Raw genomic sequence first — 72,089 nt, forward strand, 5'->3', positions numbered from 1 at the left:
ATTCTTAGGAGAGTTCACCCCCTCTCCTGCGTCCATATGCACTTGTGCTAGAATGAGAGGATTGTGTTCGTAAAACATGTGACCCCAAATGCCAACTACTCACAAATTGAAAGTGAAGCATTTTTGGATGCCGCATGAAGCTGTGTATTGTAACTGATTGGCCAGAGGGATTCAACCAGTTGAAACTTGGCCTAACTTTGTTGTGTATTTAAGATTACCATTCTAAGTTTCCATTAAATCTGATCATTCCCTCTTGAGCGTACAGAGTGATTTCATTGGGAACTGTAACAAATACTAAGAGTTCAGTGTTAATTGCACGTTCCTGTTGAAACTGGAAAGAACCCAGAAGCTGCTCTTAGTGTCCTTCAAGGGATGGCAAAATCCATGACAGCAATGCCTCATACATGTGGTGAAGATTGACCAGATCAAAGATCTTTGATTCCAATTTCAGTGGAGTAGCCATGTTAAATATAGGCTTAATTCCTGAGAGTAGATTAAACACAGAGAGAATTGTACATAATAATTATAACAGAGGGTTACACCATACAGATTAACGGGTTAATAAACTCAGCCGTTTAATTGGATCAAACCCATCAATCAATTATATGTGAAGATAATCATCTTTCTGGTTGAAAAATCAAAATGTTTAGTTTGGGAATTTGAGAATCCTATGCCAGGAGTAAAAAGTATCTCTTTAGCAAAGAAATCAAGCAATTCTCAGTGTCCTTGGGACCAATGATTCCATCATTTGGTGCTTGGATTTAAAAAAGATAAAGGAATAATAATAATCAGAGGACGCTGCATTATTTAAAATTAAGAATGAGTTATGTTGAAGATTTCTGCTGCTGATAAAGAATAATTTTCCCTGCCTTTACATTATTCATCTCATGTAAATTTTGATAAATTTCATCACCGTGATTATTATTTCATTTACCACATTTTATTTGTTTATAGCACAATTGCTATAGTAAGATATTTTTCCTTTTCCAGATGAACAGAAATGTGTTTGTTCTTGATGGAAAGGGGAGACTTTTTACAAGTAGGTGACAGATATACATCACCTTAGATCACTCCATTTAAAACTTGCTGAAATATGACCACCCTCCCCCACGATGTCTAGGAGTGGGCTTTTAGGTCACAATATCTATGTCCTTAGGCACCTGCAACAATAGGCACCTACTGCATACACCAAGAATATGCAGAGGAATTTATATGCTTACAACCACCCTGTGAGATGAGAATAATAGTCCTCAGTTTTACGACTGATATTCTTAGACTGATGACTTCCTCAAATTTGCACATCTAGTAAAATGGAAGAGCCAGGATTCTAAACCAGGGTTTTCTTATTGTTGAACCCATGTTCTTTTTACAGTCACATTCACTGCAGTGAATTCAGCATCCTTGAAAGAAATCCTACACTTAGAAAGGACCAAAGTGATAATAAGCCCAGTTGGCATGACTGTGTCTGACGGTACCCTGAAACTTCTCTGTGGGCACCGGTGAAACTCCCCTACCTGGGTTGGTTTTGTAGATTCACACAAATTCAGCATTGAAAAGAAGCTTACAGATCAGCTAGCTCAACCCTCAAAGAGCCAAACAGTCTGTGCCTGGATACTGCCTACATTCTCTCGAGGCAGACCATTCCTTCCTGGTACAGCACAACTCCTAGAAAGTGCACCATATTCAGCCAGACTGTATCCCATGGTGCTTCCATATAGAATAAGCCTAATTCACCCTCTGCATGGCAGTTTTTCAAATACTTGAAGAGGGTTCCAAATTTCCTTTATTATTTTCTAAGCAGTCCCAGTGCTTTCAATTGCACTCTGTAGAACACTGTAGTATTTCCCTGAATACTGTGTGGTAGTCTTATAAGGGAGCATTAGGATCTAAGAACAATATATCCAGGACTGATTTAACCAGTGCACACTAGAATGGGACTGTCACCTAGGAATTTTAGATAAAGTATGTCTAACATTACATATGGCAGCCACACTGACGTGTCACGACTTAATTCTATCTGAATCCCCTTCACACCATCCCCTCGCATTTGTCACTGAGATAAAGGCATGTCTCAGGTTCCAGCCAAACTCTAGAATTCTGGAATCTTGACACAACTTTGGGGGAAAACCCTCAAGGAAGAGAGTCAAAATGTACATGTCTATTTCCAGGAAAACAGGCAAGGAGATGGAGGACAAATTTTTGACATAGCAGGTATTTGTCACTTAAGTTGGCACTCTGAACTTGTGCCTGAATCTTGGTGGGGATAAAATGTACAGTGACTGGTCAGAAATAAATGAATAGAAATAATTGTATTCCCCAAATTTCTGAGAGCTATTAAGAGACAGAGGCGATGCTTCATCTAACAGATTCTGACTCCAGTGTAGAACTCAGTGATCTAACCTAGATGTTAATTCTTGCAGTACCCAGGAATATTACCACGGCCAGGGTAGATTTGCTGTACATAGGAGCGATTCTTCTAACCTGCCACGTCTATAGGTATGTAAGAAGCTAGGATGGAGCTGAAGTAGTTATATCTTGCTGGCTCATACTCAGAAGGTAGGGAATCTATTATTTGTGTCCTTTGGAGCACACGTGTGGGTATTATTGGAATGACAATGAGCTTACTAGTCCTTTTGTGAAAATGTGAGATGTTACAGAATAATTTTCAGAAGTGAGAACTGAATACACAAACAGTACATTATGCTCCATTTCAATTAGCAGAGTAGGTATAAAATTTGTATGGAAATATAATCAGATATTTATTTGTTGCATTCATTTTAGATTCTCATAATAGGCAGATGTAAGGTATTCAGTACTCTCCGGATCAGATTTGAGTTAGTGACCTAGTTGTAAAACTCCCTGTTTCATGCTTATCAAGCATTTCATTGTGTTAAAATTTCTAGTACACTTAAAGCTAAAACAGATCCTATTTTTTTTTTAAAGGATTGTTTTAATCCTTTGTAACAGAATGTAACTTTCAACATTTTGAGAATAAATGGAAGAAAAAGATTTAAAAGTAAGGTACTTTAACACCTGAATTTGAGAAGTAAACATTTTCATACATATTACATATATACACACACACACATATATGTATGTATACACACATACGCACATTCACCTGATATTTTCCCAGCTGTATTTAGAGATGAGATAAGAAGGCATACAAGCACCTCTTCATGTTGACAAATTTTAACAGGCTTTTTAAATGGAGGTACAATAATTTGGGTCGTTAAAAAAAAAGAATTGATATGTTTCTATCCTGACAGAAAGCCTTCAGTATTTCCCTGTCTAGACTTGCTAAAAAATGCCCATATTTTCTATCTCCTCAACATAAATCAAATTCATACATTCTGGGCACATGCATCCATGCACAGAAAGATTATGAAAGAGAAAATTCTTGAAAGATGCAGAACAAAGAAAAAGAATAGGAATCCTTTAAATGTAAATCTGTAGTTTGTTAAGTGTCGTAGAATTCACATAACGAGTTTCTCTCTTTTCGTTCTTCTCTTGTCAGTCTGTAAGTCCACTGATGACAGGAAAATCTTCAGTGGTTCCAGAGACAAGCTGTTGGACATTCTGCACAATTATCTTCTAGAAGGAAGTGAGCTAATTGCAAGACTGATCCCTTCAGAGAGATCCTCCCTCTTAAAAGACTTTAAAGGACTTCAAACTTAGGTATATTCATTTCTGAGACCCCAAGTGGCTCAAGAAAGTGAAGGGGAATTTGGTTAACGTCAGGTGATTTCTAAAAATCTAAGATTCTAAGGGGAGAGCAAAGTGGGGAAGGGGATGGATAACAAATTCTGAGAACCTGTCAAATAATGGGAAATCTCTTTAATTCCAAGCATGTTCCATTTTACTTTGTATCTTTCAATATTTTAAGATAGGATAAGCATGTCTTTTTAAATAAAGATATAATTTTCTGTATTAATATTCAGTATTTAGTATCCACGTATGGATCCATCATTCATTGGTCCTATGGTAGGACACAGCCTAATTTACAAACTCAAAAGGGTAAGTCAAGTAAACTAAATTGCTCAGGGCCATGTTTTTGCAAGTTCCGGTATGCACTAAAATTTTTCTGTCCTTGGACTGGTGCGCTGGGAAATGCTGCTTTTCTACAAGAACTTGTTCCTATTTTGGATTTAACAATTTTGCTTATCAGTTGAGAATGTTTAACCTACACCCCCTCATATAATACACAATGTAAAATTAAGGCAATGATCTAGAAAATTATCTGGATCTTCCTAGAGATTCTGACTTTTTTTTCCAATCTAAGAAAATAGATGATTACTCGATAGCCTTAGCTCTAAAATATACCTGACAGGTTAGTTTTATTTGTTTGGTCTTCAGAAATAATATCCATGTTCTTTGCTCTCCAAAGTCTTTAGCAAAATGAATCAAAGCCACCCTTACCCAAAACGAACACTAGTGTTTTTTTTTTTTTTTTTTTTAAACATTGCAGGGCTTTACCTCAAGTGCTATGCAGTAAATTTACAGGGAAAGAAAAATTTTATTAAATTATAACTGAGAGGAGCTGATATTTTTTTACATAGCAAACAAAAAATTCCTTCATGAAAGGCTATAAAACCCATATTATTTACCAGAGAGACCTTTCCTGTCTCCCAGGTAAACACTTACAGTGTGTAGACTTGTGTAAATACATATTTAGGAGTGGCTAAATATGGCGAGGTATTTTTAAAGGTGTATTTACAAAGCTGAATACATATATTGGCATTTTGGTATGCGTAAGCTATGTATACTACTGTGCTGTCTATTCAGAACTCTAGCAGGACTCTGGTAGATACACGTTGGGTATAGGGACCGAGTTTCAAAATATTAATCCTTAATCAAAATTACTAAGGACAGGTCCTTAATTTATATCAAAAGGGTGAAAATTTTGAACTAATGGAGTTCAGGTCTTTCTTGCCACTTTGACTTGAGGAAAATTGTTTCAGAATTTCAGACACAATTCATGGAAGTAAATCTGCTTTCTGAACATCTTTGTGATAAAATAACCAACACTTCACCTTCAGCTCTGAATATTAGCAAGCACTCAAAAATACAGTCCATATGATGAATGGATCACCTAGGAAATTTTAGTTAAGAGGAAAAATGCCCCTAAGATGTTTAAAAAGTACTTCTAAAAACATAAAAATGGAAGTGACAAAATCTGTTTGTTGTTAATGCTGCCTATGATAGTGCAGTGAAACTCTGTTTAGGGGAGTCATGACGTCTCTGTGCAGCGTGGCTTTTTTGGAAATGCGTTCTTTTAAGAGGAAAAGATTGAAGTGGGAGCAGAGAGGTTGCAGGTCATGAAAGAGCACTACCCGTGTTTCTCTTCCTGTCTGCTGTACCACAGAACAAATGAGGATCCAATTCACATAATAGCCCTTTTTAAAATGGAGAAGTTGATAAGCTAAGTAACTCTAGAGCCTCAACTATCTCAGGAGCATTTGGTTAAGAAGTCTAAACAATGTTTTTACTTCATTTTTGATGCAGTTTATTCATGTTTCTAACTGCTCTCAAAATTCTGCAATGGAATAATTGAAAATCTTTTTATGGTAAACCATACGGGGACAAAGAGTATTTATTCCATAAAATGATTTCTTCATTAGAATTTGCACCGGGCTGAGGATTTTAACTTTACAAAAATGTACATAATGTGTACATATTTTTTCTAAGGTACAAACACCACAAATTTTGATTAAACATTCTAGGCTCTAAAACTTTAAATATCATTTTAATTGAAAACACTGCTATGCCAGTGCTATAGTGCTTTGGGAATGTAGGAACTTCTAACATGAGTGCTGACACAATTTCAGCTTTAACTATGAATGAGTGTGCTCTGTGCATACTACTAAACCAGTGTTTGAGACTTGGAAAACAAGATTTTCCAGCCAGAAACTATCCTCCTTTAACTTTTTTTTTAAAGATACAAGCAGGTGCAAATACATTTGCGTTTACAATTTTTATTAGTTTATACCATCCTTAATTTTATTCTGTGGTTAAGTATCTCATTTCCATATAAACTTCCACTAGGAACAGAAATTGCTGATGGCACATCTACTGACAGAAATGCCACAACATAAATTACTTCAAGAAAATGCCACTTTGGGTGGGGGGCAAGACATGGGGAACTAAGCTAGATAAAAAGCCACTGTGTGACTGCCCAGCCTGCAACCCTGTCCCGCTGACCACTGATAAAATTTATCACAGGGCTACATACGGGAAGGCAGCTTAAGGAAGAGTCATCTGTGGTAAAACGTGTAACAGCAAAACTGCTAATGGAACATTATTACTTTATTGGAAAGCAATATCTCTGGATGCTTCTCTTTTCTAGCCTTAGCAGGAGTTTGAATTGTTCTTCTACATGCAGAAGAGCTAAGAGGAAGAAAAAGGTAATCAGAGCTCTGAATGATGGCAATTGGCACCTTCAGGGCTCACTGGTTCCCCACTCTCTGTTCAGGACTCTCAATCAGTAGAGGGGTGAACGAGTTCCGAAAGAATTAAAAACCAATCTGAGTCTTAATTCTTAGAAGAAATGGTTTGCTGATTTATAATGTTAATGGGATCTTTGCAAAGATGAAGTCTTGTAAACTTCCTGGGTAATTATTGTTGTCATAATTTAGTCTTAGAATTAGTAGAAAGTAAAAATATTCAAATTCCATTTAAAAAAGAAATCTCATTTTTCAAGAAATTTTAAAACCTTGCTATTGGATGGGGGTTATTTATTCCTTAGGGTTGAAAAGAAGGAGGTTGTATGAACTTGCACTTGCTTTGGACAGTCACAATTGGATGCTTAGAATTGTTCTGAATAAAAGCAATCAGTGCATCAGACGATTTGCTCTTATCATCTTTGCTATTAGTAAGCCATGCCCTAAAACATATATAGTTGGACATGGAAGTGAAGCTGTATTTTGCTCCTCCCACACAATATGCCTCTGAGCCTCCGAGCTTTGTCATTTTTACATGTGCATTGAATAAGTCATGTATTTCGGGTAGACTGCCTCCAGTTAATGTAAGGGAAATTGCATTGCCATCTAATAGGGTCACTTTATGCTATCTGATAGTAACTTCAAGGATATTAGTAGGAGAACAAAGTTTTCTTTTCTTAATGTCAACCTCAGAACTCAGGAACCTCACAATAACCCTCTTTCCTTTTTGCCCAAGTCCGTCATCAATGCCATATTTATATAACTCCTTTGTGAAAATATGTATGAGCCCAGCCTCTATAGTCCCTTAGGTTAATATTTCATGTTTACTATCTGCAGTTCAAAGCAGTGCTTTATTTTATTTTTTCTGCATATACCTCATTCAAGCTGTAAGGGAAAATTATTTAAATATCAAAATCACCAAGATTTGGTGAATAATAATAACTACTGTTTATTATTGAATGCCTAATATGTGCTAGGCCCTGTTTACGAGCTTTCTATATGTTAACTCATGGAGTCCTCAAAAAACTCCATGAAAATAGTTATTATTTTCTTCATTTTATGAAAATGTAGTTTGAGACTTAGAGAAGTTGGTACAATGTTCTCCAGGTCGCGTAGCTAGTAGACTTGCTCATTTTAATATAATATTTTGGATTTTATGTGTAGACGATGGATGTTTTTCAAGACTTCAGACTTATGGGCTGCATAAAGCAGACCTTTTTACTTTGTCTTTCACAGGCACAGTAGACACCCCACAGTACCACGCATGACAGCATGTGGGGGTGTGGTCTATATGTTGTCTTTCATTATAAAATAAATGGACGTTCAGCAAGTCCCCTAAGCTCTTTAGGCCTCAGTTGCCTCAAATGTAAAATGCGAAAATTGATCCCTTAACAGTGAAGACAGAGGGATGAATCAATTGGTATCTATGAATTCCTTCCAGGTTTTAAGATGCTGCTGACAAAATGACAAAGAAAAAAGTCACATCTGTCAGGATACAGAACCAAGCCACCAGAAATCTGCCTTAATCTCTGACATTGATCTTGCTGCTGTAGTCAACAGTTTAATGAAATTTAAAAACAGTTGCTTTATATAAATTGACAAAGCAATCTAGAAAAAAAAAAAAAAAAAGGGAAATAGGGAATGCACCTGCAAAGAGTGCCAGTTATGATAGAGTCAGCCTCAGCTGACCCTGGAGTCTTGGTCAATGCACTCGCCCAGTATCTGAGTGTCTGTACTTGGAAAATGGAAGAAGAAACTGATGATAGGACATTTAGCTTCTGTGAACCAAAATGAATTATTAATTGCCTTTAATGAGTGAAGAATATAGACTTCAGGGAATCTGCTTTCTAATTGTATATATTTTTTCTGGTAAAAAAATAAATTCTTCATGCCAACTTTTATTGCCAGAACTACAGCCAATTTAGGATTCTGAAGAAAGATGCTGCTGCATAATATCGATGGTTATTACTGAGAAAGCAAAAAGGGGATTGCTCTTTCACTAACATAAGAAGAGTCAGATGAGGATGAGGAGGCAGGAAGCTAGATATAAATCTTTTATTTATCAAAAATAGTATATAAACATATTTTTCCTTTTATTCCTATGTTCTCATGTTCATTGTGTTCCTTTGCACTCCTCTAGACTGAGAACCAAGACTTCAGTCTTTCATCAGTTGAGAGAGAAAGGGAATGAGACAGAGTGGAAATGGGAGTAGAGTGGAAATGTGTGTTCAGTGAGGATTCCCGACTCTGGACTGAAAATGGTGTAGGAGGTCATTTTTATCCAGTCCTAGTAATAACTCTATGGAATAAGGCAAGGGCAGTACTAGTAGATTATTTTGTCCTAGATAGTGAGAGCCCATGTAAGGCAGGTGTCCACTCAGTCATTATCCTTCAAACCGGTGGTAATTGTCCAAATTGAAGGATTTAGGGACAGATATCACTTGATAACATAACTACAGTGACAATTATGAGTGTTTTACATTCAAGAGGAGACAGGTACAGACAAATAAGAAGGAGGAAAGAGGTGGTTAAGAACAATGAGAAAAGTACAAAACAAAAACAAAAAATCCAACTTAGTAGTAGAAAAACAAAAAAGAAATCAGAGTTGCCCAGTTATTATATTAGCACTTTTCTAACACTTCGTGGCTTTATTCTTCTTTTTAAAAGAGAATCATGTGAATATCCCAGTTACACCACATTCTGGAAATAGAAAGAAGGAAAGCCTCCCTTTCTTCTAACTTCCCTCCCACACTTTCAATATTCTGCGAATTTGACCCATTTATCATCTGGAGGTACAGTTTCTTATGGAGAAACTTAAAAGATCTTCTGTAAGCATACTGGAGTCAGCACAGGGAGCGCTCACATTATACCTTCTTTTTACTTGGGAAAGGCAACCTTTGAAAATCAGGAGTCCAGTGCTAAAACAAGGTCTGTAGCCAAGCACAGGGCTAAACTAATGTGTCTCTTGTCAGCGGAGGCGGGCACCACAACCCCTCTATGAGGTGACGTGTTAAATTTCATATTTAGTAGAATAGTGAAGCTTTGGATCAGTGCCTCTTGGGAATTTCAGGGTTGTCCTAGGGACAATGTAACCTCATTTTGACATGAGCAATGTAACATATTAGAACATTGAAAACAAACTTATTTTCTTCCAAAATTTTGGCTCAACTAAATATTATTATGCCATTTGTGGTTAAAAACAAGTCATTGTCTTTCCCAATTTCATGTCAGTTGTGTTTACTATTCCTTAAATAATTCTTTATCTGGGGGAAGAATAGAGCATCGTTGGCCAGTCAATCTGACAATAAAGTTCATGGGACTGTCATTGGGAAATTTAATTATGGAAAATGGGCACTTGTGGCCAAAGGAAAATCTTGAGGCAACTACAAACATTATTGGTTTTCATTTTTGGAAATAAAACTCTCTCTCTCTCTCTCTTTTTTTAAGAAAAGCAGATCGCTGAATTGAAAATTCAGATAATAACGGTAATTGAATATGGTCTCCTAAACTTTCCAAAAATTGCTGATCTATCATAATTTTAATAATTTTAAGTATCTTTTTTCACTTTTTTTTTACTCTAGAGATCACTCTGTTTCTAAATCTGATTTAAAAATATATTTTTCTAATTACAATTATCCTCTCACATATTACATACACTGGAGTAGTACATCATGCAAATAGCAAATCATTTTATGTGCTTTTTCATTCAACAATGACTTATAATAAAGAAATAGTAAATGATAAATGTGGTACATGATATTCCTAAAATATTTGGAAATGAAAGGAAAATTATAGAGAATTTCTTCTTTTATTCCAAACAAATCAGTATGTTTCACTAATACTATGAAAACTCAACTTGTTTGACAATTTATCACAACTAATTTCTCATGGTGAAGCAGATTAACCAGTCTAACATATCTTGGCTAGATAAAGGTGTTTCTGGAAGGACAGTACTCAATGCAGACAATGCGTGCACATGTGGGTACTTCATAAAGACATACTAAGAATTTTAGACTGTCTGGATAGCTCAGTTGGTTACAGTATGTTGCTGATAACACCAAGGTCCAGGGTTTGATCCCTGTACTGGCGAGTCACCAAAAAAAATTTAAAAAGGACATACTAAGAATTTAAAATGCAGCGTGAAGGACTTCAGTTACTTCACTGGATCCATTGGGAGAAATTTGTTGTAATATTCAAAATTATTGAAGTAGCTTTAGTTAGGCTTCCACTTGAATTTTAGGCTCAATGGGCAACAATAAGTATCATTGTTGTCAAAACTCAAAGCAATGGTACATTTAAATAAAATGTTTTTCATGTTTTTACCACTGCCACTTGAACACATTGTATTTTTAAAAGGATTCCTCCCTAAGCCATTTGTTTTCTCTTAAGACTCAGTGGGCAATTTGGGTAATATGCCCCAGATAGCTTGCATCTGATAAGCAGGCACTCTTCTCAGGCAAAGCTCTCTGAGAAAATCACAGCTATACTGCTGGAAAGAGTTCTCTGCACGCCCGTTCTCTGCTCCTCCACCTCCCACTGCAGTCCTCAGCCTCTTTCAGTTTCTGGCTTTACTACTTACTAGCTGTGTTGTGAGCTTTGTCTCGATTTTCTCATTTGGAAAGGGGGATAATAATAGTACCAACTTTGTCATGTTGTTATGATGATTGAGTATGTGTGTATATATTTTGTGAAGGCACAAACACATACACATATATGCATATCCAAAAAATATGTATTTATGTATGTGCTTGTAGGAACTTCACAGTATGAATTATTGTTTTTGAACATGGTATTTTGACTTCTGTCCTATGTTCCCTTGAGTCTGTGATCTCCTGTGTCACCAAATGGCCTGTACAAAGAGAATGGACCCCTCTTAGTCCTTGCTTTGCTTGACTTCTCAGCCGTATTGGACACTGCTGTGCACTCCCTTTCTCTGGAACTCTTTCACTCATCTTATTTTCATCAAGCTTTCTCTCCCATCCTTCCTCAGCTCCTTTTTCTCTCATTCCTTTATATCAGGCTTTTTTCAGGGCCCAGCCCTTGGCTCTTTGCTCTTCTTGCTCAACCCATTCCCCTTGGCTAATGTCATTTGGATTTAGAATTTGAATTATTGTAAAACCTATAAGGTGATAATTCCAAATTTCTATTTCAAGCTGAGACCCCACTACTGAGCCTCAGAATATATACTCACTTGCCTACTTGGCATCCTTTACTGGATGGCCCATGTAGCAGATTGAATTATGTCCCCACAAAACTCACTGAAGCTTGAATTATGTCCCCCAAGTTTTATATATTAAAAACTTGGCCCCCACTGTGACTGTTAAGAGGGTGAGAAATCCTATTATGGTAATTGAAAGGTGGAGCCTTGAAGAGGTGATTGGATTGTAGGACTGTGCAGTAGTGAATGGATTAATGATGGTGGTCAGGAGCATGGTTCTGAGGGCTTTAAAAGAAGAGAAAAGAGAGTCTGCTCTCTCTGCTTCCACCATCTTGCAATGTGAGACCCCTGGGTCACTGTCACGACCACCAGATAGACTTTGGACTTCCCAGTCTCAGAAACTGTAACAATAAATTTTGTTTATAAATCACCCAGTTCTGTGTATTTTATTATAAGCAACGGAAACAGACTAATACAGCCCATGTGTACCTCATATTTAACTTGTTTAAAATTGGACTTATCTTCCCTGTCCCATTCTCCCTGCTTCCCCCACCTTCTTTAAATGGTAGCCAGGGATTCATCAAATGTGAGGGTTATATTTGTTTCCTCCAACCCTCCCCCTGACTCAACCACATGCAATATCAAGTTCTACATATTCTTTATCTTTAGTATTTCCTTAATCTTATTTTACCTTGACTATCCCTACCCTAACTTGCCTCTGGCCTGATCTAGTGTAACAATTTCGTAGTTGACTTCTCCACCTCTAGTCCTGTCTTCAATTCTCTAAACAGAAGATAAAAGATAGTTTAAGTAAGTCTAATCATGTTCTTCCCTAGCTTCAGAATATTCAGTGTCTTTAAAGTGGTATATAAGGCCCTGCATGATCAGGCCTCTGCTTATCACTCCAATTTCCCCACCTCCATAGAATCCATGCACTCCTACCTCTGGCATTTTGTGCATGCTGTTTCCTCTGCCTGAAACACTTCCCTGATTTCCCTATCCTTTGTAGGTCAATTGATAATTATATGTCAGTCCTTAGCTTGGACTTTGCTTCATCTAGAAAGCCTTCCTAGGCATTGATTCCTCCAAAACATTTCTCTTGACATTTCTCACGATGCCTTTACTTTTTCCATTTTAACATGTATTATGTTGTCTTGCTTTTGGCTGTTTACCTCTCTGTCATTGGTAGACTCTAAATTCCAACAGGGCAAAGACCATGTCTATGTTTTTCAAGGTTATATCCCAGCATCTAGCTTAAAGTTAATGTTGATAAATTAGAATGTATAGAATAAAAATAAATGTGTATATGTATATTAAGCTATGAGAATTTTCAAGCAAGCATAACTGAGAAATGGGTTAAAGCTCATAATTTGATTTTTTTTTAAAAAAAGGAGATTTAGAATGCTATTAAAACATCGGTATGTATGAACCTAGTATACACTACCAGGTTCATACTAAAAGAGATAAAATTTTAAGAAACAGAATTATGTGGTCTGGGGTGATGCCCTGTTTAATTTAATCCTGATATCATTCCAAACAGCTAGACATTGAGAAGCAACTCAAGTGTTGTCTGGACATAGTCATGCATGCTGCATTTTATTCAGCCAATTTATTCTTGTATCATAGCTTTTACATCTTTCTAGTTTGATAGAGAATTTTTCTTAGTTCTTTGTTACTTTTTTCACGTTAAGTTTTTGCATTAGGTGGCCTATTTTCTTTTTTCTTTTTTTTAGCCTACATTTTAAAGTAGCTGCTCTCCTTTTTTCTTCTCATCTACAGGTGAAAACTCATTTATACAGTAAAGTCTCCAATTCCGTAATATTTAATTTCCCTTTAAGCAAGTGTCCTCAGATAACAAAGCTTTGAACTAGTGGTAGTGTTATTCTGTTTGGATTTATCATTTCAGTTGGTTTTAGACTCAGTATCCCCATTTCTATCTCTAGTATAGAATAGGATCTTCTCTCCAGCAGTCTAAATTATACCTAGTTTAGAGATTCCTCTACCTCACTACTTGTGTAATCTTCTCCTGCTATTAAACTAAATTACTAAAGCAGACAGATTTTAAATATGTTAAAAGACAGTTTAAAAACAGTTACAAGGTAAATTTTTTCTCACTTGTATAAGTGGTTTCACCCTTAAAGCTTTCTATTTGTTCTAAAAACTTTTTGTCCAAAATTTTTAATGGGACTTATATAATTTGGTCATTTTCACTGGACATATTCCATGTCTTAAGATAACATTTTAAGATTGTGCACATAAAGCATGTATACATATATGTATGTACATACATATATACACATACATATATATATATATAAAATCCCTGATTGCTTGATATCTGAGTATATGTGGTGTTTGAACATATAAATTCACATACACAGAAATACAATCTGTATTTATGATATTTGTACATACTATATTTATAATATATATTGTAAATATATGATGAATATGTGTACTATATATTACACATACTATAAATACTGTGTTAATATATACACATATATAGTATTGTCCCAAATAATTATAAATACTTTTGATTAATCAATATCCTTTAAAAAGATTGGCAATAAAAATGATGTCTCAGAAAGAATATCAATTGTGATTTATATTATGCTTTAAAGAAAGCCAAGCTACTGTGTTCATATGGTGAAGAAACAGACTTGTCAGTAGAATATATATATTAAGACTTCCTTCAGATAAGGGAAAACACCTACAATGAAAAGACATTGAATCGTAAGTCTTCATTCCTATCCTCTATCTTGCTGCCCAAATGTGCTTCTTAAGCCATGCAATATTACTTGACATTTCCTGCACAGATCACACATTTTTATAGCTCAATAGCTTTGTAAATGAGAGTTTGGTTATCTGGTAAGCTCTTTTACTTATCCCAAGATTTTTCTTAAATTTCCTTTGCTCCGTAAAAATTTTCTTTGCTCTCATATCCTTTGGCTCCCATAACACTCTGTAGGTAGCGCTATTATTTACTAACTGCATTGCGTCGCATTCCTACTTTACTTTTCTATCTTTTTCACTAAGGTCAATATACTGTTTGGCATTGTAGTCAGAGAGCCTGGGCAAAATGTCTGAAAGTTTGGAAAATACTTACATTAGCTATAAATTGTGAAAAGAACTATATCAAAATTAATGAAAATGTCTGTAAAATAATTTCAAGCAAATGTTACTCAACTCACATGTGGTTGCGTGAATTATGTTTAATATGAAATGTGAGTGCATTTTAATGTTTTATGTGATGTCAGGCAGATCTGCAAAACTCTGAATGACTAGAACCTGAGGTCTTAGGTTGGCTCTAGGGTTTGAGTACACTTTGAGAACAAGAATTGTGTTTTACTCATTTTTATAATTCCAAAGGCCAATGGAAGTCACCGGCATATGATAAGGACTTAAATATCAGTAAGATAATGCCTGAAAATTATAAACAATCTGTAAGTATCACATGGCTAAGTAAAAGTCTGTATTAAATGAATATAGGCTGAGAGGCCTCATGTATTAATCATTAAGAGCATGGCATTGAAGTTCCACAAACCTAGATTTGAGTTGTGGTTCTGTCACCTATTAAAGAGGTGACTTAGGATGAGTCGTGTATCTCTCTAAGCATAAATTCTCTGCTCCATCAAACGGGATAATAGTAGTAATTAACTTTAACATTGTCATGAGGACTAAATGAGATAATGTACGTTCAGCACTTAGCATGGTGCATGGCATAAGGAAAGGTTCCAATAAAAGTTGGGTTATTGTTTTTATTATTACTATAAACTAGGCAAAAGGTAGCTTTAATGAAAATGAATACATCTATAGCACTTAAATCTTTAAATAGCTTTTAGTAGAGATAGTCAAATTTGAGGAGAGTACAGAGGTCATAATGTACAACTTTCTCTAAATTCTCAATTTTTACCAGCAACAGATTGTAAAAAAAAATGCTGGAATAAGTCAGATTTTTGAGGCTCTATGTAAATTTTTTAAAAAGTGATGGTGATAAAAGCTTTCTTATTCTCAAGATAAATGCATGAAAACAATTTGTGATTCAGGATAGCAATACGGGCATATCTTTAAGCCAACTAACTCTTTGTGACACATTGTCCTTGCTTTCTAAAGTAGGCCTCATCTCACTTTTAATGTGTGAAAGGAGAGATTATTCAACACAGTGGTAGACACATTTTTGTTCTCAGGAACACTGCGATATCATTAATCTTCTGGCATGCCTGCAAAGGCGGGTTATGTGAATGCTAGTTTTTTGCAGGGCTATAAATAAAGTTTAAAGAGAGAAAGAGACAGAAAGAAAAGATGTTTTCCTGAAGCTTCTATTGCCACAGTAAGGGCCACATTAAGTGTGCAATAACTTACCAGTAATAACACTTTTAAAATTCTTTTTATTGGTTTTCAACATCTGTGTAGAAAAATTCAGCCTAAAATAGAATCTGATCTTATAACACAGCTTTCTCAAATTGGGTTATCCTAAACATTCTCCTCATTGAATAGTTATATATGACTATTTAGAGCCATATTTCTGTAGTAGCAATGCTTTATCATGTGTATCATGTGCATATCATCCTGTAAGATACTGCCGTACACATTCATGTACTAGGGTGTATGTGTGTACACGTGTGTGCTCGTGTGTGTGTGAGTGCATGTGTGTGTGTGTGTAAAGTAGTTCCTCGTGGATGGAAAAGCTTCAGTGAGAATAATTTTTGCCTCTTTGGCTGCTAAAATGTAAAGCAAAAAAGACAAAGTTTTCCTCATTTTCTATGTAAGGAATTTCATTCTATCTGATAGTCTAATAGACCTGAATTTTGTAATTATCCGTGTTTGAAAATACTCTCAGGGATAAAGCTTGAATGCTAAATGCTGTTAGAGCATGCTTATGGATTTATTACATATAGTATGGATTTAATTTTCTCATTAAATTGAAATAGCGGGTAGCATTGTTTTGGTTCTAGCAAAAGCCTCTTTCTGATGGTCTTCAGTGGATAAAACTTATTCTGACTTCATGAGAAGATCAGATACATAGCAATTAAAAGGCCACAGACTGCTGTTTAGAAATATTTTTATTCAGACCTATAGAGCTATAAAACAAAAGTAAGTAAATTTTTTTTAAAAACTTGCTTGTGCTCTATTTATATCTTGCCATATACCCTTAGAAGATTTTTTTTTCACAATGTTTTGGAATTTGGGACTTCCAAACAATTTGTATGTGACAAAGTAAAGACACTGCAATTAGAGCTTCTTTGCTATTCAGTTTTGAAGGGCTATGTATTGCTAATTAAGAATCAACATTTCTGGCAGTTTTTCAGGTTATGTAAACTTGTAGATTTGGAACAGTTTGCTGACATGGCACCATGCTCATAACTGGACTTCAGAAATGTGCCCAGCTCTCGTGGCTCTTTACTTGGTCCCCTGAATTCAGAGGCCTCCTCTGGGGCTTGTGATGAGACAGTCATTCCTCTAGTGGCCTTTGCATGTGGCTCCACTCTCACATAGCCCACATTCTGGGACATTCATTATATTCTGTAACAGATTAGGATGCAGCAGGCAGTTTGAATTCCTCATCCAAGAAGCATCTGAATATGGATTTAGAGAGCACAATGTGGCCCTAATTTACAGAAGGAAACAAACAGAAAGGGAAATATAGGGAACAGTAATTAACATTTATGAAGTACTTATTATACGTGGTTAAAATACACAATTACCTTCTTTATGATCAAATATTTTCATAAAGTATAAACTATTTTCCTATCGGACAATAAAGGAAACACACTATTCAGACAGGTTGGGTAACTTGTTTATGACCTCACAACTACTAAGTGGAAGAGATAAGATTTGAATCTAAGTTGATCTGATTTTCAAGTTCACATGCTAAACTCAACTGCGATCACCAGGATTATCCCAGCATCAAACAGTGGTTGAAGCAATATTTCACTTTCTGGGTCCCTCCCTTCCCCTCCAGTAACCTTCCCCTCCTTTTTGGTGGTCCCTGTTCCTATCTACTGTCCAATGGGACAAAGGCCTTTGTCACAGGCTTTGTTTTGCCATGTCCTTGTTCACTCCCAATAAAAATGTTTATTGAAAGTCACACTAGCTAATTACGCTTGTCTCATAGGTGTTTGTATTTTAGTAAAAATTAATACATTAAAATGCCTTTAAGATACAAAAAAAAAAGAAAAAAAACTTCAGACAATATGAACGTTGGAGAATGTTGGGAGACATAGAAGGACTAAGAGGCCATGTCTTCTCAGAAAGGGGCTTAAGGCCTCAGGAAGCCCAGTGTTTCCCCCTTAAATATCTTTATATAGATAAAATCAGTCTAAAAGAACCTCAAGATCAGATTTAATGCCAAAAGAAATCATGAACCAAATAACTTAAGGGGAGAAATATTATCAGAATGGGACAGAGTTATTCCTTTGCTTGGTGATGAGGTTCTGAACTGATTATATAAAATCTTAGTTTTTTTTCCCCCTTTATTTCTACTTTATTTCATTCCATTTGAAAGAATTAAAGTATCTAGACAGAACGCTTGCTTAGGAATGCATTTCTTCTCACTACTCCTAAATAGAGCCACTTTCTGCTCAGGAATCTGGGGTCTGTTCTGTTGGTCCCCAGTGGTATAGTCACAAGTTGGCTTGAGATGACTTCTTCCCCATTAGTGATGATGCAGAGCTCTTTCTTTTAAAGTGAATATTTACTGACCCAGAATCTTAGGGAAGCTTAATGTGAACTGACAAAGTCTTCAAAGTATGTACAGAAAAAAAAAGTCAAGAAATAATAATTTCTGACCAATTCATAAAACAGAGCTGAAAAATTATTGTCCATAATCTCACTACTCTGACTTACCAATTGATAACTTCATAAACTTATTTTTTCTGTATTTATTAACACATAATTTTAGTCATAACTCATATTTTTAAGTTTTTCTTTCTTTCTCCTAATATTATGACATGTCATTTTCTAGGCTACTAAGCATTCTTCATTAGTTAGGTTTTTTTTTGTTTTTTGTTTTTTGCAGGGAGGATGGGGATAGTTTCCTATTTTTAAATGGCAAAGATGTTCTATCATATAACTAAGTGCATGAATTACTTTCTTATAGAAATTGCAAAAATGGCAACATAGCCCAGCCACACATTTAAAATATTTCTTAGATCATATAGACGTTGCACTGGAGCTCTCAGGAGATTGTTAACATCATCATATTTTAAATATATTACAATCCTGCCATTCAGCTATACTTAAAAATTGGGTTCATCCAACTAGCACTTAAAAGAAAACAAATACAATTGAAGTGAATAATCATTAAGTTTAGATTTTTTTTTAAGATTGTAAGATTGAGGTTCTACATATTTTCTGAGACTTTCTTTTGCACTAAAGAATGTCTTTGGTCTATTTGCAGCTGTTGTGGCCTGTCCTTATCCCATTTGAGGCAATCTGTGGGAAGAGAAGGAGACAAATTGTGACACTGTTCCTTATCAAAGGACCACACAGTTGTTCGCCACTTTGACTCCATGATGGATAGTTATCTTGAGGTTTGATGGATGTAAGGTTAAAAGTTTAGAGGAAAAAGTGCAGGAGCCCAGTAGCTACTTGCTATTGACACCTACTTGATAATGTGGGGTTAGTCAATCTTCTCTATTGTGTTTCACTTCAGTTTTGTTTTCTGTTCAAGTTTCATTTTTGCCACCTCATCAGATTGACATGCCCAAAAAAAAAAAAAAAAAAGGTCTAGAGGGAGAGTAGACAAAAAGTAACTGCACATTACTGATCTCACCAAACTGCTGTCATTGTGAGTGCTTATACTAGAGACAGACATGCACACCCACTCTTTGTGCATAACATGATAACATATGAACATATATGTTTGCTTTAAGTTTTAATCCAATGTATGGTTGGAGAAAGAAAAATACATTTTTATGATCAAAGGTTGAATAATAACATTTTCCTTGAAAAAAGATACTGTTCTTATTTTGTTTGTTCCTGGAGAAGCAGCACATTATTATTATCATTCCACTTTGTTTCCTCACCATTTGCTTTAGTTTAGTTTAATATTCAGCTTATTAGATATTAATTGAAATAATTATTTATTGCAATATTTATGGTGAATATTTTATCTGGTTGCAAGAGATTGATGAATTAATATCAAGCCTGCTGCTTCTGCTTTGCCTGAATTCTGCAAGAATAAAATAGAAAAGCCTCTGTGCTTTTCATGAAAGAATCATAATCTTATAAGAAAAATATTTTTAAGATTTGAAAATACTTTTTGTCAACTTTATTGAGTTAAGTTACCCACAATAAAATTCACCAATTTTAAGAATACAATTTGATGAGTTTTAACATATGTATATAGTTGTATTACCATTACTACCATCATGATATAGATGACGTAGAACACTTCCATTACCACCCCAAAATTTCACTGTTCTCCTTTGTAGTCTTTACCCTGACCACATCCCCTGGCCACTGGTATCCACTGAAAAATACAAATAACTTTAGAAATTTACATGTTATCCATGTGCAAAGGCCACGCTTACCTTCTCTGCAGTGTTACTGGTATAGTATGTGTGCTGCCTAAGTGATCACTTACAAAAATTTTAGAAGTAAAATATGACTATATGTTAGTTTGTAAACTTCATTTATTAAATTCCCTAATAGATTATTTTTAATAGCAGATTAAAGACATATTGTCAGCCCCCTTGGGAAAGAAAAGTCAACAAATCCTCACCTTCATGCCATGCACAGTGAAACATAATGCTTGAGAGACTGTCCTAGTCTCATGACCAGCTCATACTTCTTTTTGAAGCACTGTGTTAATTAATAATTAGCTTTCTTCAGTGACCTGGTATTTTATTACCTTAAGAATACTTTTGTTGCTGAGCTTTTTAAACATAAATTTGATTGACTCTATGCTTCAGTTAACAACTCTGTTATATTAAAAAAAAAAGTTCTAAAGCTCACAGAATTGTTGAAATACAGTTTCTAAATGTGGAAGAGAAAGGCAAGGCAATTTAATTTACTCTTCTTTGGTTTGGTAAATGACTAAAAAGGAGGAAACGATAAGGGCACTAAAATTGCTGTATATGCTCTTCGCTGACAATTTTTTCCCATTATACATGAAGAGACATCAAGTGTAAGAACATCGTACGTTGTGTACAAATACAAAGAATTCTTATTGTTGGGCATTATCAGTACACATACCTTGTGTAGATAATTTTAGCCATAATGTATGAACCATTTCAGTTATTAGAGTGAAGTATTTTTTTCTTTTAACTAAAAATAGGTCAGCACAAATGAAGCTAGAATACATGTTTGTGCCCAAGAAGTTGCAAATGAATGAGAATTTGCTATACATATTATGTTTTACTCCTACCTTGAAGTCTGACTATACCATTTGGTTATTTACGGTAATTTGTATTTGGCTTAGTTTTTCTACTAACATAATATGAAAGTATTAATATATCAATATTAGAATATTAATAAGGCATGAATATTTTGTTGACGTATTAAGGTTTAAAGTACTGGAGTAGAGCTGCAATCTAAAATGTATCACTTGCAGGACTCAAGTGTTATTCAATTAAAGATAGGGAGCAGCTCTACAGTGGAAGCAATGATTTTTGAAAAAAAAAGTTTTTAAGTTCTACACATTTTAATTTTATCTCTACCTATTTACCTTTCTCTACTTAGGAGCCACATCTTCCAAAGAATTCCTAGAAACCTACATTCTCTCTTTGGCATGCTTAAACAGAAAATGTCAGTTAAAGAAGAGTGAGAACTTATATTACCTCTCCTGGAGTTATTTAGAAAAAGGATAAAATTGAATTTGCATTACTCTTTGTTTACATATTCTGAAAAGCTTGCTCGCTGAACCTCAAATCTCTAAACTTAAGGTTTCCAATTGACCTGAGAGTAATAAGAAGCTCAAAGGGGTTGAGAACTCCAGAGAAAGCCACTCCTCTTATTTTTACTTTAAAATACCAGTGCCCCAAAGGATGCAGTTTTATGCAGATAGATGTTGGATAAATATCTGAACTTCTGGGTATATTTGAACTTGCATTACGAATCATGCACAGTTCTGTCAACCATGGTTAGAAACTCAAGTATTTAGCTTCTCATCGGTCTGCCTCTTTTCCAGAGCCTCTTTGTCTTTGCTTTAAGCACATGTAAGCTCAGTGGCACACACTGTAATCAAACTCAGTGTTATAAAGAATGAAAAATATGGAAAGGTGAATGTAACTGCTAATATTTCATGCAACACTTGCCCTTGTCATAGCACTCGGCCACCCAGATCAGCAAGATGGGTGTGAGGTACATCTGTTCTTCTGTCACAGTGTCTTTTCTAAACTGAGGGGTTGTGCTGTGGTTTATTGCTGCCACATGGCTGGCATTGTTATTTCATAACCTAAAGCCTCTTCTTATTTCCCTCTTTGCCCCTGAAACCTTCACTCCTGCATGTTTTCTTTCCTCTTACCCTGACTCTCTAACAGCTGAACTACATAAATGCCAAAAAGCAACATGAGTTCCTGAACAGAAGCTGCCATAAAACAACACTGCTCCAACCAAGAAACACACATGTACAGGCACATGACTGACAGGGCTCAAAAGGCAGGTTTTAGTAAATGACAAGTGTGAAGTTCTTATTGTTGCTCTAGTCAATGGTATCTCATATTTACACAAAAAAATCATTCACATTTCAGAACAATTCAGCATAACTGGCAGCTTGGGAAAGAAAAGACTTAAAATCCCTTAAAGATGAGGAAGACAGGAGGGGTACAGAATCCAAAGCATTCTCTCACTTTGGAATATGTTGGCATTTTTTAATTGGGTTTAAAACTGGGATTTTGGAGAAGCAGCAAGAAAAGTTGAAATTATAAATTATTTTTGTTAGAAACAAGAGAACGAAAAGAAAGAGCTGCTCATCTTTTATTTGTCCTTAGCATAATTTCATTCAGTGTTAATTAAATAACAATCTAAAAAATTACATTATCCTTTTGTAGATACTCACTGTCTTTACTGTAAGAATATCTATGGTATTTAAAAATATAGGAAGAAAATATTGTGTGATGTCAGTTCATTATTTGTGATTGGTTTTATGATAATTGCTAATAAAAAGTCATGAAATATTTCATTTGAACATTGATTTTTATTAGTTAAAATGATGTTATAAGGAAGGGCATAACATTATTTCATATATATCCCATAACAAATCAAGGGTGGAAATCTTTTTTAAAAGATTCCTTCATATAGTAGAATGGGTGGTTTACTGACCAGTAGTGGAGGAAAATACAATAGAAGCCAGAGTATATATGTCCTAAATAAGGACACAGTCATCATTAAGGGTAAAAATTGTCTACAGTCAGATTGAGTACAGTGGCTAGAGAGAGACCTTTGGGGAATATCATCCTAGAACTGGTGGTATCATTTTGCAACAGTAATACATCTTGAAATTAGCTCACAGGAGTCTAAAGAAAGGACAGGTACATATGGGGACCCTCACTCTGGTCAAGAATCTTGAAGAGCTGGGATGGTTATGAAGATTTGATTGGTTACCACTTAACTAGGAGAGTGTTTACAAGGCAATCAGTGAGATTTTTGTTTCTTGTTATCTAGGTATAAATCAGCATCCAAAGAATCTTCACGTCATTATAAGTCCCTGGAAGATAGCAGCTTTGCCATGTAGGGGATAATGTGCTCTTTACATAAAATCTGCCTTGAATTGTTTTTTAAACAAGGAAGGTCATAATGTTTCATTATCACTGTCTGTTGCCTTCATGGCAGTGGTTCATGATTTGTCAAAGGCTAAACTGAGTCTAGCTATGATTGGAAGACTATCTCATTTGCTTAAAATAATCCAAATCTTATGATAATACGAAACAATTGATGGAAAAATTCATAAGAACCTTCTGGAAACCAAAAAAACCCTCTGTGTACAATAATAATAATGAAACAATTTCAGTAAGTACAGTGTAACAATAATTCAAGAAGAGACATAGGTCCAATATCTAATAGAATAAAAACTTGTGGCAATTTTACAAATATTTTCAACCCCCTCTTCCAAATTAAAAAAAAAAAATTCTACCAAATATTTTGGTCATTTACTTCAATGTGAAGATTCAATTTGAATATATAGTATTTATCTATTGTTTTTAAAATGGAGGAAAAAATGTGCCTTGTGTTTTTTTATTATCTTAGAATGTCTTGATTGAAATAATAAAAAACTTAATAAGCTGGAAGGAATCTCAGAAAGTACCACATCCAAACCTTTTACTTTAGAGTTGATAAAATGTTCTTAAAGAGAATAAATACTTAACACCTACAGTGTGACAGACTGGTCAATTGTTCGTCTTTTTTTTTTTTTTTTTTTTCTTCTTACTCCTTTGTAGTTAGGTAAGGCCTTGTGATTAAGTTCACTCAATAAAATGTGAGCAAATGTTATGTGCTCTGCATCCAAACTGAGCCCATCAAAAACTCCTGCTTGATCTTCCAGCCTCTTCACCTGTATGCTGAAAAGAGTGAAGGACTCAGAGGCCCTATGATATGGTGTAGCTTCAAGGGAAGGAAGCCTAGATCACTGAGTCACTGTGGGGAAGGCACTTGCCTACCCTACAGTCATATAGGATTGTTTTATGAGTAAACAAACTTATTCCTTAGGCCATTGAAGTTTTTAAATATATCTCATTAATTAGTATTACCTTAATAAAAACATGTACTTCACAGAACAAGCTTTTCTTTCCTTTTTGTTGCATGAAAATGCAACCAGAGATTTGTAAGTCTCTGTCTTACAAATGCAGTAGGAGAAGGACTATTTTTGCCAACAGCCTAATCTTAACTTTGTCTTGGAATGGCGAATTTCATTCCTTATCCTCGTCTGTTACCACCGATCTCTCAAGTGTTCCTTGCTTTCTAGACACACTATTATGACTTTATTCTGGACTTTTATCACTTGAACGTTCATTGCAGCAGGAATCTCTTAACTGGCCCCTGATCCTTTAGCATACTTCTCTTCTAGTTCTCACCATGTGCTAACCTGAGAATAATCTTGCTCAGAAAACCTCTACTGGCTCCTAACTGTCTAAAGCTGAGGCAAATAATTAGAGGTCCTGGGATGCCTATGACCTCTAAACATGTTTTACTTGGCTAATGAGATGTGGTTATTTTTTATTTAACTTTATTGTCAGTATTTAAAAATTAAGATACTAAAAATCCCAGATTTCTGGCTTCTCTTGACAAATAAATTACCTGGTAGCATTGGGTCACCATTCTCACATAGAAGCCATCAGCTGGAGCAAGGCATGAATTCTACAGTTTGCCTTCATCCCCGCCTGTGTTATTCAGGGTTTTCCTGAGAAACAGAACCAAGAGGGTGTGGGTGTGCATGTGTGTGTGTATGTATATATGTGTGTACACATATACATATATATGCATATAAACACACATATATGTGTACACAGAGAGGGCGGGGAGAGAAAGACTTATTACAAGGAACTGGTTCATGCCATTATGGAGACTGACAAATTCCGAGACCAGCAGTCAGCAATCTGGAGACCCAGGAGAGCCAATGGGATAAGTTCCAGTCCAAAAGCCAGCAGGCAAGAGTGACAATTATTTGTAATGAATGAAAGTGGAAAGTATTGGTTAAGCTATAGCAGTCAAAATAATAAGTGAATTTTGGAAGAATGTAATATACGTACCATATTAATTTCATTGGGTAAATGTCTGTTGTTCTCATACTATATGCCAGGTTCTATACTAAGTACTTTATGCACACTATCTCATTTAATCTGAAAGCAACTCTTTGAAGGAGTTATTATGATTTGCTCAATTTTGCTGTTAGGAAAACAGAGGCTTAGAGAGGTTTGGCAATTTGCCTGTGTTCCCAAAACTAGGATATGACTGAGCTGGAATCTAGATTCAGGCAGATTAACTTCATAGTGCACGATCATACTTCAACATCATTCCTGTCTTTTTAGATTTATGTATATTTTATAAATGTGGCAGCAGATAATAGTAAGTGGAATTTCTGTGATGTCAGTAAAAACAGCAAAGCAAAGAGAATAGACTATTTGCAGAGTGAATAGTCACTGTTGTTAAACGAGTGGAATTGAGTAAAAATAAAAGTCAGGAAATTATACAATATGAAGTAACACACTTAACAGGAGATATTAAGGAATATAGCACACAGTCTTCAGCACAGAATGGGGTCACAGTAGAAGAAGAGGTAGCTGAGACTGGGAGAAAACTATTAATCACAGGGAAGAAGTTGTTGCTGTCTTAGATAATTATGTATTATTGGTCCACTTTTTGTTGCATTGGTTCCCAAAGATTCCCTAATCATTTCTATAGATTAAAAAAGCCAAACATTGAGGGATAATACCGTGCTATGATATACTACAGTATTAAGTGTTCAGCACATTGTACTCATAAGTACTCACAAGATATTTGAGGAAGGAAGGAAAGGAAAGGGGAAAAGGAAGAAAACTTATGACCTCATAAGGATTTTTTTTCCTCCAGAGTAATTTCCTGTAATATAATATGAAAGTAAGAGAAGAGTCTGGGTTTAAATTCATAGAGGTCGTATTACTGACAGTCTGAACATTAAAGAATCTAAATGTTGACCACTTGATATTTGATAATATCTGGCTGGCTGGATGTGGCTGATATTTTGCTCTTTCACAAATGTTTTATTTCATTCATCCAGCTCCAAAATCGATATCTGACCTAATGTGGACATGTGTGGGAAGAAATGTTATTATGTTGCCTGGCAGATGAGAACTAAGAAGTGCAGAGTGTTATGGAATATTTTAAAAGGGCGCTTCCCCCCGCCCCTCAAATACAGTACCACAAATGTTGTCTTTCTTTAGTCCGGGGGGAGGAGTGATGTCTTTAGCTAATTACTGTGTCTTTTTAAAACCTTTCTTGGCAAATTTCCCACCACCTTAGCATCTATCCTATAAAATGGTGCACTTCAGAAATTGAAGAGTTAAATGCAATAGTCCATGTGTGCTGGATAACATAGTGTAACACAATTAGGTGAGCTGCAGTGGGACTCTCAGTGATATAGTCACAGAATTTGGAGTGGATGGAAATCTACCCTCTGAGCAGTAAGATACCAGGTCTTGACTAGTTTTAGCGGCTAAAGCTGCATCCCCACCTTGCTAAAGAGTGTGAATAACCAACTAGAGTACTCAGTTTACGACCATATTATACTCTATATTGTTCAAAACCATGATGACAAAAATAATTTAAGCTTAATGTTTATCACATATGTGTATAAATGTATCTATCTACACATACATATATGTATGTGTATTTGTATGCACATATGTATGTTATAAAAATCTGTTTTCTTTCTAATATTTCGAAAATGGAAAAATGCAGACTTGGTTTTCTATAAACAAACCAGGATGAGAGTGGGTGGGCATTCATCTCTCTGTTTAGGAGACTGGATACATGGTAATACCTTTACATAATAACAGCTCTTTCTATATGCCAAATGATAATTAATTAAATCTCAATTTATTACCTCTATCTATCTATCATCTATCCAGTTGTTCTGAAAGTGTGGTTTGTGAATTCCTGGAGGTCCCTTTGACCCTTTGAGGAATGCAAAAATCAAAGCTATTTTCACAAAAATAGTAAGATGTTATTGCCTTTTTCACTGTGTTGACATTTGCACTGATGCTGTGAAAGTAATGATGAGAAAAACTGCTGAAATCTTAGCAGAAAGGCAGTGACACCAAACTGTAACAGTAGATACTGCCACACACTCACAGAAAAAAGATACATCAGTTTCTCCTTAAGAGAGCCTGTGACAAAGCTGTATAAATTATTAATTTTATTATATCTCCCTTCTTGAGTACATAACTTTTAAATATTCTGTGTGACAACACGGGAAGTACACATAAAGTATGTCTGTTGCATCCTAAAGTACCATGTTGTCTTCAGGAAATACAGCTGTGATATTGTTTGAGCTGCAAGTTAATGGAACACTATGTTACTTGAAAAATGACTGACAAACACATTATGGTTAGTTAGACTTGGGTATTTGGCAAATATTTTCTCATAAATAAATGAAGTGAGCCTGTGACTTCAAGGAAAACGACTAATAGTATTTTTTGCCAATGATAAAATTGGAGATTTTAAGAGAAAATTAGAATTTGGGGAAACTTGTAATTGCCACCATGAACTTGACAGCTTCCTAATACTTAAAGCCTTCTCTGAGAAAGAGAGTAAAACTGTGGTTACTAGAGTTGGGAAGGGCGGGGAGGGATAGTGAGAGGTTGGTGAATGGGCATAAAATTACAAAGGAAAAATAAGTCATATTGGTGTACAGTTGAGCTAGGCATCTATAATTAACAGTAATTTACTGCATGTTACCAAATGGCGAGAAGAGAGGAGATCATATATTCACGTCATAAAGAAAGAAACATTAAGTTTTGCAGTGATGAATATGGTAATTATCCTGATTTGATCATCACACATTGTATACATGTATTATAATATAGCTCTGTATCCAGTAAATATGTATAATCAATACATTTCAATAAATTAGACTCTTCTGATGTCCTCAGCAGTGATATTAATGGATACAATTTTTTGATGGTGTATAACGAAATGTGTCATTATTTGAAAGATCTGCATAAATCAGTGAACCAAGATTTTCCAAACCACCAATATATGTTACAACATCACGCATGTTTAAAAGATCCATTCAAAGTGCAAGAAAGACCAATTGATTTTAATAAAACACAGTACACAAAGTTCATTGATATAGCCCAAGATTTCACATTGCAGGTAACCTTTACGCAACTACCACTTGTTGAGTTTGGGTGTAGTATCAAAGAAAAATCTCCCCAACTATCTGGTTATGTTATTAAAAAACTCCTTCCATTTATAGCTTCATATATGTAGTTAGAAACATACATATCTACAGGAGGCTAGGTCTTCTTCCTATAATTCAACTAAAACAATATTTCACAGTAGATTGAATACAGAATAAAATATGCAACTCTTGCACTCTTTCATTAAGCTAGAATTTTTTTTCTCCCTGGCAGGTACTAGGTAGCATTATACAACTAATTCTCAATCCCCATTGAGATTTGTTTTGACCTTTAACTAATAAATTGTCATCATTACTATTATAAGGTATAAGTCATCATGTTTATTGGGCAACACCTTTTAATCCTTAGCTGTTTGCTGTTTGTGATAAAACAGCAACTTGCTGAACCTTCCAAACTATATTTTAGGCATTTGTCAAAATAGCTGTAATAATTGCTGCCAGGCCAATTATATACATTCTTCTGATAGTGTCTGAGTTTTAAAGTAGGAAACTGAGTTTGTTAAACTACTTTTTAATAAACGTAACCATAGAATATGTTGAAAGACCCTTTAGGATTGTCTAGAGTAACTTAGCTCACAATGTCCATAGCAACTACTCACTTTAATTATTATTGATGACCTCCAGAAGTGGGAAATTCTCTCACCATTCCATTTTTGGGTATAAGTGGAATTATACAATATGCACTCTTTTGAGTCTGGCTTTTTTCTCATTATAACATCTGTGAGACTAGTCTATGTTGTTGTAGTTATTGGTAATTCATTTTTCTGTTGCTGAGTAGTATTCTATTATATAAATGTACCACAGTGTGCTTATCCATTCCCCTGTTGTTAGACATTTGGGTTGTTTCTAGTTATGTGTGTGTGTGTGTGTGTGTGTGTGTGTGTGTGTGTGTGTGTGTGTGTGTATGTATGTTTTTAAATTTTAACATTTATTTGTAAATATTTGTGAAATACAGCGTGTTGCTTCAACACATGCATATACTGCACAACAATTCACTTAGGGTAGATAGCATAGCATGTCTAGTTTTGGCTACATTTTTCTACAGGTATTTTTATTGACATATGTTTTTGTGTTTCTTAGATTAATATCTAGGAGTAAAATTGCTGGGCCAAAGGGCAGGTGTTTGTTTAATTTTCTAAGAAGCTGTCAAACAATTTTCCAAAGTGTCTGCCCAATTTTACCTCTCCACCCAGCAGTGTATGAGAGTTCCAGTTTTTCCACATCCACTCCAACACTTGGTATGGTCAGTCTCTTTAATTCTAGCCTTTCTAAGGGTTTTTGTAGTTGTGGTTTAAATTTGCCTTTCTCTGATGATGCACTTTTTCATGTGTATATTAGTCATTTGTATATCTTTCTTTGTGAAGTGACTGTTCAAGTCTTTTGCCTATTTTTGTAAACTTGGGTTGTTGTCTTTTAATTACTGAGTCATTAGGGAGCTCGTTGTATATTACAGATACAAATCCTTTGTCCAATATGTATTTTTTCTAAAAATATTTTCTCCCAGCTTGTGGTTGCTTATTCATTTTTTTAAATAATGTCTTTTGATGAGCACACACTTTTACATTTGGTATAATTTTATTAATAATTTTTTGTTTTGTTTTGCAAGATTGTTGCTTTTTGTGTCTTTTCTAAGAATTCTTTTTCTACCAGATTTTGAAGGTATTCTATCCTTTTAAAAACTTTATAATTTTAGCTTTTCCAGTTAAGTCTATGATCTATCTCAAAAAAGTTTTATGTGTGGTATTAGGAAGGTGTTGAGATCCACTTTCTTTCCCATATTAATATCAAGTTCCAGCACCATTTGCTAAAAAGACTTTTCTTCCCCCATTGGATTGCTTTGCTGCCTTGTCTAAAAATCAATTATCTGTATAAAATTGTGTCCACTTTGGATTCTATTCTGTTCCATTGATCTATTTGTACATCCTTATGCTAATACTACACTGTTTTATTACTATAGCTTTATAGGAGGTATTAGAATCAAGTGGTGTAAGTCCTCCAAACTTTTTATTCTTTTTCAAGTTGTTATGGGTATTTGTAGTTATTTACATTTTCATGTAAGTGTTAAAGTAAGCTTGTGAATGTATGTAAAAAGCCTAATGGGGCTATGATGCAGATAGAGTTAAATTTATAAGATAATTTTGGGAGAATCGCTTTTTAAAATATTAAGTTTTCTAATTCACGGGCATGTTTTGTCTTTCTACTCTTCTATGTCTTCTTTAACTTCTCGCAATACATTTTGTAGTTTTTAGTACAAAGTTTTATATATGTTTGGTGAAATTATTTTCTGATTATTTCATGCTAATGTAAATAGAACTCTTTTAATACTAAACTTCCAATATCTTGCACCTAATATGTAGAAATATGATTAGGCTTTATATATTGTCCTTTATCCTGAGACTTGCCAAATTCACTTGTTTGTTCCAGTAGTTCTCCCCAGCCTTTTGAGTCTTTAGTAAATATTCATGTTACATGTGGATAGAGATAGTATTGCTTCTTTTTCTGCCTTCATTCTTTCTCTCTTTTTTGTCCTATTACACTGGCTAGAATCTCTAGTACACTATTGAAAAGGAATTGTGAAAGTGAAAAACTCTGCCCTGTTCTCAGTCTTACAGGGGAAAACACTCAGTATTTGACCATTAAATATGAGGACAGCTGTAACTTTTCAATAGGTGCCCTTTATCACATTATATCATGAATTTTTAGGAGTAAATTAATCTTGACCCAAAATTTTATTGCTTACTGATTCCTTAAATTGGTCTTAAATATCTTTGTATATTTCAAAAATCAAATTCATGCTCAAACAATGATTTGATGACATTAAGGGTTTTTAAAAAGTAGTCTATTTAAGATTGGTAACAACACTTGTCTCTGAAAAGGGGACATGAATGACTAAGGGACAGAAATGGGAAGGGACATATGAGGGTACTTCAGAAAGTTCATGGAAAGTTTCATATTATCTTTTTAATTCTATTTTTCCACTAGTTGTTTGAATTACCCTCATAAATTTTATTGCATATTCTTTTATATATTTTGAAAATGTTTTTTATTCAAATTACGTATTTATATGTTATCTTTCAAGACTTCCTTTAATGTTATCTGCACATTAGTTATAAAGGTAATTTAAAAATATAGTTAAAAAAGTTGGAAAACAATTTGGTATTATCTTGTAAGGTTTCACACTTATCTTATTACCCAGGTATTCAATTTCTACATGTGCTTGAATTTTCATAGTGAAGTATCATAAAATCAAAAAATGGAAAAAATTGCAAATGACCATTAGTGGAATAATAAATAAAATTTTATAGTATAGTAACATAATGAGACATTATACAGCAGTAAACATTAATTTGCTCTGTAGCTACATATAATAGCATAGACAGATCTTAAGATCATAATCTTGAGTGAAATAAACAAGCCTCCAAAAAAGCAGGCAGTATGATGCCCGTTGATAAAGTTAAAAACTAAGTGAAAGTGAACAATTATTGTGTAGGCAAACGTACCTGTGTGATAATGAGGGGGTGAGCAACACACAATTCAGGATAAGGGTGACCTCTGAGGAAAGGATAAGTAGGTGCTGGAGAGGAGGTGAGCATCCCAATAGCTGTAGGTAGACTAGCTGGTGCATTTCCAAAAACCTCAAGGGACTCATCGGTCTTGCAGAATCATCAGTATATTGTGGCTTGAAATCCTTTGTAGGTTTGGAGAAGATATTTAACACCTTTGGTCTTCATTCTACTTGTCTTCAAAAACTTATTAGTAGATGCTTAAGAATCTTAGAAAAAAATAGTGGTTCTCAAGATGGATACATATATGTGTAAGTGTGTAAACACAAGATCATGCAAACAAACTATTTGGCTATTTTTTCTCCCTTTCATATAATAATTATTGATGTAATGCTGATGAAATTTGCATGTAATGCAAAGCTGGATGATTTAGCTCACATTTTAGGCAACAAGCAAACATCCAGAAGAATCCTACGCCTACTGCTGATAACAAAGTGAATGGAATCAGGCATATAAAATGTTGAGAACTGTTGAATTATGATTATATAGGACTCCCACGCTTAACTATAATTAAAAGTTAAAATTAATTATGTTGGCTCAATATGCCATTGTCTATATCTTTTTTTATTTCTGAGTCTTAATTCTTTAGTTCAACTAGTAACTGCTAAATATTTAAAACAAATATTTTTGTATTGCATTTTGTAGCACTGGAGGTAGATTGGATTAAAATAGAGATCTTTTTTTTAAAACACCAGTTTCCTTGCCTTAAAAATACTCATTCTGCATGAGTAACTACAGTAAACATCTAGTATTCCTGGAGCTGTGTTTTCCGAACAAAGAAAAGATGACGTGTAAGAAAGGTAAAGAGAAGAGTGTCTCAGTGGTGCAATAGATTGAATGGCTAAAACATGGAGAAGGAAAAAAGAGAAAAACTAGGGCACTGTTAGAGACCACAGCACAAATTTTCCTTCTGTGCAGTGGTGGGGGTAATCAATTTGCTAGAATAACAGTCCAGATGAGAAAGAATCATGCTATCTCCGAACAGTTTCCTGCAGGGTTTGCCATGTTGCAAGCCATATGACCTATGCCTGAGCTTATATAAAACTCTGAACTTTGTTTTCCTGAATGGATCAAAGCATTGAAATACTGACAGAGATAAAAAATAATGTGGTTCTAAGTTCATCTTGTGTATTAACAACCATTAAAAAAAAGCTTGAGAACCAAATAATGCTTCTCTCCTGATTTGGTGGAAATTGTGAATATGACTTAAGTGTATCTAGTCTAGTCTAGAAAATTTGTCTAATTAGATCCAAGGGACATATAGAATAACTTAGAATGACTTAAAGGAAACTTATAAAATAGGTTAATGTACCTCCCTTACTGAAAAATTTAATAAAATCTAACAATTAATACCATCGGTAATTTATTAAGGTTTATAGTAATATTGTCCAGAATAATTGCATCTTTTTGATCTCTAGTTCAGATTTTTAATTTTAAGCTAGTAGTTTCTCAGTAGAAAAGAATACAGATTGGGCCGGCCCTGTTAGCGCTGAGGCCGCGGGTTCGGATCCTATATCGGGATGGCTGATGCGCTCACTGGCTGAGCATGGTGCGGACCACACCATGCCGAGGGTTGTGATCCCCTTACCAGTCAAAAAAAGAAAAGAAAAGAATACAGGCTGAACAAGATAAGCTCATGTTAAATGGCACACCTGGCAGAGTTCAGAGGGTATACTTTACAGAAAGCTTTTGCACTTTTTTCCTTTAAAAAATTTATTCTTCAGTTACTGTATGTATTAATAAAATCAAGAAACTAGAACAGGTAAAGTAACAGCAATAGAAATATATTTTTCAGAATCCTTGCATTATCAAAACCAAGTGTTCTTTTAGTAAAAAGAACATCAAATAACATGAGATGTGGTATATATATTTTCCCTTTTGAATGGTAAAATTTTCATTGATTCATTCTTACAGCATTATGAATTTGAAGTAGCAAAACATTTATGGTGGTATTTAAGATTTATATTAACAATATCTATAAAGATTATTCTCCATATGCTTTATGCTCACTTTATATATTGCATGCCTAATTATATGGTGATTTATAATGCTGCAATTCTTTAAAGTAATATTTCAGTCCTATAGTTTTTCAGCCAAGCTAACCTCTAATTTGTAGAGTCCCTCTCTTTCCTGTATCAATGGCTCCTGCATGAAACACCATTCCTCATTAAAGTTTCCCATTCCCTTTGGCAGTCAGGATAAAATTTCTAATCAAGCTTGAGGAAAGAGCCAGAGTTCAAAGATGTCATTGGTCCCAAGGCTGGTCTTGTGTGATTTGCTAAAGGTTCTCAGGCTTAACACTCTGTCTGTGAAGAGAACCGTCAGGGTCAAGTACTCCAATCAGCAGTCAAATAAAGCACATTAAATGAGCAAAAAAAGGAGAGCGGGGGTTTTATAAAAGAATACATAAACTTCAATACCTGTGTCAGAGTATTACAATTTTAGCAGCTGCTCCCCATGAGTACATTGGGATAAGCTAACCTTAAAATCCCATTGCTTTTGGAAGCATCCAGTTTTTATACCTAGTGACCTCTTCTTTTCACAATATTTTATTCTTCAAACCCTCCCCTCTTCCTCAGCTTCCTCCTTCTGCTTTCTCTTCTTCTAACTAATGCAAAGTTTATGTATGTATGTGTGGGGTAAAATGATCTGAATTGACATATTTCTATAGGATTAATTCTTTCAGAGACTATCTTTCTGAAAATTAATATCATTTTTGAGACTGTAAAAAGACAAACTCTTTCCTAAGACCTCAGGAGAACAATGTAAAACAGGCTTGTGTTTTGATTTGGGACAAAATTCAGCAAAGATGTATACTGCAGATGTCAGATGCAATATTTTGCTCCTGATAAGTATGTAGGACTCCCAGGAGCTTGCCTTGTAGGAGGAAAGAATAACAGGCTTAAGTCCCATGATGCAAATGTGAGAAAAGAATTTTGCCCATAATTTTAGCTTAACATTTGGAGAAGGAAGTTTCAATTTAATCTTAGAAAGTGGATTCTGCCTGCTCTCCTTTCACAAAACAGCAGTACCATTATGGATTACATTTGACTTGATAATTCCCACAATGAGGTTTTTTTTTGTTTGTTTTTGACATGCATGCCCAACTGAAAACAAAAGATACTTTGCTTTTTAGTACACTTAAATTTTCGTACCTGAGGGACTGTTAATGCCCTTTTACAGATAAAGTGTGGCCACAATCCTGGGTATATAATTCATTCGAATGTTCGCCATCAACACATACTTTGTTGGAATGGTCTTGACTATGTGAACTGATCAGATTATACATTTCTCAAAAAGTAGAATATTGAGGCTATATTTGTTCATGTGTTTCTTTCAAAACAGAGTATCAAAACTGCTTCAGTAAATGGCCCAGAATTTATTCATTCCAGAATATCAGGAAGCATTTGACCCTTGCTATCATGGTTTCTGATGTCAGAATCTTCAATGAAAGTAAGTACTTCTTTGTAAATCAGCAGTCCATCTATTACCCATAGTATTTGGATGATTCAAATGACTTGTTTACAACATTTTTAATATTTTGTGAATCCTGCCTCTTGATTCACTTCAAGTACTTTATAATTATATTCCTTGAAAACAGATGCTTTTAATATTCAGCTTGAGTGTTTTATAAACTATACAAATATTTTGTTTGTGGTATTTTCTGCTGCTCACAGCCAAAATACACTAGTCAACTTTTCAGAAGATCATTTTATTATGCAAGAACCTGAGACAATGCAGCTTCTGAAGATTCTCCTCCAAAGTGGGATCTTTAAGCTTCATAATATGTTTTAATGTAAAGGACCAATCCTAGCATTTTAATTCTTCGAATAAATTGTGATAAGATTTTGTCAGATACTGACCAGCAATTCCATTTAATGATCAAGTGGCTCTTGTCATGGTTCCCTCTGACTTCTGTTGGGCTGAAGGGTTTTCCTCAAAGCTTCTAAGGAAGAAGGCCCAATTAAAATCACTCATTCTTGTGTCACTAAAAGCCACACAATGATTTGAAAAAAACACCCCTAATTTGAAGCCGTTAATACAACTGTAATTTTATTTCTTGAACATTGCCTCTTGTAGGGTACTGCCAATCTATGAAAACAAACCAGTAATAGCACCATTTGAAAACCACCCAGGGTCAATTGTCCTCTTTTCTTTTCTCTAAATAACCTATTAAAAGACCCCTAGCAGCTATGACAATAACTAAAGAACTAGCAGTGCCTATTATGCCTGGGTAGTAGTAGTGGTAGCACAGCACCAGTCCCAGAAATACTCCAAACCAATAGTCTAGCAATTTTCCATGCCCATGGTACTCAATCCAAGAAATAGGTTGACTGTTCTGTTGAGGAAGAAGTTTAAGGTTTTTACATCTATGATTTTTCAGGATGTGAAATTTTAAAGACCATTTCTATTACCATGAGACTTACAGTTTTAAGATTTGATTTCGGGAATATTTTTGGTCTTGACATAGTGTGTGAATGTGTGCTGAAACTGAACTAAAAGTGAGTTGTGCAAAACTTGGAAATATACAGGTGTGGCATGTATACATTTAGATGTTCATTTGGGTGTTACCACAATGCATAAGTACTGCTGATTTGAAAACAATCAACCTGCTAGTTTTGAAATAATAAAACAACTGCTTTTTCTCTCCTTTCTGGACCAATGTTTCTCTCATATACTTTCTCATTATTTACATTGCTCCGGTGTCATATTTTATGCTTTGATTATATTCTGTAGTGTGCTTTTCTCGTCATCCACATGAAAATCTGATCTATGTTATAAATTTCTTGAGAAAAGGAACACTGCCATATGTTTCTTGGGTGTTCTTTAATACTTAATATATGATAAGGTACATAGTAGATACTAAATAAATACTTATTAACTAAGATAATTAAATAATTCCATATTTTTTTAGGTTTTACATATTAAAGGCCCTGCACATAATTTTATAATTTAGTTATGCTTGATACATATTTGACATTATCATTTGTATTTTTAGTGCATCATTACAGAAAAATGTGTTGTGTGGGATGGTTGGGATGTGTATTATTTTGTTTAATTAAGTATTCTGATTAATAAAACTTATTCTGAATATCATTTATTCATTAATAATTTTCAAGAAATTTTTATTCTTTGACATGTATTTTAATGCTACACCAAAATTAAACAAAGTGAATCCTTAATGATTCAAGAGCAACCCCTTGGGTATAGGTAAATCAAATAAGAAAAAGCAAGAAATAACTGCTGATAGAGATGTCTGGTTTGTAGCATGACAGATAAGCAAGCTTTTAATTATGTGAATTATGTTAAGTTACATAGAAGAGAGAACTTCCAAAGGAATATGGCTATGTATTTGTGTTTATGGATGAATCTATTCCGTAAAATATTCTTAAGGCCAAGAATATCAGTCATAGTCATCTTTAATATTGTTCTAGAGTAAATAAGTAGCTCAAATTAAGGCGTTGCCTTGCTCCATCGTGGACGATAAAATTTTATTTTATTTCTCCTCATATCTCCTTCTATTTTTCGTAACATGTCATTCACCTATAATCTCTGCTTCATGCTTGAGAAGGCAAGGGGTGGAAAAATATTATTATCTGGTAACTTAGTTTCCAGGCTCAGACAGTAGTTGCTTTCTTCTCAAGCCTAGGAAGAGCTTCCATGTAAAGGTACACATTCCCATGGAACCTGATACCCACTGAAATATCTCATCCTTTGCAAAAGGAGGTGCCAGGATCCCCTATACATTCTCTCTCCCATTCCCATTCAAACTGTCCTGCGTTTTCTGGCTGACAAGAATGAATCAAACTGACTTGAGAAGTTGTCCAACAAAAATACAAATTATCTTCAATATCTTTTCCTGAGCATCCACCTTACTCCTATGGGAATCCCTTATGAATGAAATTACCCCAGGAATTACTATGTCTGAAAGTGGCAGTAACAGGAGGAGTCGTATTACAATGCAGACATACGCAGATATTATCTGTAACACCAGCAGGCTAAGTCAAGGTTTTCTTTCGTTAAAGCATAGAGGGGGATGGATGTGTAATCTCATTCTGTCAAAGATGCTTAAGATTTTCATACATCACTGTGTTTCAAAATAAATTACGTGCATAGTTGTGCTACGTTAAACTAACATCCGGCACTGAAATATTTCTTCACCAAGTTGCGATGCTTTTTTATCTCTTGAAATAAGAAACACATTTAACTTGGTTTGTATGCTCATCCTGGAAATAATGCTCTCTTGTTTTGGCATGAAGGAGAAACATCCATTTTTAATCAAGAAGTATGCTTTTCATTGAGAGAAGGGAGAGCCAGCACCTCATGCTGACTTGAAAGCGGTTTTGTAGACTTGGGGAGGGTGGACATGGCCCACTTCATCCACAGCTTACCGTGCTCACTGCTGACATCAGGGCTGGCTTCAGACGAATATCACAGAGTGAGGTTTCATTCACTCTGTCAATTCTCCTCTCCCGCCTCAGGAGGAAAAAGAGAAATGTTGTTTCTTTTAAGCTTGGATGCCATGTTCAGACTTATCCCACAAGCTTTATTTTTGACTTTTACCTCCTGCACTGCTAATGGAAAATTGCCAGTAGTGTTGACTGTCTTTCCTACCCCATCTAATTTTCTTTTTTAGCTAAATATGTACAAAAAGTTTTATTGAAACATGCCAAGACACAGCTCGATATTCTCTAATACTACACAAAGTGAGTTGCAATAAAAATAGCACTGAAAATCTGAAATTATTGAATGCCCCCATTTCTGTTGTTAAATACCATGAAAGACTAAGGGAATTTACAATATGCTTTAAAGGGGAGAGGGGAAAACACCTCCTCCCAGTCTAATAAAATTTGGTAGCTCGGGGTCACTTCCTAATAGGTGCTATTTCCTTTCTTTCAATAAAGGTATTTTAACACCTGAATTCTATGCCAGATACCATTGTCATTTTTTCCACTGACTGGCTCAACTGCATGCTGGTGGGGGCCAGACACTCTTCAAACACTGCTGCTTAATGCCAAACACAACTAACATGCATATGGAAGAAGCCAGGGAAAGCAGTAACCTCCCTAATTATAGCCAAAGGCTCGAAGTCCAGAGAGCATACAGGAACCTCTAGCTTCTAGGGTGGACGGGGGTCAAGAAGCTCCTTGACCACGGATCCCTGAATTGGCAGCTGTCCTTTCCCACCCCATCAACACACAGTCATTTTTTGCCTGCCAAATCCTTGTCCAACCCCAATTCAAATCTATTTATACTCGCCTTGCCTATTTCTGGGCTCAGATGTTAGTCCATACGGTGTGTTGACCGGCACTAAATGTTACTGTGAGAGACCAGCGTTTGCCAGCTTCCTTGGATGCTGACAGCGGGGAGACAAAAGTTCTGAATATACAGAGGGACTTTAATCTTCTTAGCATAATCCTGGCCTCAAAGTGGTGGTGCTGAGGTTCAACCTAAAAGCACCGAGTGTCCTGAAATTGGAGAAATTAAGAGGTTGGAAGTTGATGCAGCTGGGCTCCTTTGGCAACAATGATGGAACCCCAGCAGTGGTTCTCAAACTGTGGTGTATGCAAGAATCACCCAGGATTGTGTCAATAATGCGGCTCAGGGCCTGCCTGCAGAGAATCTGATTCTGTCGCACTGAGGTGGGCCCAGGGGTCTATTTTTAGCAAATGCCATAGGAGAATGTGATTCAGGGGGTCTGAGACTCCCATTTTGAGAAGCAATCCCGGGTCTACACTGCTCTATCTCCAAAGGCTAGGCTATGTTTCAAGAGTAAGGGGATTAGCAACCCCATTCAAACACCTTAGTGTTGGAGTGATGTTTTAATTCAAATTTATTTAAAGCTCTGAAACACTGAACTTTGTTGTAGAAGCTTTATTTAAAATTCTGAGGTAGAATAACCTTTCCTGAGTTCAATTTTAACAAGGAGTGGTATTTGAAGACTGTGGTCCTCGGTTTGTGAGGTCTGAGCATAAAAAGAAAATAAAACCCTACAGGTTGGACCTTCTTATGTAAAACTAGACCTCATTCTTTTTAAGAGGTGTGACCTGGGATCATTAAAATTTTTCTGAAGAGAAGAAATCTGGGAGAGATAGCTTTCCTGATAAAATGCGGTAGAAATTGCAAGCAGCTTATATGGTGTTCTATCCTTTACGCTGTTTTAAGAGAGTACTTAAATGAAAAGGAATGTTTTAAAGTTAACTCAGCTCAATTCTATGTAGAACAGAGTAAGCAATCCCAGGGGTGCATAGCTTTTGACGTGTTCTTTTGCTTCACTATTTATGGATAACTGAAGAAAACAGTGCCACCTTCCATTTTTGGAGAAGTGGGGTAGGTGGGTGATCCTGTGCTGTGTAACCACAGAAAAAAAGACATAGCACATTTAAATAAAAACAAAATCAGCAAGTATTATTCATACAGTAGTGCCAAAGAGAATGAGTTCTCTCTCTGTTCCAGCCATCAGAGCTGGTGGGTTTGGTTTTCAGGATAGAAAAGCACGCAAGTAAACACTTAAAAAAAAGAAGGTAAATGTTGGTTGGATAGAAGGCAAGGTATTTGCGGGTGTGAGCAGGGCAAATAGTGATGAGATATTAAAGAAAATCCTGTGTTTGGATTAACAGTTAAACATAATGATTGCTTTAGGAATTTTTGTAATTATGAAAGCCTGAGTAGGATTTAGTGAAATGGTTTTCTTCAGAGAAAATAAGCATCAATATTAGTGAAGTCATAAACTCACATGATGTGAATTATCTTTTTTGGATATATGCAAAATATTGGATAGCTCTTAAGCCATTACAAAAAAAAGGCTTTTCAGAATAAACAATATTCAAGTATTCATGCCAATCATAGCTTTTTGTACTGTATAATTTTCTCCTCTTATTCTTTAAATACACATTGGATCTACAAAACAATGGAAGGCACTAATCTATCAATACATATATTACCTTTTGTGAAAAAATTTGGTCAGAGGTCAAAGTACATCTGGGTAAAGGAAGCTGTTAGATGAAACAACAGCCCATTTACTAATAGTATAAATAATAAATCTTTTCTTAGTATAGTTACATCGACTGGACACTTCCAAATATCTTTATTAACAGAAATGCCACCCACTTCCCACCCCAGGGTGTGGAAAGAAATGAAAATAAATGATAGCAGACTTAGTAGTTTCTAAGAAATATTTTTGGATGATACACTGTTAAAAATGATAAAACCTTCTTATACTTGATGATAATACAAAATCAAACACATTTCCTTCATGCGATGTTAGTCCATACCAAAGGTAATATAAATATAACTGCTAGTAAGATTTGTCTACCAGTTTACAGGTATCAACATGACTTTCATTTTGCATAGGGAATTTATGAAGTCATCAGTCCCTAGTTATTGCAGCGATGTTGTATGTGGCAACTGGTGTGCAGATATGCTCACAGAATGAGTCCATTCTGCAACTTACTCTAACAGTACTCTGCTATGGGCTATCACAAATATATAAAATATTTAAAGATACCCATTTCCCCCTCCACTTAGTGTGTATTATAAAATAGGTGGATACTCTACTAAAAGCATATCTCTCTGCCTTCATAAAGAGTGCTGGAAAGAAAGCAAAAGACATTTAAAGCATCAAAGAGGCTGATGAATAGGGATGCCAGGATATTCAAATACATTTAGAGACAGTATTGTCAAGCTTGTTTTCTGAGCCATGATACTAAAGATAGTAGGAGCCAGCAAAGAAAAGAACTCTGTAGAAATGCAAATCTCTTCAATGTTGAATCTATTAATCCATTGCACACTTTCTTCTGAATCATACTTACTCAGATGTACAGGCAACAAAAAGTATTTAGTGTATTTGCATAATTTCAAACACCCAGTTCATAAATTATTTATTGGTTATGGTCAAATGAATGTTAGCTATTTCATAATTATCTTTTGTGCAAAAGGTTGCATGGTCTACAAAAATATTTCAATGGCAATTGAATATGTGTAGCTTGCTTAAACAGTGCAAAAAATAAATGGTACTTAATTACGTAGCACTTGTGTAGGTTTTTCTTATGTTCAAGAATTCTAAGAAAAATTACACTTAATTTGTAGATTTATTTTAAATGAACATCAGATATTTACAGTAAAAATAAAAAACAACAAAACCCAAAAAACTATGAACTACACTCCAGGATTAGGCCAAATCACTAAAAAATAACATGACAGTGTGTAATATAAATAAAAAAATCAGGCAAGTATATATCCTAGGACTTAGAGTTATAAAATCATAAAACCTTAGAACAAGAAGTGACCCCAGGAATCACTCATTCAACCTCTCATTTTGGCAGTTGAGAATAGAATTTCAATGCCTTTCCCAAGATTGAAGAGAAAGGACCATAACTATGGTTGCTGAATTCCTGATCCAGCCCATTGTTCCCCATACCACACTGGCTCTACCATTTGATCAATTATATTCCTTTACATGATGATGATGATTCAAACCTTAGGAAAATATTGAAGGCAGAACACTCACATTTGAATCTACTAGATAAATCATGAAGGAGACTGGTATGTTATAGTGAAGGGGTGTGTGGTATAGCTTAAAAAGAGGTAATCTAAATACAGCATGTATCCCTACAAGATTGGTTCAGAGAAAGACTACAATTCAAAATAAAAATCTAAATAAGGTCTTTGAAGGATATAATTTACATTATATTCCTAGTGTACAGGCACTTTCTTTTTACATGCAGTATTTTGGAGCCTTATAAATAATACTTAAAGATAAGATATTCTTCATGTTGAGAGAAACAGAGATGGCAGGCTCTTTTTTATGCTACAAACTTTAAACATGTGTTCAACACGTAGCTAGGTATATGTATTAGTGGGATAAGGCTGCCATAACAAAATGCCACAGATTGGGTGGCTTAAACAACAGAAATTTATTTTCTCACAGTTCTGGAGCTAAGAAGTCCAAGATCAAGGTAGCAGAAAATTATGTTTCTTTTGAGGCTTCTCTTCCCGGCTTGCAGACAGCCACCTTCTTGCTGTGTCCTTACAAGGCCTTTTTCTCTGCATGCAGGAAGAGAGAGAGAAATACCTGGTGTCTCCTTCTCTTTTTATAAGGACATCAGTTGTATCAGATTAGGACCCAATTCTTATGACCTCATTTAACCTTAATTATTGCCTTAAAGGCCCTCTCTCCAAATATAGTTGCATGGAGATTAGGGCTTTAATGTATGGACTTGAGGGGGCAGCACAATTTAATCCATAACAGTATAGGAATATAAAGATGCAGAAGTCATGGATCTGAATATCATAATTGGATTATTAAGGTGTATATTGTCACCTTGCTGAGAAATGAGCAACCACAAACACTTTGGTAATGTACAACAATAAACATTTACTTCTGTCTAATGTGTCTACAGGTCAGTAGGGGCAGGTGTGCTTCACATATTTTATTCTGGAACAGGACCAGGACTAGAATAAGGCAAGAGAATTGCCTAAAGGACAAAATTTAAGGAGGAGCTCACTCTCAGAGTTCTGCAATTACGGCGATGACATTCACGAGACCCTGGCAGTGAGTGCCTCCTTAAATTTCATGCCCCAGGCATCTCTCTTGCCTCACTGTAGTCCTGACCCTGATCTGGAGCCCAAACTGGAGAAGCAATAGTTCTTGTGGCAGAAGTCAGAAGCTGCTAAGGGGATGAATGGAAATATACAATGCCCCTTAAAGACTATGCTAGATCGAGGACTGTCACTGCCACCTACACTAAATTGTTCTAAGTAAGTAAAAGTTAGATATGAGAATCTAAAGATGGAAGACACAGGGCCAGGCCTAAGATAGATGAAGTGGGGAGCCATAGTTCTGCCAAGGAGATGGTGCTTCAATTGTCATGTGGTATATAACAAACCAGGGGCTTAAAGCAATGGTAATTTATTATTGCTTAGAATCCTGTGCTAGTGGACTCGGCCATTTTTTCTGCTCTGTGTGGTATAGATGCAATCATATATGTGGCTGCATTCAGCTGGGAGCTCACTAAGTCTGGAGCTTCTAAGATGACCTCTTCTCTTCAGGGCCTCTCACCACGTGGTTCTCATGTTTCGGTAATTTAGCCTGAGCTTTTTGCAGTAAAGCCTCTGACTTCCATGATGAAGTATTCCAGGAAGACAAGCCTCAAAGTGTAAATGTTTATCAAGTTCTACTTGCATCACACTGTGTAATGTCCCACTGGCAAAGCAAGTCACACGGTCAAGATGAGAATCAAGCTGGCAGAGGACTATATAGGAGCGTGAATAAGTGGAGTTATGTTTCAGTGGGGGACACCAATTTAACTGTGTACCACAGATCACCCTTCAGTCCCTGATGATCCATATCCATTCCACTTGCAAAATATTACCTTCCCGAACTCTCAAAGACAAATCCCATTTTGGTAAGATATTCAGGCTTGAACTTTGTCTTAGTCTATTCATGCTGCTAGAACAAAGTACCTAAGACTGGGTAATTTATAAAGAGCAGAAATTTATTTACTCACAGTTCTGGAGGCTGGATAGTCCAAGGTCAAGGCACCAGCAGGTTTGGTGTCTGGCGAGAGCCCCATTCTCTGGTTTTAAGATGGTGCCTTATACACTGTGTCCTCACATGGTAGAAGGGACAGAAGGGATGGAAGGGCAAAAAGGGCCTAAACTGGTTCCCTCCAGTTTTCATATAATGCCCTAATCCATTTATGAGGGCAGAGCCTCATGACTTAATCACTTCCCAAAATGCCACACCTCTTAATAACACCACAATGGAGATTAAATGTTAACATGAATTTTGGAGGGTGCACAAATATTCAAACCATAGAACACTTCCAAGTCTCATCATTTAAATTAGCTACAGGTACAATGAGGTGTCATGGATATGGTGCCACATGCTAGCTTCTTAGATGTTGTTCCTCAGGTATGGCTTCTTGGGTAGCAAAATTTGTAAACTGAAAAGACAAGCTATACACGTTGATAATGGGATAAGCACAATAGAGTTTCCCCTTTAAAAAGGGATGGAATTGAAAGCACACAATAGTTATTATCCACAGCAATTCTATAATCCTGCTGGGCACATGCCTTCAGTACCCCTTGTTCAGGGTTTAGGGACTTTTCCTTGACTGAGGTCCAATTCTGCATCTTGGGAGTGCTTCTCCTACCCATTGGTCATGGCTGCCTACTCTTAACTCTTAGGTCCACCCTCTCCTTCGCTTTGTGCTTTATTCATTCCCCTTTCCCCATAAGAAATGGCATTTGTTTGCTGCTGAATAAATTTCCCAGACTGTTTACTACCTGCAGAAAGTTGGGGGCCTAGGGACATTTAAAATTTTTGAACTATTTCTGTTTCAAGCGGATTCAACTCCTTTAAACATCTTATAGGCTTTCTATATATCAAATTATAATTTACTCAATTAGATAGAAGCCAGACTCATAAATCTCTTCAAGACCAGCCCATCTCTATGTGAGGCTGCCTGCTGTAGAGTAATACCCTGAGAATTCTATGAAGCCATGTTATCCATTTGAGAGGGTCTGTAAGACATTTCCTTAAATCCTTCCAGGTTTTATTTTAACAAAGGGTTTTCCACCTTCGTCTTTGATTTGATCTTGATTCTGAAGCCATGTTTTATGGTGACACCCTGGATTTTATCTTTGCCCTGCTAAAATTTCTTACTTGACTCTTTTTTTTTACTGAAAATATGAGTTTCATTTTCCCACCCGTAAAGTTCTGGGTTAGAAATATCCTCTCTAAATTCTCCATGGAAATTGACCAGTTCTATCTTTAGTTCATCTCTCTTTTGCAATGCTTTGTCATAAGAGACTAAAAGGAATCAATTGACATGCTCAATATTCTACATGGAAATACCCACATGTCCTTTAAGTACATTTTCTATCTTCATAGTTATCACAGGCAACAATCTCATTTACCTTTTCACTAATAACAGTTTCCTTTTCCTACAGGCTCCAGCAGCACTTTCTTTACTGCTTTATAAGCCTCTACTAAAAAGTCTTCTTGCCACCCTTCAGGCCTCTACTCATTTCCTGTTCCCAGAGTCAATGCCATATATTTTAGGTTTTTATGTAGAACCCCATTTCTGGCACCAATTTCTGTGACAGTTATATATTGCTGCAAAACAAACTACACAAACTTAGTGGTTTAAAAAACAATGCTTTATTATTTCTCATAATTTTGTGAGTAGTTGTTTGCTTTACATGGTGTAACTGGGGTCATTCAAGCATCTGTTTTCAGATGAGAACTCAGATAGTGCCAGAAAATCTAAGATGGCTTCCCTTCCTCCAGGATTTCTCATTTAGTAGTTTAGCCTGTTTATGTATGGTGTCTGTATAGTGGCTGCCTTTCGCGGGGGAGAGTCCTCAAGGAATAGCTACTAATGTGCAACTGTTTATAAAGCTTCTGTTTGCATCGTAGTTGCTAATGTCTCATTGGCCAAAGCAAGTCACAGAGCCCTTCTAATGAGTATTGAACATCTGGAGGCATGATTTATTGGGGGCTACCAATATAACTGTCTATCATATGTGTGGAGAGGGAAAGGAGTAAATATTTACAAATCAATAATTTCATTTATCACAATTTACAAATTCTCTTGGATCTGTTTTTCTAAGTCCTTCCTGCTGGGTTTCTTTTTGACCATTTTACTGCTTGTTACAGTTTTCACTGGAGCTGAGATTGGGCTACGTTATCAAAGAAGACCAAACTTTTATAATAATAAACCAGTAGTCTGTGCTGAGGGGTGAGAAGTCTTAACTAATTCTTTCCTATGCAAATGCAGTAATGGCCATCACTGCTTACTTTTTGATACAAAGGAAAATAAGTGAGAGGAAATTCCAGTTACTAATTTATGCTCCAATGAAACATTTGATTGAGACTGAATTAAAAAATTTAATGACAACAAAGCTCGTAAAGAGCATTTGTTGTAAAAATAACGTAATTCTTATTGCAGTGGGCATCTTTGGTGCCCCTCATCACATCCCTTTGGCCACCTATGATTGTGGTCATCATTGCATTGCATGGTTCCTTGTGAGTCCAGACTTAATTTCTCTCTGGATGGTGGTGCCCTGTCTCAAGCATCTGATGTGCATCTTTCAGCTTTGATCATCTAGGTTTTCTCAGTGATGCTGTCATTTCAGCTGTGTCCTGAAACAAGCATTGCTGAAAAGTGTAGGGTATTTAAGAGGGAGTAGTGCATATATTGCCCTTGGAGACAACCCTTTAACAATGGCGCACAAGAGACGCCAGCTCCTCTTCTTTAGGTGGACAGTGCTGGAGGGCATTCTGATGCTTCTCAGAGGTCCCAGCAGAATTGAGCCCCTACAGAGGCAAACTCTGTAATGTACATAATAAGCTCTTACATTTGCACTTTTCCTTCTCTGCCTTTCTCCACTCCTTCACTCCTGCTCACTGAGATGACTCCCAATTAAGGATCTGCTCTTACATCCTTGTCTGAGGCTCTGCTTTCAGTGAAACCAAATTAAGATACTTATTTTCCACAAATGCAAATGAAAGAATCAATAAATAAGTGACTTTTAAATCAATTTAACTTATTTAATTTGTAAAACAATTCTATCCTTAATTCTGTTGCTATCATTTTTGTCATCATCATCACCTTTATCACTCATGGTAAAGTAAATAAAATATGCAAACATATTTAAAGGTTATATGTAAAGAGTTTTGTATAAGACTCGGGGGCTTAGCAAAATTACCTTTCACTTGGGGGAAATAAGGAAATGGAAGAATGAAATTGGGACATGAGATTGAAGTTGGTTTCTGATTTTGACCAGGAGAGATGAAGGAAAGGAAAACATTGACTATATAGAAACCATTTGCCCAGTTAATTGCATTATCCTCTAATGATGCATATTTATCTTCTGATACATGTTTACCTACTTTAACTATTGATGATCCTAGTATTGTAGGAAAAAAAATAAGGCAAATCTAAAAGGATATTTAGATACTCTCAGTATCTAAAGCTTATTAGGCAGAATAAACACATTTAAAAAACTGAACTCCTTTTAGGAGTGTGATGGTGAAATACATGTTATGGAACTTTCTCCCTTTACGTTGTAGCTAAATTGTTTCACCTAATTCTCACCCAGATATTCCCACATACCCATCAAGATTTGGGCCTCGTTATAGTCTTTACTTCTCCTGATGTGATATTAAGGCAGAAATCGCCCTAAGGTTGAAATTCTTTCTCTGTGGCCTGATTATTATTAGTTTAGGAAATGTGACCACATAAATAATATAGTATTATAAACTAACAAAGCTTCATTGTGATCTGCCTTTAGTGTCATCACAGTTTCAGAACCTGTGAAGGAAAGGTACTGTGGTACAAATGGTTAATTTTGACCAATATAATTCAAAGTCAACATCCTAATGGAGGAATGTATAAAGTCCCAAGAACATTTTATTAATACATTTAATACTACATTTTTTAAAACTCTCCAAGTGCTTTCTCATGGTAAATAGCTATTTGAACATAGTTTCTGTTCCCTTTAAAGTATTAATCATTTCAAAATTTAATCAAGTAAGTAAAAGGTAAAAATGTCATCACACTTCTAAAATTTGCTGTCAATATTTCACACCTGTATGGAAAGCAGATAGATGTCTAAGCAGCAGCTTGATAACATTCCAAACTGCAACCCCTAATTAACTCACTTTTTGAATTATCAGTGAGATTCCATTGCGACCCATGCAGCCTATTGGCAGGGAGCCTGAAAACAAAATGCATGTTTAAAATATCAAGTAGGGGGAGAAATGCTATATTACTTGGCACAAATACTCTCAACCACCTGTGCAGAGGGAATATGCCTTTCCACTTTGCTTATTATAGACAATCTAGTAGTTATATGCTCTTGGCTTCACCCCAGTAAATTATACTGTAATCTCCCAGCCTAAGGAATAATAGTAAAACTATAGTTGATAGACTCAATATAGTAGTAAAACTTAATTAAATTATATAAAAAATATTTCAGAAATATTTAAGTGCTGTCCATATTCAGGGTCTGACATAATCTATGAAATTCATATAGAAAAGTCTACAGAGCATACAGTTTATATCATTAGGCTAAAACTAACTTGGACACATTTGGGACTTGGAACAGAGAAATCCCATGTCATATGATAATTGAATAATGCAAGTATTTGAGAATTTAGTCTGAGACAGACTAAATGGATGAGGAGTCTTCACTATAAATACAGAGTGAGAAAGTGGTGGTCATTAAAGTTTTATGAGGCTGATTATTTTAAACAGCTTGGAATGATAAAATCACTCACTTGAGGCTGTGAACATTATGTAAGCCTCTTTGTAATAGCTTTTCATCAAAAGTGACTGAAATTCTTTTTTTGATTTTCCTACAAGTAGTTACTCTTTCGTTAATAAATACATTAAAAGAAATTTAAAAGCATCTGCTGTAATGAGCAAATGTTTATTGTGAGTGTTAGAGATTTCATCATTATCAAATAGTCTAGTAACAAAATGTACTAGTATCTACAAACATGGTCAAAATGACAACACCAGAGAAAACTTGCAAGGTGTTATTTTGATAAGTTTCTTGAGAGGAGGAAGAGATGATATAATGATACACTTTATGAGAAATGACACAAACTAAAACTGTATCTTCCTTCCTTCCTTCCTTTCTCTTTCCCTCTCTCCCTCCCTCCCTCTCTTTTTTTCATTTTATCTTTGTAGCAATAATAATAACTATTATTATCATTATTTCTGTGTCCTAGCTTCAGGAGAGAAAGAAATTTTTTTTTATTTTTTGGTTAGATGCCCAAAGAAAAATTGCTGAATTTGGGGGAGGGAGACAGAGATCATCATGAAAATACAATCCTGTAAGAAATGAGTTAGAAATTTCCCTTTAACCTTCTATGATTTTAGAATTAAAATCTGCAGGTATTTGTTGTTGTTTCTCTAATTCAATCCTAGACTCATACAGTTACATCTGACCTCTGTTCTGGGACTCTCTCTTAAGAGAATTCTGTCCCTTTTTGATCACATTTACAGATATGTGGTTTAAATCCACTGCTTTAGAGTGGGGTTGCCTGGCTTGCCTTTTGAATCTGTGATGTTTTTCTTCAGTAGCTATATCACATATTCTACAATGGTCTGAATATTCCCTTGAAAGCTCATGTGGAAGCACGAACCCCGTGTGGCAGTGTTGAGAGCTGGGGCCTTTGATAAGTGATTTGATCAAGTGAATGGATTAATTCTGTCATGGATTAATGGAGTAATGAGTTAATGGATGAGTGGGTTATCACAGGAGGGGTACTGGTGACTTTCTTAGGAGAGCACGTGAGCATTTTAACATGCATTCAGCCCTGTTGCCATGTGATTCCCTGTGCTGCCTCAGGACTCTTCAGAAAGCTCCCACAAAGAAGAAGGCTCTCACCAGATGTGTTCCCTGGATCTTGGACTTCCCAGCCTCCAGAATTGTAAGAAATAAATTTCTTTTCTTTATGAATCACCCAGTTTCATGTCTTCTGTCATAAACAACAGAAAACTAACTAATACATTCTCCATTGACCCAAAGCATTTCATGTAGACTGCATTTCACTAGTTATTTCTCCAGAGCACTAGCAGATACCTGCCTTTTCACCTTGAAAAGATTGTGGCAAATTCAAATGTATGAACATGGTTAATTAAAGAATGTGATTTACTTAACGGTGTTTAAGAACATGGCATCTATTTTTGTGGGCAAAATAATATTTTACTGCTATTAAGTCTATTTGCAATAATATGGAATTTAAAAGCATAATACTTCATTGGGTTTTCCTCTTTTTCAGGAGAGGATTGACTGACTTTTTCCAAAAAGCCACATTCAGTTCTAAGTCTTGTGCTTTTAAATGGCATTATACTCATGTTATGGTTTCTGAGCCAAAGAATTTTTCTTTTCTGCTAACCTCTTGAGGTCACAGTGGTGGTTTGAAGTCTAAGCTGTAATTCTGTTCAAAGAGTAACTCACAGCAGGGTGTGTGCAATAAGGGTATTCGTGATTCCAGTATTCACATATATTCCACTTTACTTTTTAGAAAATTTGGTTCCAAGGCTACTACAAAGGCAACACCCTTAAAACACGTCATTTTTTTATATCTCCCTGTTCCCAAAACCTTATATAATGACATTGGAAATGCACTACTGGAATTTTCATTGCACAAATGTAATTTTAAAATTACCCAGTGAAGTCCTTAGTCCCTCATGTGCTCCTTGCTCTAGACTGCCTCCATTCACCCTTGAGAAGCGGTTTAGGGGTCACCCTGTGGAGGTAGCTGGAAGATGATGTGCCCTTCAAGCCAGGGATCATCCCTTCCACTCGGGCATTTTTCTGAATGGTGGTAGAATATAGGAGTTGCATTTTATAGAGTTAAGAGCATGGACTCTGGACCCTGACTGCATGGGTTTGAATCCTGGCTATACTGCTTACTAGTTGTGTGAATTTGGGCAAATACCTTAAGCTCTTCATCTGTAATAGCATCACAGCAGTATTGTGAGAATTAAATGAGTTAATGTAGATAATGATCAATGTCTGGCACATCACAGTGCTGTATATGCATAACTATGATCTTTATTACCATATGAATGTGTATTACCTTTGTTAGAGTTTCCCAGGTATTGAATGACAGATTTGTTGCCATATCTGATTGGCATATCTGATTTCCTAGAAAGCTATGACTAGATTGTGATTGAAGAGAGGAAGAATTATTTTGTTAAAATTGCATCTACCACTGATGTACCAGGTCATCAAATATTAAAATAAACTATAAATTTAAAAAGCTTAAAAAGTTGAATTGAAAATGTATTTTTTTAACAAACATATATTCACTGTGTGTAGACAACTTGCTGTTGTAGGTAAGACATACCGAGATGACTCAGAAATTGGAGGGGGGTGCATGTATTACTTCTGACTGAGGTATGGGATTTCTTGGAGGAAATGGCATTTAAGACAGTTTATGAAGGCTGAGTACAATTTTGACATATAAAGAAAAAGAATTCTGGTCACATGGAAGACTACTAAAATAGTGGTTGGAAATATAATTGTGTACTTGAAACACCAGCTCAGATTGCTGGAGCCAAGAATCTTTGATGAGAAATAAGTTTGAAGTGGTAGGAATTAGATCATGGAGTGGCTGAATGTTAGGCTAAAGAGTTTTTGTTTGTTCACCAACATTAAGATTTTTTTCTTTTTTTTGGTAATGAACGGTGAACTTTATTGAGAACTCTCAGGCATCATGACTTGAAGTATCTTTTCAATTTATTTTATCAAAATACTTCAGTTTTCCAGCTGGATCTGGGATTATTGTTTCACTACCAGGTTTCCAGCCAGCAGGGCAGACTTCTCTGTGCTTGTCGGTGTACTGGAATGCTTGAACCAAACGCAGTGTCTCTTCTACTGATCTACCCACAGGAAGGTCATTCAGAGTAATCTGTCTCAGGATTCCCTTGTCATCAATAATGAAGAGGCCTCTAAGAGTGTGGCCTGAGTCCTCTAGATATACGCCATAGTCCTTTGAGATCTGATGGGTCAGATCGGAAAGAAGTGGAATCCTTATTGGCCCAAGTCCTCCTTGTCTTCGAGGGGTATTAATCCAGGCCAAATGGGTAAACTGTGAATCGACAGAGCAAGCTACCACTTCAGTCTTTATAGATCTGAATTCTTCAATTCTGTCATCAAAAGCGATAATTTCAGTTGGACACACAAATGTGAAATCAAGTGGGTAGAAGAAAAATATCAAGTATTTCCCACGATAATCAGTTAACTTGAGCTCCTTAAATTCTCCGTTTATCACAGCTGTTCCTTCCCAGTAAGGTGCTGGCTTGGAAACCATGATAGTGTCCGGCAGCTCTTCACTTTCCGTGGGCTCGTAGACAGGAGGCCTCTGAGGAGGGAGCTCTCGCTCCCAATCTTCTCCTTCCCTTGCCTCCTGTTCCACATGGAAGGGGACCAGGGGCCGGGCTGGTCGGGACTGAGTCCCAGGGATTCGGTTCAGGCCTATGCCCCGTAGTCGGCTTCGGTGATCCATGATGACTGCTGGATGAACGACCACAAGCCTCAGCAAATTCTAGGCCCTAAGCTGGGCATCTGAGTTTGGACCTTGGAAAGGAAGTTTGAGGAGAGTGTTATGTCCCTCCACCTTTGTGCTCTGGGCTGAGATGCCCCAGTTGGCAGCTGGGGCTACTCACCAAGTGGATCCTAGTGAACCTCCTGCCCACTGGAGGGAGTGACCAGGTCGGTCAGCTCCCAGGCACCTACTGTGCCTCCCTCAGTTACACTGGAACTCCTTGGCAGCTGGCAATCTGGGTGGCAGTTTCTCTGAATCATTTCAGCCAGTGATATTTGTGCAGGCATTATGATGTCACAGTGACATCCTCAAGGATGCTTGAAGTGGATGCCCTACCCTCAAGTAAGTTACCATCCAGCTTTAGTCAGTTTTCCATAGTAATACAGACACAGAGGGATGGTTCCAAACTTAGGATGCACCTCAGAAATGCCTGGGGAACTTAAGAACATTCAAGTACAGGGACCATAACCCCAGAAATGATTTAACAGGTCATTGGGGTGCCCCGGGTGTCTTTGGTTTTACAAATGGGCATGTCTGGTTACCAAATACAATGTATATTGAGAAGTTAAAATAATAAAAAAAATAAAATAATAAAATAAAAACAAAATTAGGCTTTACATTTACCCTATCATTTCAGTTTCATAACATGGAGAAAGTATTATTGTCTTCCATTTACAGATTAAGAAACTGAGGCTCGGAGAGGTTAAATACATTTCTCAAGATTTCAACCAAGATATTGATTTTTTAAAAACAACTAAGTCCTGTAAGGTATGGCTATGAAAGTTATTACCTTAGCATTCAAGAATACTACTGTCAGAAGTCATGGTCAATATACACCAAATCGTTCTCAGAGTCACTGCTCCTGCCAGTATCAGGTAGAGAGGAGAAGCCCAGGCAATGCAAGATGCCTCTACAAGGCTGGAGAGAGAGATAATTACTTGTAATAAGCCAATCCCTGAGGCTGGTTTCTCCTCCTTGGCCTTTTGGTTGGCTATATCCTCTGAAGCCTCTGTGGTTTCCTATCTCTTTCTTTCAACCCAAATGAGTTTATGTTGAATGCTTGGCATTATCCTGAATCTAGAATTTTTCTTGACTCTGTCTTATACCCTTAAAGTTACACTCTATCCTGCATTTTTTGTGTGTGGCTTATTGTTCTTGGGCCGCATCAATAACACAGCTACCTCACAATTTGGATTACTTATGATGGTCAGCCCCTCCAAATAGAGACCACAATTGGGCCTACTTATTTGGGTGGGGGGCATTTTCCATGAGCTCTTGGTCACTTGTTTTTCTTCCTCTTAAGATTTTTGTATGACTTCAGGAAAATAATTCCAGCATCATAAGGAAAATGGGTGGAGGGGAAGAGTCTAGAATAAGGTATAACTGTTAGAAGCTTCTTGAAGAAATCTAGCCTGAGGAACTGACATGGGGCTTGAATCAAGGCATGAATGGCAGAGGAAAAGGGATGATACAGAGGAGAAAACAGATGCCAGAGATAGTGTACAGGGAAATATGCCTGGATTCTGCAACCAGTTGTGTAGAAAAGGGAAGAGTGAATGAGATTTTGAGCGAGGGTAACCAGGGTGAAGTTGTGCTATTAAAAGAATAAGGAAAACAGGACATGGTACACTTTTTAGAAGAAAAAATAGTTCAGTTTTGAACATATGGAGGAAACTGATGAATAACCAGATGAAGAACACTTTTAAGCACTTGTAAATGAGGATCTGTGACTTAAGAGAGAGGTCAAGCCAGACACATATATCTGAGAATCATTTGAGATACTAATTCTAGTTAAGATAAAATGAAATTGCCAAGAAAAAGAGTTTGTCAAGGAAAGGGATTTTTGGTGAGTACTATGAATTTGGGACATGGGAGAATAGGAGAGAGAGAGAGAGAGAGAGATTGAGGAACGTGAAAGTTAGGAAGTTCTGTGGATTGAGTGTCCCCTCAAAGCTTATTGAAGATTAATTCCCACTGTGACAGTGTTAAGAGGGTGGGAAATTCTATTATGATAATTGAAACATGCAGCCTTTGGGACTTGATTAGATTGTGAGGACTGTGCCCTTGTGAATAGATTAGTCCATTCATGGTTTAATGGGTGGTAATGGCTGTGGTTCTGATGCCCTTAAAAGGACAGCAACTGAGAAGCTTAGCTTCCTCTTGCTCAGCCATTTAAACATGTGATACCCTGCCTGGCTGTGGAGGGTCACCTCCCACAAGAAGGCCCTCACCCAATATGTTCCCTGGACTTTGAACTTCCAAGCCTCCAAAACTATAAGCAATACATATTGTTTTGTTACTAATTACCCAGTTTCAGATATTTCTGTTATAAGCAACAGAAATGGACTAATAGAGAGGAAGACCAGGAAGAGGACATTCAAATCAGTCATGACAAAAAGTTAATTTATACATTGTATTAGTCAAAGTTCTTCAGAGAACAGAGAAATAGGATGTGTGTGTGTATATATATATATTGATAGATAGATAGATAGATAGATAGATTAAATAGATAGATAGATAGATAGATAGATAGATAGATAGATAGATAGATAGATAGATAGATAGATAGATAGATAGATAGATAGAAATTTATCATAAAGAATTGGCTCACATGATTATGGAGGGTGGTAAGTTCAAAATCTGCAAAGTGGGCTCCCAGACTGGAGACCCAGGAGAGTGAATGTTCCAGTTTGACTCCAAAGGCCATTGGCTATAGAACCAGGAAGGACTGATGTTGCAGAGATATTCTGAAGGCAATCTGCTGTAGAATTTTCCGTTCTTTGGGGTAATCTAGTCTTTCAGTTCTATTCAGCTTTCAGCTGATTAAATGAGGCCTATCCACATTATGGAGAGCACTCTGCTTTACTCAAAGGTCACCAAATTAAATGCTAATCTCATCCAAAAACACCCTCACAGAGGGAAGAGAGATTAGAGAGAAATTGGTAAAAGGCCAAAAAACAATATATATATATATATATATATATATATATATATGATTACATTGTGTAATGTCAAATATACTAATTATCCTGATTTGAGCATCATGTTTTGCATCAGGTGTTGATATTCAACACTATTCCCCACAGAAATATATAATCAATTATGTTTCAATAAATAGACAAAAAACAAAAACAAAAGCAAAAACAGCCTCACAGAAATTCTCAGAAAAAATATCTGGATAAATATCTGGCATTCCATGGCCTAGCCAAGTTGGCATATCAAATTAACAATTGTAAGTCCACCCTGTCAATTGGCACACAGATGCATCTCCTTAAAGCAGACTTAATCTCTAATTGAAGACAATACTGTGGTTATACTTCTACCCAACATGATATAACTTTCCTGTGAACAACCAAAAAACATGCTAACCATTTTTCCAGAGGAGGATTCAAAGTCCTTGAGTAATATTTACTTTTCTCCTTGATATCTTATAATTAAACACTATGAAATAAAGTCAATGTATTTTATATTTCATGGTGTTCATACACACACAGATGTATTCATAACAAAAAGAATAGGAAATACTCATGACAATTACAGTCCTTATTTCTGTAACTGGTCATGTGGTCGTAGCTTGTATTTCTAACTACCTTCTTCCACTACCTGTTCTGTATTCCCTTTGCTTTCAGCAAGCACTTCAGTGGGTTGTGGTTCTTTATCTGGTAGGGTGACCAAAACTTTCATTCCTGAAGGGTCTGGGCCATGACTTGCCTGAATTTCCTGTAGTTTTCCACTGGTTTTAATCAAAGGACATGGCAATTCTAAGAGATGCCCTAAGGGATTTCCTATATTCCAAACACACTCTTCCTTACCTCCATGTGGAGTAGCAGTTCAGTTTCTCTTTAGTAGTAGAATCAGCCACCACAGACAGTCGAGTAGCTCCTTTCTTTGCCTGTTGATTCAGAGACATGAGGAGTCTGAAGTAGCCAGGCTACTAATTTTCAGTTCAATGGAATCATTGTTGTAACTCTTGGTGGAAACATTCCTCCTTTTGTAACTAGACCTCTAGGTCAGCAGAGCCTAAGGTTGCAGGGACAGGAAGAAAAAATTTTGCTAGTGGGCCACTAGTGGTAATAGTGAGTGGTGTCACTTCTATTTCCACCTCTTGTTCTTGGACCAGTGAATCCTGGTTATGGGAGAAACAGCACCCTATATTGATGCTGATTCAGTGCATTGACAGCAGCCTCCTGCAGAACCTTACACCAGCCTTGCAAAGTATTGCTACCTGGCTGATGCTGTAACTGATTCTTCAAAAGGCCATTCCACTGTTCTATCAAGCCAGCTACTTCAGGGAGATGAGGAAAATGGTAAACCAGTTAATTCCATGAGCATGAGCCCATTGCTATCCTTCATTTGCTGTGAAGCAAGTTCCTGATCAGAAGCAATGTTGTGTGGAAAATACCATGATGATGGATAAGGCATTCTATGAGTCAACAGGTGGTAGTTTGGGATAAAGCATTGTGTGCAGGGAATGCAAACCTATATCCAGAGTGTCTATTCCAACCGGGACAAAAGGCTGCCCTTCCCATGATGGAAGTAGTGCAATGTACTCAACCTGCCACCAGGTAGCTGGCTGATTACCCAGGGGAATGGGCCATATTGGGGGTTCAGTGTTGGTCTCTGCTGCTTCCATGATGTATACTTTCAAACACTTCCAGATATTTTTGAAATGCTGATGTGAGACACTGACTTAAATTTCATCTTGGAAACCATGTCTTCAAATGCAGAAAATTCCCAGAGTAACTATATACTCTCTAATTATAAGTTAGACACTGAAGGAAACATTTATTCTTTCAGGACACTAGAATGCTTAGTGCCCTTTATCAGAAATCAGTAATTCTAAAAATGTTGTATATAATTGTAGAGAAAAAGAAAGAACTCTAGCCAAAAGAATAGTGGCTCTAATGGTTTATTTTGTTATACCCTCCTTGACACCATATTAACAAGAAAGAGTTCAGATATTTCTCTTGAGCTGAAATTTCATTAGGGCTATTTTGAATCCTGGGGCATATAGGACTTATATATCCAAATTTATGTAAAATGTCTTTGTACTAAGAAAACTAGGATGGAGCAGTTCTGTGTCAGCAACAACAGTTTTAGTGCCAGTGTTCTCAGCCAGATGATATTTCATGTGTAGTTTTGAATAACTGTGTTCATATAGGGGTTTGCTTAAGCAATACCATGGATTTGTGTAAGATATGCAAAACAAGTAACTTTGCACATTTAAAATTTGAAGAGACTTGGTGACTTTTTGATCACTGATGACTTTTGATTAAACGGCGTGAATGGAAGGGAGAGATACAAAAATCGTACTAATTTTTAAAACCACTTAAAATACTAATTAAAAAGTCTACAATAAAACCCACCAACTTTTCTCAACTCTTTCAGATGACAATAAAACTATAAGTCACCTAGGCCATAGTGGAAGGCAACTAAAATTTCCTCGTGTGTGTATGTGTGCTTTGTAAAAGGTAAAAGAACTGAAAAGGAAAGGGCAAGATAATTCTTCTAAAGAAATAAATGTATACTTCATACCTTCTGTCACTACACCATGTCCCTTCTGAAGCTGAACAGTCTGGAAAATGTTTTCAAGCAAAGAATTCTTTCACCAGTTCCTTTTCCACACCATGTTCTGTTTCAGTTTTGAAACTCATTTGAGTCAGAGCTAAAAACGACTGTAATTAATTTGCATATCATAAAAGAGAGCACAAGAAAATTAAAAATGGCCCCACACAAGAGAATATTTAAATCATCTCTTCTTGGAAACTTTCAGTAAATTTTGGAGAATGATTGGCGACAGTAATTACTCAGAATCCCTCACCAGGATAGGATTAAAAGTTTGTAGGAAAAATAGAATTAAAAGATAATACAAACTTTTCTATAGACTTTTTGAAGATTCTGTGTACGTGCCCCTCCGTCATTACTCCAGCTGGTCTTCATCACATGTTTCAGAGTAAGTGTCTTCCTAAAGTGACATCTTTAAACAAACTCCTAAGGGCTACTTAAGTACTGACAATTTCAACAAATGTCAAAGCTAGGTTTCAAGGAACTCTCAACTCTATGCTGTTTTTTTTTTTTTTTTTTTTTTTTTTTTGTCGTTTATTCGTGACCGGCACTCAGCCAGTGAGTGCACTGGTCAGTCCTATATAGGATCCGAACCCGCGGCGGGAGCATCGCTGCGCTCCCAGCGCATCACTCTACCAAGTGCGCCACGGGCTCGGCCCAACTCTATGCTGTTTTAAAGCAAGTTGTGAATTTTGCTAATAATTGTGTTCACAATAAAAAAAAATCAGATTTTCTATCAGGCCAACCTGTTCATTTAAATTATCTCTAATAATAAGCAGAAACTTTTATTTTTTCTTATTTCCAATCCCTCTGACTTTTAAAAGCTGGTGAAAGTTTCTTCACAAAAATGTTATTTAGTCACCAGGAGAAAATGATACCAAAGTAGGTAAAATGAACATAACAACTGTGATCCAAAGCTTCAGAAAGGCAGTGTTGTTTAATACATGGTTTCAGGTATTAACATTGCTTGGCCTTTTAGATATTTGTTTATCTTTTGGATGGACGAAAGTATTTATTTGAAATAGAAAAAAGCTGTTTAAAATAGGACAATTTTGAAAATGTTGTATTGCTATTGACCAAGTAGATACTGTAACCTACTATATATGGATTTATATTACTTAATTTGGTTTCTGAGAAAAATAATTTGAGGATGATTATCATGATGACAATGGTAGTAACCCTTTATGTAGTGACTACTATTTGCCAGGCTCTGTTCCAAATGCTTTATATATACTGACCCATTTCATCATCCCAGTACTAATATTATGTCCAATTTATAGATGAAGAAATGAAGCTTATATAACTTTCCTGAGTTCACTGGTAGAGCTGAGTGTCTAACCTAGGTGATCTGGATTTAGAGTCTATGCTTTTCTGTGCTGTGTTTTGCTACCACATTTTATAGATGCTATCTTTGCCCGCCATGTTTGACCTGAATGACTGTGGTCTGATTATACTGATTTTCAGGGGTAGAAAAAGAAGAAATTTGACCAACAAAAAATAGACCAAAATCCTAGAAGTGTTCTCCCTTGTAAAGAAAATGTTGAAAAGTATTATACAGATGTTGTATTTCTTCTCTCAAAGTGGGTATGGTTTGGAGAATCATTTAAGCCACAAATGTCTGGCTCAGAACCAGAAGCAACACCTCTATTGAGTTATGCTACTAAGAACATCAGGCAAACCTGTTGTCACTCTCAATCCTACTAAATGTTTGTTGAAGCTCTCCTTTCTGATTTCTCCTATCAAGAAAGGATAAAGAGAAAATTGAAGGAATCTGTCAACATGCACCCTTCCATTGGTTATTTTTGGCTAGGTAATGTTTTAAACAATTTTCTTCTATACTTTCAGCAAAACTTGAGTTGCAATCATGTCTTTTAAAAAAAATTTAGGACATTGTTTCTCTGACCAAATGAACTATATTTCTGAACAGTATAGTGACTAATACACCATTGACAATGAAAATTGGCAAGGGAGCCAACTAAATCCTATGTTTTGTAGGAGTTTGGTAGCAGGAAATTAAAAAAAAATTTTTATCTGCTCTATGTCATAACTTTTACTTTTCTGAAGATATGCTTAGTATTCTGCCTTGAATGCCTGGCTGAAAATTACCCTTCACTTTGAGAAAACTAAGGAATCTGTATCTATTAGAGACCGCTCTAATTGAGAGCCTCTAATTGAGAATGTAAACTCACATAGCTGACATCCCAGTAACTTTCTAGATCTAAACCAGGTTCTGGTACATGGATTTGTAGAGAAACAGATTAACTCAAGGGTCAAACTTCCCTTGGGCATATATCTCAAAATTCTTCTAGGAAATGAAAAGTTCAAGTCCAATTCAAGTTTAAATTTTTTATACAATAAATAATTAAATATGCAATCTATAATGAAGAGTAGAAAGGTGTCCACTCACATAGCTCTTTTAGAAAATTCAAGTTCTGAATAGAAATGTACTTTTCTTTTCTATGCCTTGGAAGGAGACTTACAACAAATGGGCATGGTGAATTACACGTTTCTTAAATGAAAAGTGTTCACTGATTAAGATTTCATCTGCCGTTATTTATATTTTAATACAAATTTATTTATTTTGGTCTATATAATTCTAAATTATTGTCTCAAAGGACTCTTAAGTACTCAAAACTAAGAACTAAAAGTCTTGCTATGTTCCTTCCACATAAACACAAGCACCTTGTTAAAAAATATGTGCGAAATATTAAAAGATAGGCTGTCTTGGAACAATTTCATATCACACCAGATTGCAAAACAAATGAGTCCTTGTACCAAGGTATGTTGGTAATTTCTGGATATGAACGACATTAATAGGAAAGCATTTATTGAGAAGGCAAGCCCACTGAATTCTCAAGGCTGGGTATACAGCTCACTTTAGTGTTAATGGCACTTGTGTGTTCTCACTGTTGGCGAAACAGACTTCTGTTCATTTGTTGCTTTCAGTATGGAATCCCTCATACCAATAAATTTTTAAATGTTTTTTATTATGTCTAGTTTGATATAATTCTTTAAATGGACTTTCTTTTGTTATCTAAAGTGGCATATAGCTATTTTCTGAAAAAGTGAACACAATTTACGTGTTAAAAACTCCATGTTGATAAATTTTACACTAAACTGAGAACCACCAAAATAGAACAGATTTTGTTTTTGATTGCAATGATTTGGTTTGCCTTCCAAAAAGGAAAGGAACTGGGATGAACAATAATGTTTAATGTTTGGAAACTGCCAAAGCAGTCATATAGTTTCATTGTTTATACAGAGTCTTAGAAAAATGCTGGGCACAGAAAATGATTCTGTTATTAAATGACATTTCACCTCTATCTTTACTTAGATTCAAAACACCTAAGTAATATATCTTTAGACAGCTTTAGTCTCCACTAATGCTCAAAGGAAAGTGCCTAACAAATATGTATTCAGTGCACAAGCCCCTATGGTAACTTAGAATAGTCACGCTATATTTCTTAAATATAAAGCTGTTGAAATAGGAAGTATTAGAGCCTTTCCAATGGAAAAAAGTTTCTGATAGTTTATTACTTGCCTTGGACTTACAGTTGTAAGATTCTGATTTTATTAATTCATACGTATTTTCTTATTACAAAAAAGCCTATATTTGTTTTTATTGTCAGTCCCTGTGTCATCACTATTTTCTCAACAAAAATATCAGATTTCTATGAAAGGAAAAACAATACTTACCTAATGTAACATTATAAAATAGTAATTTCAGAGCAATTAGTTCTTCCTGAGCATCATAAGAAATGCATACTATTGTCACCAATGTCTCATAAAGAGACATTTTCCTCCTTTATTTCTTTTCTTATTGCCTACATTTTTAATATAATTTTTAAAACAATATTCAGTTATTATATGATAATGAATATTTCTAAATTTCATATTTAAAAATTATGCAATATTTATAAAACTCATTAATACTAATGTAAATAGTCAAGTTTGAGTTATAAATATTTCCAATTTATATCAAAAAGTTGATATTGGAAGATCTTTTCGGTCCAGCAATATTCAAATTTCCTTGTCTTAATAGACAACCTTTATAACTTTTCCACAATAGCATCTTAATTAGGTTTGAATTCAACATAGAAGTCTAGATGGTATAAGGTTTGTCATTTGTTTTTATAGGGAATGCTGGAGGGTTATATCAGTCCTTCCTGCAAATAATTGTTGACAGACATTGCTGGAGGTAAAGAGAGTTCTTTTTACTATAACAAAATACTTTAAATTCAGCTATATAAAATATGGAACATTGGACATGAGAAAAGATTGATTATTTTACAAAGGATTGATCAGTGAGATAGTATACCAATGGATTTTTCTCAGATTGTGATCCTTCAACACTGTTTTCTGAGGATGTGGGGTTATACTCTCCTTTGATAGTGATATGATTTGATGGACAAGTAAAACACATGAGGATCTAAAATCTATGAAAAACAATGAGCTATCATATGCAGTACATAATTGAGCCTTAGATAAGAGGCCATGTTTTAACCTCTTTCAAACACGTAATCTATAAATATATACTGTGGCATAATAAAATTTCAGGTTAACATGTTCATCAATAAGTTTGGTATTATGACGTAAGTTACAAATCTATTAGCTTCGTGCAAAAATTATTGATAAGTCCTACAAAGCAATTGTTATTAAAGAGTTAGTAACCTTTGAAAAAATTAGCAATTGATTTTTCTACAATAGTAAATATTCTACTTGGTTTTTACCCTTTCCAAATTCTTATAACCAGTATACAGAAATATATAGAAAATGTCAGCAATATAAAATTGACAGTTAAGTATTTTGAGAATGATATCTGAATTGTGGAATGTCTAGCCAAGACCTTCTGGTTGGCCACCATGTTACCATTTTATCATCTTTATCTAACTGAGAGAAAGTAAAGAAATAAAGTAAACTGCAAACTGCTTAGTTTTGTTAATATTTAATAGTTTTAAGGAAATATTTGATTTGAAAGGATAGAAATCAAGATTTGGAGATACCTGGGTTTTAATTTTATCAGGGTTTTGTTGATATTATGCGGGTAGTGTAACAAGTTATTCGTGTTTGCATGTGCATAATAACACTGCCATGCAAATAAAGCTGAAATAGAAAAAATAATAGAGCACAAACAAGTATTTTTCTTAAAATTAACACATTAAATCTGATGAGAAACTGTAGAGATGGAAAGAGCCCATCTCTCCTCTCAACTAATAAGAAAAAGGAACCGAGGGGATGGAATTTATTGCAAAATATAAAATTAGTTTTAAGATAACAAGGTCTTTCTAGTTGTGTCTTCTCTCAGGTTAGCCTTGAACCGTAGGCTTGGCCTTAGGGTTGAACTAGTATAGGCTTTGTCTTTGTGTTATAGGAGAACGTGTGAGAAACGCAGGAGAGCAGATCTATAAAGTGCACTGTTCTCTACAGTGGATCATTAAGGTTTCACTATTTCAACTCTTCTATCACTTTTCTGACTTAATTATAGAGGATAATTTGTTCTTCCAAGTGGATTATTCAAGTTTATTTCAAAAATGTGTATATTCTCCTTTTATACAGATTCTCCAAAGATAGCTATAAAAGAAGAACCACAAACACTTTAATTTTGCTGAAATGTTTGTAGCTGAGTTATGGGACTTATTCACACAAAAACATATGCTGGCTTTTCCCAAGAATTCATGGCCTGTCTTTTTTACCTTCTAATGAAACTTCCAATGTAACCTTTGGCTTTGGAAAAAGACATTGAACTAACAATTTTAAATTAATCGGTATGTACATAGCTACCTCTAATTCATTCTGAGCAAAAGAAAAGACTGCAGTCTTTGGCTTCAAAATCATGCTATATGAAATGATATATATTGTTGATATAACTTGATAGAAAGTAGACATATGTTTTTAAACCCAAACTTCTTAAAACTGCTTAAACCAAAATATATTGTCCTTTTTTATTGATTATGTGTCGATTGGGTGTGAAGAAAAAGGCACTGTAGCTAAATTATTCGTTAACTGTCTTTTCTTCTTTCCTGGAAAATTCTCCTATGCATGACAGAAACTAAAAAATAAAATTTGAGGTAAATGAAAGATTTAATTTGTTTTAAGCTACATTTGGGTACAGCTGTGTGTTATTACTGTAGGGCCTCAGCTCCTGTAAAATATATTCATCTTGGCCAATTACTCAGTATTTTAATTGTTATTCATATTTACTTAAATAAATGGAAAAATAATCTACCCTCTTCTAAAAAAACCTATTGTTCATAGCATAATATCATAATACCATTATTCAACTTTTACATAACAGAATTATGTTATACAGCTGCTTGTTTCAGTTACACTAATTTATAAATCTCTCTGAAATATTTATGATGCTTAATGAATAGATCACAGAAAGATTTACTAAAACATTGTCTATTGATTTTTGTTTGTTTGTTTTGTTCCCATAGTAGCAGGACTGCCCGGGCCCACACTTAGTGGCATGTGTCCCGAAGTATCAGGACTTTCCAGGCTATATGGGCCCTAGGTGTATTCTTTTTCTTTCTTTCTTCCTTACTTTCTTTTTTTAAAATTTATTTTATTTTTTTATTATGAATATTCATGAGATACAAAGCTAATTGTCACCCCTCATGCCCATGATGTGAGGGCCAGATTCCTACTGGCAGCATAGCCATTACCAGAAATTACTTTTGTACCCCATGTCCATTGATTTTTAATCTAAGTTATTTCATATTTTGTATTCGATGGTCTCCAATTACAAATTTATTTCTAACTTTGTTTTGTAAAACATTTTAATCATGACACTTAACTTAATTCAGAGTTCAATTAAGCTCATTCTATAATATGTTAAGGAGAAAGTACATTGACATGACAAATACAACTTTTGCAGAAGAGTTTTAGGATATATCTTTAGAAGAAATTCTACTTTTTTATAGGTTTAGAAATTGAGAGCTGGTAAGTAATTCCTTCAGATCTTAAAAAAGCAACAAAAAAAGTTATACTTATGAGTGTTAAGTATAATTTAAACAATTTAGTTCTGCATATAAGAGAGATGACATATTAGCAAGTCAATCTATTTATAATCCCATCATAGTGAAGTAAGCAGAATTACAAACATATATAACTGTATGTAACCAGAAGCAGGGGGAGAAGTTTATTTCTTTTGTGTGCATACACAAATTTACCCAGTTTTATATGGCTCGAAAGAAAAAAAATAAAAAGAAAGGAAGAAAGGCCTCACGATAATTTTAGTTTGCTGATCACAGTTTTGACTGTAGAGTGGTGGAAGGGTGTGGAACCTGGGGGTGGATAACATCTTGTGGTTGCCTTCACCACAGTCAGCTGGAGGGGCAGAGACTAGGGAGGGCAGGATGGTACATAGACTCTGGAAGCTAGCCAGCTGTGGCCATTAATTAACTTGAATGACTACGTTTCAGAATTTGTGAGGTACAAAGTGCTTTATGCTTCTGAGAAAAAGGACTTCAAACTAAAACCTGCAGTTTTTCAATCAGCTCTTTAAATTCACATTTATGGGCATTTCAACCCTTTCTGTGAAAGGAGGACATTTTCTAAAAATTGGAAAGTGGCTTGGTGTTAGTGAAACTGTAATACTTAGTAAAGACGATAGTATACATGGTTTAAATTATCAAAAAGAGAAATGAAAGAACTCAATCTCTGACCTTAACCAGATTGAGTAGATATTATCTCATAAGAAAGGAAATGAATTTGCAGATGACTTTGCAATACACTGGATTATAAAGGGTCTGACAAATCCCTTACCCAGGCAAATCATGATTGATAATGCTGTACACCATTGGAAGAAGATCTTCCTGAGCTGAAAACAAAATCATCTGGTAAAAGATGGTAATGGTCTGTCTTGCTTTAAGACAACAAAACTCAGTGTGGTGCTGGTGTTAAAAAAAATGTGCAATGGACTTAATACCACAAATGAAATGAATTGCATGGTAATAATTATCTTCGTAAGTAATGTAGCCTATGAGTGGAAATAGTCTCTTTATAGACAGACTAATTGGATTATGAATAGAACAATTCAAGACATATAAAACTATTAGGCTAGTGATCAATTGATATGACTCCTGACACTTGAAATAAGCAAAATTGTCAAAGTCAAAGCTGCTTTGGCTGCCTCTCCAGTTATGAAAGTCATTAAAATAAAATTATTTCAATACCTGATTACTACATGGGTGTATTCTAATGGCTATTGTTTTGTTTAAGCATTTCATTGCAATTAAAAACTTACCAAATAGCTCTTTATAAGTGTCCTGACATTTTCCTTAAACTTGGGTGTTCTATAATGGAAATTCTTTGTAGATAAGTCCCTATCTACAAATGACCATTTTTTAGCCTATAGATCAGTACCATTGGTGAGAACAAATGTTCTGTTCCCCCCCCCTTTTTTTAGATGGAAAATTGAAATACCATGTGAGATGACAAAATACTTGATCAAGGTGCACTCTATGTGTTTATGATGAAAGGGATCTCAGGGAAAAATAAGGAAAACTGGGGGAATACTTTGGGACCTTGAGGGTAACATCCAGTGAGCAATGGTGGAACATGCTTCTAGGGCCATGTCCAGGGAAGGTGGAGAGAAAGTTGGGGTGAGGGAGACGAAGAGGGTGAGAATTTTAGAGGCTAATTTCCTTATGGACAAAAACATCATAGTTCTCAAACATAGGTTTTAACTTCTATTTATCCAATAAACTGTTATTGAACATATACTCTGTGCCAAGAGATTCATAAGAGATATAACCAAAAGGTGATTTAGACAGATTTTGTGATTTTAAAGAACTCTTCCTCCTAAGGGGGCATAAACGGTCATATGCAATTCAGTAAATATGATGATAGAGATATGAACAAAGGAGTGATTTATCAAACAGCAGTTTTGATGACGTGGGAACATTTCAGGAAAGGATAAAGTGGAACAGTGCATTGTACATCTCCAGAAAAGGCAGGGAAAGGGCGAGGAGAGGGGAGATGGGAGAGGAATCTGAGAAGATGCGAGTCTGAAAAGACACAGAGGATAGGTTGCTAAGGGCTGCTCCTCCTTTCTGAGGAGATTCAGATTGGCCCTATAGGCAAGTGGAAACCATGCGAGAATTTTAACTTTGAGTGACAGGATCAGAATTTAGTTTCAGGAAAATGACTCCTGTAGCAGTGTGGAAGATGGTGGAGGCTGGTGACAGGGAATTCTGTTAGGAGGTTATGAAAGATGATGAGGGTCTTTACCAGGGAAAAGGGAGAAAGGTTGGAAAAAAGTGAAAAATTAAGAGTGAAATGATAGTGATAGACACAAAGATTTAACTAGCACTTGCAGAGCAGGGCTGCGAGTAAGGATAAGAGAAGATCGCAAGGTTTTTAACAGGGGAACCGGACGGGTAATGGTGACCACCTTCTTGTGTGTACAAACAGCAAGCTCAATTCAGATGTGTACACCCCCTTTTGTTTAGTGTAAGGATATAGTCAGAGTTATGTCTTGAGGATATTCCGGGGCAGTATGTACTCTTGGGGAAATTTATTCTGATATATGTTTAGAGGACAATTATCAGAATAAAAAAAAAAAAAAACACAGGCAAGTTATTGCAACTACTCTGTAGTTTATCAACTTTTTCCAATGTATAAATCAACTCTCTCTCTCTTTTTCTGTCTTTCTCTCTCTCCATGTCTCTTTCTGTTTCTTATTCTCTCTTTTATTTATGTAAAATATAACTATCAATGCATAGTGGTACTATGCCTTTTGTAGCAAGAAGAAATACATTTTTTCTTGTTAAGGATTTAAGATGCCTTATGCATCCTTAAGATGCTTTTGGGAGAATAGAGCTGTGTAAGCTTTAAATTATCCCATTAAAAATTATGGGTCAACAGGGTAGAATGTATTCTACAATTTATGGCTTCCTGTGAACATTTGAAAAAATTTCCCTCCCAGGTCAGGATTTGGTGGGGGTGTGGGAATTTCCCATGCCTTTTAGCATTGATGTCTATGACTTTTAGTACCAGTTATCAGTTTAAAATGAATGGAAGCCATTTGCTATTCATTCTGTGAAGTGTGGACAGTGGTTTGATAAATGGAGAAGGCTTTGGGTAATTTGAGTAAAATACTTTTCTAGGTAACACCTTGTGCACTATGGAGACTAAAGAGAATGACATTTTAGATAAAGGAAAAATGTGCATGTGAAGCCTATTGATGGAAAATTCTTTTGGATATGTTCTGGATCTAAATCTGTAATAGTTATAAATGAAGAAAAATATCTGTAGGTCTTGGAAGGGGAAGGAAAAAGAAAGAAAATAAAGCCAGAATGAATGCTATAGGCAGCACAGTAATTAGTTTGCTGATCATAGATTTTTACTAGAAAGCAAGATGTCTCAACATAAGTTAAAAAGGTAATGACAACTTTATAGAAAGGAGTTAGAAAGAACACACACACACACACACACACACACACACACACACACACACACACACGTATTTCCCCAATACAATCACCTCAAAGTTTCTAAATATTAAAAAGAGAAAATATAAGAGAAAGCAGGCAAAGCTGGAATAACACTTACTATTCTGAGAACAGAGAATGTTTAATTTAGACATTAAAAGAAAATATGCCAAGCCCTGGCAGGTTAGCTCAGTTGGTTAGAGGGCAGTGTTTTAACACCAAGGTCAAGGGTTTGTATCCCCATATTGGCCAGTAGCCACCAAAAAAAAAAAAAAAAAAAAAAGAAAGAAAGAAAGAAAAGAAAAAGAAGTGTCCAAAGAATCATTATTCCAGGAAACATCTAATCTAAAGGATGAATGCATTTAGATATCTTCATTACAGTTTAATTTACATAGATATTTTGGGGAACTGTAGAACTATAAGTGTGTCCCTAGAATTTTATTTGCAGAAGTGAAGTCAAATATGGATAGGCTTTTCTCAAGTCTCATAAATACTAATTTCAAAGTGTATCTGGAAGCATAACAGGTACCAATCAACCACTCAGACACACTTGGGGTGAACATCAACATACCTAGGGATACAAAGTGAAGTGGGGAAAGGGTGATGTGGAGGAAGTTTGGGGATAATTGAGGGGATAATTGGGTGGGAGACACAGGGTATAATCACAATTTGTGGTAATGGATGTGCTGCAAGTATGGATCTGGCCATCACATCTTAGGCATGAGTGGTGACAATTTGCTTTGTACCTCATGAGTATTCATAACCAATACAAACAAAACAAATCAAAACAACAAAACAAAACAAAACGCAAACAAACAAACAAAAAAAAACATCTAGTGTGACATTTTAACCATTGTCAGACGAAAGACTGAGGACTTGAACTCTGACTCGAGATACTGGAAAATAGTGCTTGCTTCCCCAGTGTGGCAATAAAAGAATTGGCTAAGTTCGGCTTGCTGGCAGAATGATGTTACCCTGTTTATGTGTTTTAATTAGACTCTGTAAAGCATTAGATGTGTTCAAAGGAGCCATGACTCTGAGCAACCCTTTAGGGCAGTGAATCCCAAACTTACTTGACTAATAAAACAGGTTTAAGTTATAATGTATTAATAGAACTCCAACAGAAAGTCATAAAATATCTGATTTAATATCAGATTTAAGAGCTGCAAAAAATGACCAAAACTTATTTATACATGTGCTTTAGCTTTGTAACACCACAAATCAGATAATTTATTTTATTTCATTAATAACAAGAAGCCTAACTGTTTCAATCAATATAATACAAAAGTAAAAAGCAAAAATATATTTCATTAGGTCAGTATATTAAAAATTTTTGTGGTGTATTCACTTGGTATTGCTATATAATATGAAAATCTTATTTTACATAAATACTGTGCAGCAAAACAAAAAGAATAGGAATTGCGTATTTTGTAATGTTTGAGTAATCTTAAATTAATTGTTTCAAGAATCACTTGATGTTTCAAGAATCATCTGTCCAAAGAAAAGAAAAACTGAGATTTATCATCTTTATTTTGAAATATTCATTATGTGTTTTATTTAGACATAAATTGAAAACCACATGATTCTTGACTAATACTCTTCCTTTTCAGTTATAGTCCATGGCAAATGGGATCATAAAATATAAAGTTTTAGTATATGGCAAAAAAAAAATATTTAATAAAACCATATCATATTTTTTTCAATTGTAAAATGCTACTGTAGACTAACGATCATCAAATAGACATGTCAATCTTAGGATTGAGTGGTAAATACTGCATCAATGTGTAGATTGCAAGTCATAAGGTCATTCTTCTTTTAACTTCTGTGTGCCCTGGTTTGCGTTTCTTAAAAGCAGAGAATTGCATGAAAATTATAGGTGTTTACACATTCATTCAATATTTTAACACACTAAATTCATATAAAAAATTAAATGTAGAGGCAGCAATGCTGTTCCCTCTGTGTGTGTGTGAGAGAGAGAGAGAGAGAGAGACCTTAAGGAACAGAGTTTGGGAATTGTTGCTTGTAATTGCAGAGAGTAATATAACACTGTCCACTATCCAGTCAATTAAAGAAAGTTTTAAGGGTGCTATAAAACATGAGTCAAATAGACCCTTTGAGAAAAGGCACTAGAAGTTGCTGCTATTTCCTGAAGGCCTACCTACTGGTGTTGCCTTTATCAAGGATTGCTGCTGAAAGGCATCCTAGAGACAGAAAAAGCTGCCATGAAAAGGGGGGATTTTGCACTAAGCATAGCCTTTGGGGGCATAAGATTGACCTGTTGAGGGTCTCTGCTCCTCTTTCTCAAACCATGATATACACTTAGGAAAGGTTCACTTAACATGTGTGTGTTGTGGTGATAGCAGGAAAAGGAGCAGTGAAGATGATGATGATAACGGTGATTTTATTGCTTTTTACTGAAGTAAAAGAATAAAAACGTAACATTTTTACTCAGTGTGGGTAAAATCTCAGATGAATCTGGGTAAATATTTAATTTATTTACAGCAACAATAACTCTGCCCTTAGAATCTTACTAAGGTGGTACGGCCTGGGGAAGAAGTTAACATTTATATAAATCAATAATAAATTTATTAATAGGATGCAGGTTGACCTAATGGAACTTCCAAGATTAGAATATGTAAATGGAATTAGTAATTTGAGTTTAAGCTGAGAACGACCATCAGTTTAGAGGTGAAATTCGCCTTTAGGTTTAGTCACTATGTTCCTGGATCTTTAATATTGGGAAGCCCACCCAGGCCACAGGGCACTGAGGGTTCATAGGAATAGTTACTAATATAAATAACATCTAGGTGTTTGCACGTTCCTCATCTCATTCTATAACTTCCAAGTCAAATATTCACTTTCTCATCAAACCAATAATTTGAATGCTTTACTTCTGGTCTCTGATAACACTGTTTAAAACAACCTTTTGAATTCCTTTGTTTTTTTGTTCTGTTTCATTTTACCTCACTTTTTCCATTTGGTTTTTGGCTCTCTCCCCTCTCCTTATTTGA

General features: G+C 35.5%; 1 protein-coding gene and 1 non-coding gene across 2 annotated transcripts; both read right to left on the reverse strand.

Annotated features, from left to right (window-relative positions):
* Positions 1 to 20,077: 20,077 nt before the first annotated feature.
* LOC134371352 (U6 spliceosomal RNA) lies at positions 20,078 to 20,184 on the reverse strand. Its single transcript, XR_010022781.1, has one exon. It is a non-coding gene; the product is annotated as a U6 spliceosomal RNA (small nuclear RNA).
* A 32,080-nt stretch (positions 20,185 to 52,264) lies between these two features.
* On the reverse strand, positions 52,265 to 53,038 carry LOC134370531 (peroxiredoxin-4-like). Its single transcript, XM_063087611.1, has one exon. The coding sequence runs from the start codon at positions 53,036 to 53,038 to the stop codon at positions 52,265 to 52,267; it is 774 nt and encodes a 257-aa protein (XP_062943681.1).
* Between the last annotated feature and the right edge of the window lie 19,051 nt (positions 53,039 to 72,089).

The sequence above is a fragment of the Cynocephalus volans genome, chromosome 2 (assembly GCF_027409185.1).
Source record: "Cynocephalus volans isolate mCynVol1 chromosome 2, mCynVol1.pri, whole genome shotgun sequence".
Lineage (NCBI taxonomy): Eukaryota > Metazoa > Chordata > Mammalia > Dermoptera > Cynocephalidae > Cynocephalus > Cynocephalus volans.

Coding starts and splice junctions, on each gene's coding strand:
- LOC134370531 (XM_063087611.1), bottom strand. CDS start 53,038: ATGGATCACCGAAGCCGACTACGGGGCATAGGCCTGAACCGAATCCCT.